Source organism: Paroedura picta, chromosome 2, assembly GCF_049243985.1.
Source record: "Paroedura picta isolate Pp20150507F chromosome 2, Ppicta_v3.0, whole genome shotgun sequence".
Lineage (NCBI taxonomy): Eukaryota > Metazoa > Chordata > Lepidosauria > Squamata > Gekkonidae > Paroedura > Paroedura picta.
Window position 1 is genome coordinate 111,799,726 of NC_135370.1, and position 72,089 is coordinate 111,871,814.

General features: G+C 44.0%; 2 protein-coding genes across 2 annotated transcripts; both read right to left on the reverse strand.

Annotated features, from left to right (window-relative positions):
* Positions 1–16,945: 16,945 nt before the first annotated feature.
* LOC143830130 (uncharacterized) lies at positions 16,946–20,594 on the reverse strand. The gene is made up of 4 exons (XM_077322082.1): positions 18,610–20,594; positions 18,057–18,140; positions 17,794–17,877; positions 16,946–17,514 (listed from the first exon to the last, which is right to left on the reverse strand). The coding sequence occupies exons 1-4, from the start codon at positions 19,229–19,231 to the stop codon at positions 17,015–17,017; spliced, it is 1,290 nt and encodes a 429-aa protein (XP_077178197.1). The 5' UTR covers positions 19,232–20,594; the 3' UTR covers positions 16,946–17,014.
* Positions 20,595–29,641: 9,047 nt separating this feature from the next.
* On the reverse strand, positions 29,642–45,151 carry FGF3 (fibroblast growth factor 3). The gene is made up of 5 exons (XM_077319090.1): positions 44,862–45,151; positions 42,772–42,872; positions 41,776–42,312; positions 37,380–37,483; positions 29,642–33,010 (listed from the first exon to the last, which is right to left on the reverse strand). The coding sequence occupies exons 1-5, from the start codon at positions 45,149–45,151 to the stop codon at positions 32,678–32,680; spliced, it is 1,365 nt and encodes a 454-aa protein (XP_077175205.1). The 3' UTR covers positions 29,642–32,677.
* Between the last annotated feature and the right edge of the window lie 26,938 nt (positions 45,152–72,089).

A 72,089-nucleotide genomic window follows, 5' to 3' on the forward strand; every position in this document is an offset into this window, starting at 1 on the left:
GGACTATCAAACCTAAATGATTATTATATCCTCAATGAGACCAAATGAGAGCTGTATTCTTTCCAGCAGGGCCTGTTAGTTAGCCTTTCCTATAGGTCAGGTTCCATAAGTGAGCAAACATAAAACCATTAAAAATGTATCAGTCTCTTTACACAGATCTGATGACATTTCCATGCTTTTTTCTTGTTTTTTTTTCTGTAGTTGCCCCTATATTAAGGCACTTTCTTCCTTTCTTTCAGAAAAAGTTGCAGAAGGTCATTTGAGAATAGTTAGATAATAAAGATTCTGGTTTTATTGCTTTGAAAATTGTATTGTTGCAAGCTGCTTTGAGTACTTTAGAAACAAACAGAATATACATTTTTAAAAATTAGCTAATTAAGCCTTTCATCACTTACAATCAACCGGCATTCACTTTAACCTCTAATCTCATGTCCCTTTACCCTATTCACAACTGCCTGCAAATTACTGACAAAGACCTAGATATCCCTTCTTTGAATGGTCAAATTCTAAGTTGTCCATCTCTTGCCAGTGCTCTCAACTGTTGAAGTAAAAGAGAAGTTGACCATGAATCAAAAAAACCCTATATGTATATTTTTGAAAAAAATATCAATTGTTTAATTAATGTTCTTAAAAAAACTAATAGTTTCTCTTGAAATTGTTGGCATTCTAAACATGCAGTGAAGCTAAGCACAAGCTGCTTAAGAATAAAACAATTTATTAGAAATAGAACAAACTTTTTAAGAAAGAGAAGAGAGAAATAGAAGCCTGCCTGCCTAATCTATCTGGGAGAGAGGAAGAATGCCAACAGTTCTCTGAAGCACAGGAAAAACCTTAACAAACCAATCAAGATATCGGAAGGGAACAATTTGAAATAGGGGGAGGTTTCTAAACTTGCTTTCCTAGCATGTTGTTCCCTTTACTATCCCTGCAGGATTGTCTATTCCTCTGTATTTATGCATAGTACATATTACACAGGCCAACAGAAATGAGATACTGGTAGGAACTCAAGAATGTAGCAAATTTATAAAGAAAATAAATACTTGATACTTGCAAAACTAGAGGGAAGACAACACAGTCTAGTCCAATGTTGTCAGATCTCAGAAGCTAAACAGAGTCAATACTGGGACAGGATATCACCAAGGAAAGCTCTATAGACAAAGGAAAAAGCTTGACCATTTCTGTGTCTCATTTGTCTTGGAAGCCCATTTTGGCTGTGAATTGATGGCATTTTGCGCGCACACTTGGCCACATTAAAGATGGCATTGACTTGCAGGAGGGCATTTTGGGCTCAAGGAAGACACGGACACATTTCCATTGGCTTAAACAAGGCCACAGCTTTATTAATACTCCCCATGAGTGTTGGCACGGCATGGGAGAGGGAGCCTGACTTGCAGTGACAAGATCACAAGAACCCAGACCCAGCAGCACCCTGGAGCCCATCCGGATCCCCTCTAGGAACACAGATCTCCTTGCTGCTGGGATCCTGCCCACAGGAAGAACCAGCAGTGCCCTGGGGCCCACCCGGTTCCCCTGCTGGGAACATGGGTCCTCTTGCTGCTGGATTCCCACCATAGGGAAGTGTCCACCTGGGGTGGCAAGAGGAAGCGTACACTTCCCTTGGCACCACCCCAGGCCACCCGGCACTGTAAGCCCTGGGATGCCAAGGAGAGGCGCCTACCTCCTTCCTGGTCCCACCCCGGGCTACCTGGCACTGCGAGCCCCAAGCCTCCCCACCTGGGTTGGCTCTGCTCGCAGACCTGCCACCTCATAGGGAGGTCCCCAACTTAGGGAGTCCAATGCGCAGACCAAACTGCCCCCAAACAGGCTCCATCCCATGCCAAAACTGCCAGCTTTGACAAAATGCAATATAAACACATCAGCCAGTGGCCATACAGACATAAGTTTTACAGCCAATAAAACAGGGTGGGTGGGAGGAAAGCTGTTTGGGCAATGAGCCTGGTGCCAAGAGGCAGGGCTCCTCCACATGGCGCCTTTTAAGGTGCCCCAAGCCCACACCCAGGCGCCAATGCTCTGGGCGCGATGCTCTCACGCAGCGCTGCCCTTCCCACAGCCATAAGACCTCCCCCAGCGCATCTTCTTGCTGCCCGTTCCTCCGCTGCATCAATGGCGGCTTCAGCTAAGTCTTCGCTGCTTTTTCTGTTTGCACTGAAGTTATAATCAGAATTGCTTTGTGGGCACAGACCAGGAGTTCCTTACAAAGTCTCAGCTCCACTGCCAGCTGCACCAAGCCAGTCCTTTGCGGTGCATCAAGATGGCACAGGTGTAACTTACAAGATGAATTCAGTGTCATAAATCATCTGGAATGATGAGAAAGACTGCTGATATAGCATTGCTTGGAAATTTCCTGAGTGAAATAGTAGCAGGGATGGTGCTTTTTGTCTCCCTTGTGCAACCTTACCAACCTCAGCAATGTTCCTGCCCTCTGCACTGGCCGGTTACTTTTGATGTTGCTCATTAAACAGCAGAGGCCTGTTCCAACACTGAGGCTGATGTTCATTCCCCTCATTCCTGGGAACCTTTGGAGCTGGACTTGTGAGCTATTGAAATATCATCTCCTCTGCTATTTGCAAAGGAAGGCCTCTTTTATTTTGGTGTCCTATGGAATCTGAAAAACAAAAACAAGTGGAGCAATTCATTAAATGACTGAAAGCACTAAGTTAAATACTCATCAGTGCTGGGCCTGTCATGCCAGAAGATAAATGTGCCATCCCCATGCCATTTATGTACAAAGCTGGTCATCTGTTTAATAACACAGTGCTGTAGTATCTTCTTCAACTCATTATCATAGGAAATAGGCAGCCAAAGAGATACAATGTGCTTTATAGACTCCAGTAGTCTAGAATAGAATAGTGACATTAATATACTTAAATCATAGGAAGTGATAGGAACTCTTTAATGGGGAGCGGATGGAATATTAACTTAGACAGCTGCTCTTATCTTCATTTCCTCATGCCCCTTTCAACACTGACCCAATTATCTCATATCTACATCCATAGTGAGTTGTTTGTTGCACCTACAAAGATAATCTGGAGAAGGATAAAATGTAAGGAAAAGGCATAGAGCAGATACTATAACCACAAATGCAAGCAGATGTTAAACTATGTGGTGTCAGAATTGGCCATAAGGTTGAGCCTAAGGGTAAATCCTGATTACCCAATGCTCCAAAAGTTCAGTAATTGAGTATTAAGTTTTAAAATTCAGTGTACTGAGTTTCTAGTTGAGCTCAAAAGATATTATGAACAATTTTCAACATGGTTCTATGATGGAATGGTGAATTTTCTCCTCAAAACTTAGTTAGCATGTAGTTCTGTTTAATTATGTTCTCATAGCTAAGTTTGAATACTTAGTTCAGTAGCATATTCACAATATTTTCAGCATATAAGCTTTCAAGAGTCAGAGCTGTTGACAAAGTATAAATACGCAAAGAGGGGCAAAGCACCACACAAAAGAATAAAATAACTTTATTAAGAAGAAAAACAAACTTTGTATAGAGAGATAGACCCAATTAACTGCCTAGCTGTTGTTCTGCCTTCATTCAGTCCATTGTGGAGACAAACAGGAAGGACATATATTTAAAAGAGCAGTAAGTTTCCGAAAGCACAATCAGGAAATAGTAGAAAACAATTTGAAAAATATAAGCATGTTCCTAATCTAACTATGGTAAATACACATCTCTTCTGATGCCCCCATAGGATCAGGCATTTGCCTGGGGCAAACAAGTGGGCAGGGCTTGGTGATGGGGAGCGGATGGAATAAGTAGAGGTCGAGCCCCCTTAGAGAAATGCTTGATCGCAAAGCGGCCCCCTTCCCTGGCACCCAACATCTCCCCACCCCCACCAAGGAGTGGCAGCAGAAGGGCCAGCTGCCTCAGGCTGCGAGTCACTGAGCTTGTATCCACCATTGCAAAGGTGTGATGGAGGACTGGCAGCCATCAGGAGGTGGTCACAACTACTCCTGCTCCAGAGGGAAGGCTGCAGGGGTTAACACCGGGGAACTGTGGTTGTTGCTCTATCTGATATGAGCTACTGCTATACCCAGTTTCTGTTTTGCAGCACAGGAAGGTCAGGCAACTTGTGGCCAGTGTGCACACCGCCAAACTGTCCTCTGCCCACTGAGGTAAATGTCACTGGGCATGGCTGGCTGGGGTGTATGGTTCCCACCACCTGCAGGAGCTTGAAAGGACCTAGTAAACCCCCATAAAGTATGGTGCCCAGAGTGTGAGGGTATTCTTTACATCCTTTTGAATAATGCACTACAGATTTCACATATTCTGACAAAAACTTTCTTCATCAAAGCTTTGACTCTTGCAAGGCCACACTACAAAATCTTGTTGGTCTCTAAGGTGCTACTGGACTTGAATTGGGTTGTTCTATTGTAGACCAATATGGCTATGCTCTGAAACTTGACTAATTCACCCTATTTACTGGTATTCTATCAAAAATATATTGTTGTGTAAAGGGAAAGAAATGGAATTTGCAAACCCTTGCACAAGGCATGGGAAAAAAAATCAAAGTACTGATCTGACCAGAATAAAGCAGAGAAACCACTATTGTCGAAAACTCTTACACAATATACATAGATTGTATTAAGAACATACAAACATCAATATCTTTAACATGTATGTGGAGCACATCATGAGAAAGGTGGGGTTAGATGAGATACAAATTGGGATCAAGATTGCAGGGAGATATATCAACAACCTCAGATATGCAGATGACACCACTTTAATGGCAGAGGGCAAAGAGAAAATAAAGAGCCTCTTGATGCGGGTGAAGGAGAATGCAAAAGTTGGCTTGAAACTGAACATCAAGAAAACAAAGATCATGGCTTCTGGCCCTATCAATTCCTGGCAAATAGATGGGGGAAAAATGGAGGTAGTGACAGATTTTATTTTCCTGGGCTCCAAGATCACTGCAGATGGGAACTGCAGCAAAGAAATTAAAAGACGCTTGTTCCTGGGGAGGAAAGCTATGGCAACTCTAGACAGCATCCTAAAAAGCAGAGACGTCACCCTGCCAGCAAAAGTGCGTCTAGTCAAGGCTATGGTGTTCCTAGTTGCAATGTATGGCTGTGAAAATTGGACCATAAAGAAGACCAAGCGTCAAAGAATTGAGGCTTTTGAACTCTGGTGCTGGAGAAGACTCCCTTGGACTGCAAGGCAAACAAACCAGTCAGTCCTAGAGGAGATCAGCCCTGACTGCTCTTTAGAAGGCCAGATCCTGAAGATGAAACTCAAATACTTTGGCCACCTCATGAGAAGGAAGGACTCCCTGGAGAAGAGCCTAATGCTGGGAGTGATTGAGGGCAAAAGAAGAAGGGGATGATAGAGAATGAGGTGGCTGGATGGAGTCACTGAAGCAGCCGGTGCGAGCTTAAATGGACTCCAGGGAATGGTCGAGAAGGCCTGGAGAATCATTGTCCATGGGGTTGCAGTGGGTCGGACATGATGTCGTGACTAACAACAACAAAATTTCTATTTTATAATGTTATTGTTATGATCTTGTTATTATTGTTATAATGTTATTACTGTTACTGTTACTGTTACCATATGTTAATTGTATCTTTTCCTGTTTTCTGTAAACCGCCCTGAGCCCTCAGGGAGGGCGGTATATAAATATAATAAATAAAATAAATAATAAAATTAAAGAACCAACTCTTCTTCTTCTTGACCTTTATACAGCTAGTGGGAAGTATAGCTGAAGGACCACCTGTTTTCGAAAGAACCTAGCCATGCACTCCAGTCATCTTTGGAGGCTTCCTTAGGGTACCTCACCATCTGAAGTTAGAGAACTAAGAAACTGAGAAAGTGAAGGCAGCAGAATTCTAGAACTTCCTCTCAAAGGAATTTAGTCTCACTCTTTCATTGCCTTCTGTGGCCAGGTGAAGATTTCTTGTTTGATTTGGCATTGTTATTGGCCCTCCTCCCTGGTTGTGCTACATATTTGTATTTATATGCTTTTTGAATTGTTAATTTATTCAGCTGAGTTGGCAGAGACAGAGTGGAATAGAAGTCCAAATAAATAAACATTGAATATATACTTAAATGCCTTTTTCTCAATTGTTTAAATGTTTTCATATTGACATATTCTAATGTTTTGATGCTTGTTGTCTCAGGTCCCTTATTTGGGTGGAAAGGCAGCATAGAAGAAGAAGAAGCAGAAGCAGAAGCAGAAGCAGAAGCAGAAGCAGAAGCAGAAGCAGAAGCAGAAGCAGAAGCAGAAGAAGAAGAAGAAGAAGAATTGGTTCTGATATGCCGCTTTTCTCTACCATAAGGCATCTTACAATCTCCTTTCCTGTTTTCTCCCCACAACAGACACCCTGTGAGGTGGGTGAGGCTAAGAGAGCCCTGATATTACTGCTCAGTCAAAACAGCTTTATCAGGGCTATGATGACCCCCAAGGTCACCCAGTTGGCTGCATGTGGGGGAGCGCAGAATCAAACCCGGCTTGCCAGATTAGAAGTCCACGCGCCCCTAATCACGACACCAAGCTGGCTCTCTGTAAACAAAAGAATTAAATGTTTCGCACACCCCACTTGTATACATGCACATGTGCATGAGTTTGACATGAATGAGATGGTTGCCGTCTCCCCTTGAATCCTCAGTGGTCTAGTAGTACTGTCATGCATTGTACTTAGATATAGTGATCTGACGTATGCAGTAAAAATGCATTGTAATTTTATACTTCTCTGTTTTGCATTTTTGTATGTGGGTATAAAGCAATGTATTTGTTATTGAAGACTCCTGTCAGAAATTGTGCTCCTCTGTTAGAATGGGATGTCTTCTGGGCTTTTTGAATAGAAATGAGTTTCAACTTAGTTTTATCTCCTCGACGTAATGTCCATGGGGCTGATCTGACTGGATTCTGCATGCATGCCAGAAGGTGGATGTAGCTGTTTTTTAAATGCATTGCTGATGAGGAAGTTCAGCAGTAGAAACTCCTGGGAATGGACTAGGACATCTGCACGAAAGAGTGGAGAGGATGTGGCAGGTGGCTAGTTAGTGTCCTTTGTTTTAACGCTTGAAAGGGGTAAAAATAAATTCTGTGATTCAATAAAAAACCCCCCAAAAAACAGACCCCATGAAAATATTTACCTGTATTTTGACCTTAACATTTTGAGTGCAAAGTCCTTCTCTTATAATTTTATTTTTCAGTACCCACACAAAGGTGTCTTGAGAAAATGTGTCACTTTTTATATGACAGAAATGGATATTAACTTTTTGTCATTCCTTCCATCTCCATAATTTAAGCAAACATCTGCTTCCATTGCCTTTTTTTCTTTGTTCTTTCTGTGCCAGGTCTTATAAAACAAGATACCCCAGGATTTCATTCTAAAAATCTAATATTACTGCCTTGTGGCCCGGCAGATTCCTGCTTAATAAGACTGTCTTACAGAATTCCTGCACAGTAACTGAATCCTCAGGGATTCCTTCCTGGTAACCCTATCTCCCTGGACTTCAGGAGCAATGCTTCTTGATGGGATCATCCCAGCCCATCCAGATGACAAGGAAAGAAGCCTTTTTACAAGATTAAAAAAAGTACACATAAAGGGGATTCACTATATTATTTTGGTATTTTTCAAGTTTATAAGAATATCAATTTTCCAATTGCTTTTACAGTCCAGAGCTTAGATATGAATGCTGGGAGGCGGGTGTTGGTCTGTATGACAAGGGACAGGTGTGCTTGCCTTTAGTAGCTTAGGGACTTCATCCTCACCCCAGTAACACTTGAGCACATGCTGGGATTCCTCTGCTAATACTAAGATCTGTGGAAAGAGTGTCTGACGTATTTGCGGAACTTCCCAGAGGTGGGGGTGGTCGAAATATAGGACCTATATTGAAGCTATTTAAAAGATGACCACGTGGTAACGGAACCTGGTGAGGTGGTTGCTTCCTTCCAGTCAAATCTAACTGCCAACCACATAGACAGGCTATCACTGCCCTCCTTTCCCCTAGCTTTCCATGCTGAGCTGAAGAGAGTGGTTAGTCTGAGCTTAACTACTTTTAAGCAGCTGCAGTGCTTAAGGGGAGTTCCTACTCAGGCAGATTGCCACGTATGTCGTGGAGTCCTACAGAAATTTGGGTCATAATATTTGTGTGTATTTGTTTTATTGTTTCCAGGTTGGTAGCTGTTTTGAACAAATTCCTTTCTCTGTAAATAGGATTAAATATGTGAGTTATTTGATAAATGAGTAAAAACGGATAGGCAGGAAAGAGAAAGATATATTACTTGCACTTGTTTATAAATAGACTCGGACTCTGCTTACAGGAGTCATTAAATCCATTCAAGGTGCTCCCCCCAAATCCACACACTAGGGCCTTGAATGGATTTAATGACCTACAGAGGGCCAATTGTGTCTGCTGACTCCCCCCCCCCCACAACTGAACAGTGTGCCATCAAACTGTAACTGATTTACAACAGCCCTAGTAAGGGGCATTCAATGCATGTGATAAACATGCCTCCCTCTATAGAGTCTTCCTTGGTGGTTCTCCACATAAGTAGCAACTTTGCTTAGTTTCTGAGATCTAAACCATATCATTCCACATCTGGAATGAAGCATGCACATCACCAAACCACAGCCCACCATCATATGCATAAAGTGTTCCTCGGGACATAGCTCCATTACATAGCATTGCAGATCACATATGAAAACAAGAACCAATCAAAATGACACACTCAGATTGCCTGTGAATCACTCCCAACTAATGATGAATTGGCAAAGAAGAGAAATATAAATAGTGTATATCAGTGGTCCCCAACCTTTTTATCACCGGGGACCAGTCAACGCTTGACAATTTTACTGAGGCCTGGAGGGGTAGTCTTTTGCCAAGGGACGTTGCCGTCGCCTGAGCCCCTGCTCTGCTTGCTTTCCCGCTGGCGCTCCTGACTTTCCGCCACCCACTGGGGGACACTGCCAGCAACAGCTTCGCAGTGCCACGCCAAGGGGGAGCCCCAGCCATGGCAGCCACCGGAGAGCACCAAAGGTGAGCCAATGGCAGGGCAGCCCCCGAGGCAGCAGTCGGGGAGGAGGACGAGGAGGAGCCATGGCCCAGTACCGACTGATCCACAGTCCAGTACTGGTCCCCGGACTGGGGGTTGGGGACCACTGGTGTATATAATAAACATGTCCCTTTTACTCCAAAGTCTGACATTATCAAAGCTGGCTATTCATTCCTACTCTTAAACTTTAAGAAATCTGCATAGATTATCAAATCCCAAATGACCAGTCAGAAGTCCTGCTGAGCAAAAGCACCAACTGATCTCATCCACCTTCTAGAAACATTGGGTGGGCATCAGGAAAGGTGTTTGCTAATACCATGGTGGCTGTGATGACCATGTTGAGGACTCCAATCTAGGATGTTGAATAGGCCCAGAGATAAATGCCCTGTCCCTTTAATAAAGCCTTAATGGGTTCTATACATTAGGCCGCTGTTAAAGGGGTTTGTTGGGAACTCTTTCTCCACCAGCCTCTGAAGAGCTGCCCCTAGTCAGAGCAGACAGTACAAATGTATGATTCCGTAAATGGCACCTTCCTATGTTCAGTTAATCCCTTCTTCAACCTTGGGGTTGGGGCAGCTTGAAATTCAGTTACTTCTCTTAACCAATAATTACTTACATTCCTATCCTTTAAGAATTCAAGGGTTCTCTTAACTGGTGAAGAGAAATAAACTTTGAACTATGCAAAGGATAGCTCACATGGCATGTTGCTCTTCTTCCTCGCCAGTAAGCATACCAAGTCAGTGATACCCACAGATGTGAATTGAAGGCAGCACAGTGGTCCTCAGGGTCCAGTTACCTCTGAATAGCTGTCCATGCATTCTAATGGTAGATGGCAAACCAGGTCACATTGGACTCCTGCACTGGTGTGTTGCATGCAGGATGACTGCTAGTCAGAGGCTCTTCATGATAGTGTTAAAAAGAAAATGAAGAAAATAATAAAACATTAGACTCATGTTTCAGTGTAACTACAAAATGAATTACTACTAGTAAGACTAAAAACATAGCAAGAATTAAAGCACTGAAAAAAAGAAAATGCAATTAATCTAGGATCCATAGAACCCCTTGTATACAGTTAAGGCATTATGCATGCAAAGGGCTGCTAATTTGCCATTCTAGCTAAAGCTCTCTGCGCTGCATGGAAAGCCAATCCAGAAGAACCTTTCTTTGTAGCATGTGTGCTTCCCTATACACACATTACGTGTATTATGTACACCAGCATGGATGCCTGTACCTCTGTAAATAAAAAAAGAATCAATATACACATTCATTTTTAAATAAAACTGGGATAAATGTTCTGGATAAATTGTGGGTTTTAACTGTGTGTTCAATTACACATTTTTAAAATATAGTTGAATAATTGCTCAGGTTTGTATCAAGAAGCATGTGGACACAGTTAATGTATTGCATTAAGATTCACTGTGCTGTATGTGCAGGGATAACTTTGTGTAGGTGTGTAAGGAGTATATTTGGCTTATAGTGTACTGAAAAGCCATGAGAACACCATTTGCAGGCTTTGGGTTCCATTGTATTCTAGCACAAATCAATGAGTAAGAAAGAAAGAAAGAAAGAAAGAAAGAAAGAAAGAAAGAAAGAAAGAAAGAAAGAAAGAAAGAAAGAAAGAAAGAAAGAAAAATTACTGAACACCTCTCTAACCCACAGTGTTACAAATATTCTCATTTATTCTCTTTCAAAGGGACAGTCAGTTGAGCATAGGACAGCAAAGAGAGAACACGTCGTGAAGAAAGAAAGATGCATACCCTCAATAAGAGGGGAGAGGGAGAGGCAGCGAGAGATCTCAAATGTATGTAAATCTTAGGGCTTACAGCTGTGGCCAAAAGAGAGTGTTGCTTACACCAAGACTTCCGTGAGCCCCTTAAGGAGCCTCATAACTATCTTGTGAGTCACCACCCCAAAATACTATGAATACTATTGGCTCAGTGAGGTTAGCAATGCAGGACTGGAAACAATCTAGAGAACTTCAGGTCAGGAGGGAGCAATGGCCGAGTGCTCTGTGGAAGAAGAGGAAGGGTGTCATGACGATACAGCTCTCAGACACTCTGTGGCTGTTGGATGGTACTGCAGGAGTGACATAATTTTCTTGTAAGGCAAAATGCATAGTATCATTGACACTTTTTTTTCCTTATGAGGATATATATATATATATGGAGAAGGAAGAAGGTGGGGGGGGGGAGAACTCTCACCCCCCTTTATCCTGTGAGGATTTATATAAGTGCATGATTGCTAGAATGTTTAATATTACTAAGCCAGAAGGAGAGAGAAGCAGGTTTAGAAGAGTAAATCCATATAGCCAGTCTGCTTGTGATCAAGAATTAGGGGAACACAGGCAAACTATCCATCTTGATAGCCATCCATATCAACCACAAGTTATATCTAGACAGGGCAATTGCCTTGCATTCCAATCAGGATTTGTCATTGTCCTTTCAAGGCAAAAGGAAAGGATTGCACATATGTTGTGCTGCACTTTTTCATCCTAGGCAAGAGTATTCACACCTTGCAAAGTACTGAATTATCACTGCTCTATCGCAGTCATTCACAGCTAGATTTTCATGTGTTAACAGGACTATCAGGTTGCAAAGGATTGCTACAGCACATTGGAACTGTGCCAAAAATCCAGTGGTGTCATGGGTGCAAATGATTGTTATGGCAAATAATCTGGAACTTGTTTACAATCCTTTGGAAATAAAAAGGCTGGGGTTTGTTTCTGTGCCTTTAACGGAAGCATGATATGCAAAAATTAAGCACAGACACATCTTTCTCGCTTGGAGATCAAGGATGGGGGGGGGGACTTCTGTTCAGTATCTATATAAGAAGCTTCAATTAAAGGCATGGGAGCAGAGCCAGGAAATAAATCAGACAGATTTATGCAAGCAAGCAGGTAATCTCAGTGTGTTGCAATCTGACAATGCTATTAGGATGCATCCTACTTCAGAGCCACTGGATGCAGGTAGATGCCTGGAGTCTGTGTACTGTAAAAATAGGAAGAATCCATAAAAGTGGCATCATCCCCACACAGAACAATCCAAGGTGGTCAGCTAGTTAATTTCCTTAATTAGGACTCTGAATGTTATCACAAGGCAGGGAAGGCAGACTCCTGGTCAGATACCAAGGCAATAAATCAATAGAGGGCCTTTGCTGAGTGCTCCTGAAATGTTCTGGTCATTCACTCCCAATAATTACCATGTCAACAAAACTCTGGATTTGAATCACAGCCCTGATTTCACTTGGGCGGGAGGGGTATATTAGCCCAGAAGAGTAGGAACTCAGAGCCAAGAAAATGGCTGAGCTGAAAATAAATGTGTGAAGTAAAGGAGAGAGGGGGGAGTGTAAAGAATACAGCACCAAAGTCAAGGAAATCAAATGCTTGGTCATCAGTAGCTTTGGGGCAAGGCAGGGTTAATGTGAATGGAGCCTACTTTTTAAAATGGCACTTGAGTTTTCAGGCAGTATTTCCTGATGACATCATAATGCATTGGACAAGTTGCTAGAACAGCAAAAATGACATGGAGAGATATTTGCACATTCACAAAGTGCTATATTTGGAGAGCTATAAATCCCAATCTTCAGTCATATAAATACCTTGATTTTGCAAGCAGACTCAAATATATGATTTTGAGGTGAAAACATAAACTATATTATTGCACAGAGCTTGGTTCACTTCAGTGCAGCTCAAGAGAACCTGGATTGTGTTCTAAATCAGCTGAGCGAAGCGTTTGACTGTGCTATGCTCAATGACGCAGTCATACTGCTAAAATCATCATCCTTCCTGTTTCTCAGGAACATCGCTTGTAACTCTGCAGAAATAGGACTGGCATTTACTACAGGAGATCAAATGAAGTGAAACATCAGATGCAAGAGATCCATTCTGAGTTATAGCTGGCTTGCTTTCAAGGTACAGGTTTCACTTTTGTTTTCCCTCAGATACCCATTCCTCAGGGGAGTAAAGTTCCAGAAATAAATGACCCTTTCAAGAATTCAGCAACATATTACTGACTTCACAGACTCTTCCAAACATATCCTGTGTGCAAAATATGCATTTATAGATGCCTCCAATAATTTAGGGCCATTTCGCACAGAGCTCAAAGTTGCTATTTGGTTGCCGTTTGTGAAAGCGCTACTTCAAGTAGCGAAATGTAACTAGCCGTGCCCGTAACGCACAGCTGCGGTTTTTGCGGAATTTGGCACTTTCACTTCTCGCCACTTTCGTAACCCACAGGCTTCCGGTTCTCCGTCTTATCGCTACAAAGGAGGTCCCTTTTTAGCGCTTCTGGCCTCCCGTGCCCGTCAATCAAACTGCAGGCACACCTTTGACCTCGACCCTGAAGCCGAACTTGTCGGGGTTCCCTTTTTTTTTAAAAAACCCAGGAAACCCCGTAGCAACGCGTTATCGTCCAATCATTGGCGCCCTTGGAACGTGTTTTCTATTGTTTTCTAGGAACCAGATGCATTGACATGTTTGATTGGTTAATCCCCGCCCACAGTACACGCCCACAGGTTACCTGCTTATATGCACCTGGGCAGACACGCGGTCGGCCTCACTCTTTTGTTTGCGTAGCCTACTGCCCGCAGCACAGGTCAACGTTGCAATGGAGAGGCTTATTTTTCAATTGCTGGCTTACATGCTCGCGGTGGTCCAGCGCATGAATATCGCCTTGTCGCGTCGGACGTCTGCTATCGCGGAGTACCGAGAACGGGTGGCCGGAACGCTGACCAGCAGCAGAAGACGTTCTGTAAGGGTAACCATGGCGGCCAAGAAACGCTGGCAAGCTCTGGCAGAGGTCCGGTTCCCCAGACAGTTCTGGGTGGACGAACGATCCTCTGACTGGTGGGAGAATTTTGTGTGGACTCGCTGGGATGATGACCACTGGATTGCCAACTTCAGGATGTCGAGGGGGACATTTTTTGAACTCGTGGAGGCTCTACGTGGACGCATGGAGAGGCAAGTCACTGGCATGCGGCGCCCCGTTCCAGTTGAAAAAAGGGTGGCTGCCGCATTGTGGTACTTGGCCACCCCTCAGTACTTCCGGACAGTAGCCCAGCAATTCGGACTCGGAGTCACTACGGTTGGCGATATCCTTAAGGAGTTCTGCCTCGCCATGGAGGCGGAATTGTTCAGCAAAGTCGTGTGCCTCGGAGACCGGCTTGGAGCGGTGAGTGTCATTCTATCCCCTTTGCCCTTTAAATTTTTTTTCTTGTTTGACAGGTCAGCAACGAAGACGCGATACACCCCACGCTGACATGCCATGGCTTATATTCTTTTCTTTCCCTTATTCCAGAGTATGGACGGGTTTGCCAGGCTTGGATTCCCGCATTGTTTTGCGGCCGTCGATGGAAGCCACATCCCTATCCGTGCCCCCGGGGGAAGCATAAAAGAGTACGGGAACAGGAAGGACTTTTGCTCTGTTCTCCTGCAAGGAACAGTGGACTTCTCCGGCCGGTTTATCGATGCCGAGGTGGGGTGGAGTGGCAGGAGGCATGATGCCCTTGTTTTCAGGGAATCCAACCTCAGGAAAGCCATGGACGAAGGGGTCTTTGTTCCAGGAAACCCCACCGCCACCATTGAGGGCGTGCGTGTGCCGGCGTTGGTCCTCGGGGACGGAGCCTACCCATTACGACGCTGGCTCATGACTCCCTACAAGCGGCCAAGGACGGACGTGCAGAGCCACTACAACCTCAGTCACTCCCGGGCAAGGAATGTAGTGGAGCGTGCCTTTGGACGTTTGAAGTCACGGTTCCGTTGTTTAATGTCACGACTCCATGTACATATTGACAATGTGACTCCGCTGATAATCGCATGTGTGATTTTGCACAACATATGCGAGGACAAGGGACATAACATCCCCTTCCCTGAGGACGAACCTGAACCTGTAGTCCTTCAGGATACACAGGACATCCCTGAAGCAAGGAGAAAAAGGATATATGCTGAGGGGTGCAAGGTTCGGGACGCCATAGCCACCCACATCTACAGAAACAGGAGGCGTGTTTAATTGTTTTTCCTACTCTGTTGTTGAATAAAGTTTTGTGTTCTTTGTTTAACCTTGTCTTGTGCGGTTTGTGTACTTTGCCAGCAAAAAAACGGGGATTCTCTGGTCCAAAAGCACTTTGACAGCCCTAAATGCTAACTCCCCACTGAAATTGACAAACACAATACGGAAGCGCTGAATGGGGAAAGTTCGGGGAGGCGGGTAGCCAGGAAGTATTGGCGACCCCTGTCAAACCGGAGGATCAATCCACTCATGTTCCAAGGAATAATTTTATTGGTGGGCAGCTTTGATACATTTAAAAAACGGGGTGGTCGATCGGAGCAACGCACGTTCGTTCCCTAACCGTCATTCCGAAGATGCCGAAGCCACGGAAGGGCTCCTTCTGGCAGCGCGCCGAGGCTGAGGCACTTCTGGAGCTTGTGCTACAATCAAAAAGTGTTGGCCGCCTAATGGCCAGCACCCATTGCCACACCAAGGGTGCCTACCTGGTGTTGGCTTCAAAGCTGAGGGAGAGGGGCTACGTCCGGACCTGGGAGCAGGTCCGGACAAAATTCAAGCGCCTTAAGCTGGACTTCCTAAACAGTCTGGAACAGTGGGGGGGGATCCCGCAGCCAAGTGGGAGGACGGTCTTCCACGACCAGATGGTTAAAATATGGGAGAAGGCTGGGAAGCCCCCCCTGGACATGAGGAGGCATATGGGTGAGTGCTGCCCTCGTTGTGTTTTGCCCTTAAACATGCATGGAATGACTAGCTGCCTCTTTCCCCTACTGTCCCCAATGAAATTCGAGAAAGTATTTAGATGCTGTCAACCCCCTCAGACTTAGCCAGCCAGTACTGTAGAACCACTTTGGTTATGCGCTTAGACTCTAACTGTGGTGTGTCTACCTGCTGTGTTTCATCTCTGTTTTGTGTGCTTTTAATTATGATTTGTCTTTTTCTTTGCCCAGCCACACAATCACCATCCAAGCTGGCAACAGCACCTGAGCGTGAGGAGGGGGAGGAAGAGGGACCTTCCACCTCGGGACAGGCTGCAGGTGAGAGTTTTATGCCTGTGCGGGAGACCCATGTGTGTGTACCCCCATGGAGCCATATGGGAGCCTGCTGTGATGCTCCCATTTGAAGTGTTATTAAATTCTTTGTTTGATTTCTATAGCTGAAACTGTGGAGGCAAGGCTGCGTGCCATGGAGGCCAGAGTTACTTCCCTGGAGGCTCAAGTGGCAGAGCTGAAAGGGGAGATTGAGCAGCACAGGCAACAGAGGGAGGCGGAAGAACGTAGGTTATGTTCCCCACTGCCCAACTCATCTCACACTGTGGCTAAGGCCACTTAAAAGTGTATGCATGTAAACTAAAGAAATTTGAAAATATGTGTGGTACTAATGTGTACTTTTTCTCCCTCCCCACAGTTAAGAAGAAGGAGGACGAAGAGCTCTTCCGGCGCAAAGTTAGGGGGACCGTGGGACGGCTGTGCAGGAGAGTTAGGGCGATGGAAGGGGCTGGGGAGGGGAGCGGTGGGAACTGAGTTTTGTTTCCTGTTTGTGTTTTGGGGTAGGGGTTGGGGGGGGGGGCTCCAAGTTTCATTCCCTAATGTTTTTCCCCTGTTAAATGTATACCTTTGTTAAAAAAAATAGGTTTTCCAGGGGGGTGGGGGGTGGTGGTGCTGGTGGGGCTCCAAGTTTCATTCCCTAATGTTTTTCCCCTGTTAAAATGTTGTTTAAAATAAAATGTTATTGCAAATTTTATAACAAGACTCCAGTGTGACTTCTTAAACTCGCACATATTTAACCCCACACCACACTCCTAAAACTCCTTGAACTAACACCCCTCCAACCTCCAACCCACACAGCAGTACCACAATATACACAATCACTAGAGAGGCCGCTTTCAGCCTTGCAGATTCTACAGTAGGGTACACAGAGACAGAGTCAAAAATATAAACTTTATTCAACAAACAACAAAACACAGATAACATGAAATAGAAAAAGTGGGCAAAACTAGGAGGGGGAGTACTTGTCTGCTGGTTTAATTTTTCTCTTTCCGAGAATAGTCCTCCTTCTTGTTTGGGTGGAGGCATTCTGAGAGGGAGTTGGTGGGGTGGGTGCTGGAAGTGGTGGTGTTGGTGTGGGTGGTGGTGGGGGGGCGATTTGTGGAGGGTAGGCCCTTTCCATGACCGCTACTGCCCTCTCCATGAGTCTCCTTATCAGTCGCACCTCCTCCACGCCTTCGCGTAGGATTTGGTTTGTCTCTCTAAGGACTGCCCTCAATTTTCTCCCCTCCTGGGCAATGAGTGTGAGCATGGCTTGGTCAGCGGCCGCGGCACGCCGTGACTCCTCATAGCAGTGCTCAAGGAGCCTCTCTCCCACGCTTGTCAAGACTGAGACGCGCCTCAGCCTGCCGCGTTCCCTCGTAAGCCTCTCCTCTGCTGGGAGCGCACCTCTAGGTGGTGGGCTGCCTGGAGGCAGGGGTGGTTCCTCCTCCTCATCTGAAAGAACCTCTGTTGGCAAAAAATGAGAAACAAAACTGTTAGTAACATCAAAAAAGTCAAAACACACCATGGTGGACATGGTGTCCTTTTTTGTCCCCGTGTTTTCCTGCCAAGAATTTAAACAATCCCCGGTGAGCACATGGCTATTGTTTGTTTGCCCATGTTGTGCTTTTACTTTTGCCTACTTTCACAGCAGGACTCTCAACAATTAAAAGGGAGCACATGGTTAGTGCCTAGCGACATTGTCCTGCAGCTATGGCTCGAAAGGAACAGGTCATGCACGCTCACCATCTTGAATCTGTATCCGCCTGCGCCGGGCAGGAGGTCCAAGCACCCCAGGCTGTTCCTCCTCCTGTGTTCCGGGTATGAAATCTGCAAAAAAAGGAAAAAAAAAAGATCTAGGACCAAAGGGTGGCAAAGCCAGCTTCAAAGCCTACACCAGCAACGCAGAGGGACTCTCTTCTTTCTCTTAGCAGTGCTGCTGCCCTGCACAAACAGAAAAGCACAAAGCAGTTAAAACAGCCCCCCCCCCTATTTTTACTAATACTTACCAATGTTAGTTGATGCCCCCGAATCACTATCCACGTCAGGTGCTGCTGGAGACTCTAGGGGCCCCGTCCCTGGCAACTGTGTCTCTGTGGACAAGAGCAGAAAATAGTGAAAAATGAGCAAGCATACACCATGAACCACAAAGCAAGCTCCCAAAGTAGTGAGCCAAAGTACTGCAGAAGGCCTATGGGCGAGGCATGCAGCAAATATTTTGGGGCTGTGGGTTAAACATGACCGTTTAAAATACTAACCACATCAAGCACTCCACAGCCAACCATCTTATTAAATCTTTTAAAAATTAAAATTAAATTATAACATTAAAACCGTTTCAAATAGTAACCACAGCAAGCACTCCACAGCCTACCTTCTTTTAAAATCTTTTAAAAATTAAATTATAAAATTATAAAATTAAAACCGTTTCAAATAGTAACCACAGCAAGCACTCCACAGCCTACCATCTTATGCGTTGCAACGAACACACGAGAAAACGATGCCCAAACGTCAGAACACACATTTGCTCAAAAGGAAATATAAAATAAAAAGAAAATCACTTACCGGAGGCAAGGGGCGTTTGCTCAGGAGCCTCCTCTTGCTCCCCAGGAGCGATGGCGATCAGGTCCAGCGTTACCGATTCCGCGGCTCGTTGCTGGACGGGGGGTGGAGGGCGAAAGCTGGACGAGGTTCCCTCGCCGGGATCCTCCTCAGCGGGTGGTTCCTCGACCGGGGCAGCCGGCTTCCGAACCACCTTAAGGCTCCGGCCGACGCGCTTCGGCCTGCCGGATCCTTCCCCGTCCCCGTACAGCTGGCGCTGCTCCTCGAAGTAGGGGCAGGTAACCTTTTCGTTGCCGGAACCCTTATTATGGTTCACGGCACGCATGTACTCTGCCCTCATTGTCTTGGTCTTCGACCGGCATTCAAGGCCGGTCCTGTTGTGGCCCAGGGCGCGCATCTTAATAGCCACTTGTTCAAAAACCTCCCTATTCCTGTGGGAGGACTGGAACGCGTCCTGGATTTTCTCCTCCGAGAAAATCCCGATCAGGTCCCTGATCTCCGCGTCCCTCCAAGTAGGGCCACGGCCGGTTGCAGGGACGGACGAGGCTTGAGAAGACGATTCCATGTTGCTTTCGCTAGTAGCTGAGCAAAATGGTGGTGGGAGGTGCAGGGTGCAACGGATCATATACCTTCCCGCACACAAAGACAAAGGGACTAGCCGGCTCCTGATTGGTGGAGGGCAGCAGGGGACACGCACATTGGCCACATCAGGTCACATGTCACGTTCAAAACTCCTCGCGCGGGAACAGGATCTGCTCCTAATGGCCAGATTGGCGCCCTTGTTGTTTGACTTAACGCATGCGCGTATTCGTTTACACGCGAGAAGAGCAGTTTGAACATGCAGCGGGAGCCATTTTAGGAAAATGTCCGCCATTACACAAACGCATGCCGGTGTTCAACCGAGAGCAAGTGCGGCAGTACTCGGCAGTTCCCCAATAATATTCACCAGCCACAGCATAAATCAACCAAACATGACATGTTACTGGCGTACGTTCGTTGGCACGCTCAGAGGAATGTTTTTTAAAATGAACGGGGGACGGCGACTCCGCTTGCCGGAGGTCTAGCCGCCAATGGAAGGGGTTGTCCGCACCCAAGCACAAGCACGCACCGGGAACCACACAAAGACCCACTACACATAAGCCGCCCCTCATGATATCACCACGAATCATGTCTATTGAACCCCTGTAAGCTAAGCAGGAGACTGCGAGCGGCGACCGTTCGTTGGCACGCTCAGAGGAAAATTTTTTAAAATGAACGGGGGACGGCAACTCCGCTTGCCGGAGGTCTAGCCGCCAATGGAAGGGGTTGTCCGCACCCAAGCACAAGCACGCACCGGGAACCACACAAAGACCCACTACACATAAGCCGCCCCTCATGATATCACCACGAATCATGTCTATTGAACCCCTCTAAGCTAAGCAGGAGACTGCGAGCGGCGAACGTTCGTTGGCACGCTCAGAGGAAAATTTTTTAAAATGCTCCCTGTACGTTGACTCCGCTAGGACTGGCCGATGGTAGACGGGGTTTTAAGCTTTGGGCAAATTTTGGGAACGTGACGGTGTGTGCCACTGTGCTTGTGAAAAACTCTTGTGGTGTCCGGGCAGAATTTCCGAAAGTGATCGTGCTTGAAAGCCAGTCGCTGTCCCGTTGCCTCGTAGATCCCCGCTCGCTCGGAGAAAAAAAAAATGGCGAACAGTTCGCCGGAAGTTTGGAGGACAGGCTCGGGAGGAGGGACTTTGAAGAACCCGCAACAATGGTAACGCACAGGTCTTTAGCGCTAGTGTTGCAGATTGGTTGCAGGAGTGTATCGCTATCCGGAGGGTGAATCCAGTTTTCTGGATTCCCCTAGAAGCGCTACAACGAAGCGCTTTTGGCGGTTCGGTTTCAGGATTGTTGCAGATTGTTTACGACGTCGTGCGTTATGGCAAATTAGTAGCGTTTTCAATCAGCTACCATTGTGCTATTTTTAAGCCGTGGGAAATGCCCCTTAGTATGTACAAAAGAAAACATTCGCATGGACTCCTGAAGCTTTATTTTCAATCATTATATGACTAACAACTGTGAATTGATTAAATGCACGTTCTGATTTTCCAGTAGTTTATTAATGCTGCATCCTGTCCCCTTCCTAGTCACAGATTAACAGAAAGAGAAGACCACTCAGCAAAATCTGTAGAAGTTCCCCCTAATGTTGCCACTTGGCTCTGGTCTCCAGACATTGACTGACTCTGAATGTGGAGTTTCCCTTTCAATTGCCATAGCTAGTAGCCATTGAGAGACCTATCCTCTGTGAATCTGTCTAATCTCCTTTTAACGATTCTTATGCCTGTGGCCATCAATACATCATCTGACAGCAAATTCCATAATTTAATCACTCATTCAATAAAGCAGTATTTCTTTCTGTCCATCCTAAATCTACAGGCCATTATCTTCATTGGAGGCCCACAAGTTCTAGTATTTTGGGAGAGGGAGAAATATCTCCTTGTTTACTATTTTATATTGTGCCTAATTTATTAACCTCTCGTTGTCTGATTCCTGAACAGAAAAGCTCAGCATTTCTTCACAGAGGGGTTCCAATTCCTTTATTGTTATTTTTGATTAAACAACAATAATAACAATAATAATTTCATTTATAGCCCACCTTTTCACTCAAAGCAACTTGCATAATTTTCTGCTCTTCCATTTTATCCTCACAAGAATGCTCTGAAGTAAGCAAGGCTGAGACCATTTCTGCATGGAGGCGGAAAATGCATTGGGAAATGAAGCGTTTGCCCACTTCCTGATGGGAGACTCCCGATTAGGTGGCAGAAAAACTGGACAACCCACTGATTTCCCCCTTCTTCTCGGGTTGTCAGTCAACTTAACCCACTAATCCCCTCACAGCGGTGGTTTTGGGGACCCAAATGTCCCACCTGAGTCCCGAAACTATTTTTTTTAAATTATGGGAACCCATAGCAACAATAAAAAATTCTTCCTTATTTCTTTTTTGGGATTCTTTTTATGGCGGTCTTGATTTCTGTATTCTACCTAACGATGCCCACTGACTGGCAGAGCGCAACTCCATGCCCTGAGCATGCCTGAAGTGACCTTATTCAACTCTCCCCATGACACACATTTCTACCAGCTCCCTTTGTGCTTTGAGAGTAGTGAATTCAGGTGTGTGTGGAAATGAAGGATCACAGGGTGATGGCCATGCTGGCACAGGTGGGTGCGACCATCAACCTGATCTCTGCTAGCCTGATGACCATCGGGCATGAAACCACCCATTTCCTCAGGCATCTGCTTCATAGAAGGCACCTGTCAGAATCCCCTAGGTACTTCTGTCATGTTTTGTGATGTTTGATCTGTGATGTTCCCCAGAAGCCTGTCTTGACACTTCAAGGTTGCATCCTGCTGTTTAGTTTATAACTGCTAGCTTTCTCACAGCTATTCCCCCTCCCTCTTTCTTTCTTCCCTTCTTCCCCTGCACCTCTAATTCTCCCCTTTGTAGTTTAGGCTATCGGGTATGTTGAGTCTATCTGTGAAATGCAATTAGCTACATTCCCAAGGGGAGGGGGAGGGCAAAATGAATTTCACTAGGTTATATACTCTGTCCATGGACAAAGGACCTCAGTTCTGTCTAGGCAGGTGTAACCGATGTCTTCATTCTTAATAAAGAAACTTTCTTACACAGAATTTTGTGTTATTGGGGAAATTGAGCACTCTCACAGCACCATGAAACAGCACACCAGTCCATCTTGCAGGGTCCCCGGTGCAGCCAGTGGCTCCTGACCTCCCTTGGGAGAAGGCAAACTCCCAGGTGTCGGTGGTTTGGGCGTACCATGGTATGTTTCCCAAAACAGACATTGGTGGATGAGAGAAGTACCAACTGGTGGGAAAACTTTGTCCTGTCTGCATGGAGTAATGACCAGTGGATCTTGAACTTCAAGATGACCCAAGGGACCTTCCAGGAACTGGTCTCCACACTCTGAGGGAGGTTGCAGCACTAGACCACGATCATGTGTGGGCCAATCCCAGTGGAGAATAGGGTGGCTGCGGCACTCTGGGACCTGGCAGTACCGCCTTGTACTGACTGGTCTCCAAGCAGTATGGACTGGGCATCTCAACCATTGGAGAGAGTGTCCTCAAGGTCTGCTTCACCATGAAGGCAGAGTTGTATAGTAAGGTGGTCTGCCTGGGGAATGAAATTGGGAAGGTAAGATAGAATCCTGGCATTCTTGTACATTTCCTTTTGGGGGACAAATGCTAGGTAGCAACGCGGACACGCTGCCATGCTTCAATTTAAATTGGTGGGGAAGACCAACGGGGTTGGAATGCATAGTTGCTTTTAGCTCAACAGTCTTATCTGCGTTTCTTTCACAGAACTTGGATGGTTTTGGACAGACAGGCAAGCCAGTTGGAGGAGGAGGCATTCAGGGGTAGGACAGCCATCTTGAGTGGGTATTGAGAGCCAGTTTGGTGTAGTGGTTAGGAGTGCGGACTTCTAATCTGACATGCCGGGTTCGATTCTGCACTCCCCCACATGCAACCAGCTGGGTGACCTTAGACTCGCCACGGCACTGATAAAACTGTTCTGACCGAGCAGTGATATCAGGGCTCTCTCAGCCTCACCCACCCCACAGGGTGTCTGTTGTGGGGAGAGGAATGGGAAGGCGACTGTAAGCCGCTTTGAGCCTCCTTCGGGTAGGGAAAAGCGGCATATAAGAACCAACTCTTCTTCTTCTTCTTCTTCTAAGTGCTGAGTGGCACTTAAGCCATGAGATACGCTCCTCCTCCATGCACTTACCAGAAATTTATTATGTAGAACAGATTGAATGTATTTTCCACCAGTCCCAGACTTGCTGGCTCATGGTGGGTTACAAATAAAAGGCCCCACAATAGAACCCCAGTTAAAAACCCACCCTTACAATCTGCCCAGCAATTAAATAATCTAAAATTCAAAGCCCCTTACCCACAGCTCAATGAACCCCCCAACCAGCGCCTCAGGGGGACTGTTATTAAGGGGTTGGCCCGATGTTCTGGCTATTCTGAGGAGGGGCTTTCTGATCTTCTCTGCACCGGCCTCAGCCCAATTCCTGGTGTCAGAGCTCCATCTTGCCAGCCCTGCAGAATTGTGTAAGCTCCAACAAGGCTCTCAGCCACACTTCCCATGGACTAGGAACCACCAACAAATTTGCATGCACAGAGTGAATCCCCCTGCAGGGGGCATAAGGCAATAGACAGTCCCTCAGATATGCGGGGCCCAGATCTCTGAACTTGATCCAGAACACAACTGGTAACCAGTGCAGCTGCCTCAGCACAAGCTGGATATGGGCCCTCCAAGATGTTCCTGTGAGGGCCCTACCAGTCTTGCCATCTGGTGCTTTACTCTCTCTGCATATTCAAACTCTGCCAACAATACCTGCTGAGAGGAATGGTGGGCATGGGAGTGGACTAGATATTTGTTGATGGTGCACTTACAGGATGATAATATCAGGGAAGATGTCAATCAGCAACCAGATACTTGTATGGACATATCAGCACCTTCCAGCAAGGAGTGGGAATGGTCTCTCCGCTGTGATCACAAGTGGTGAATCAAAACTACTGGGCACATGTAGTGATTCAGACAGATTTTTATCTTTTTGCATGAGCCTTTGAGCTCATGATGATAATTCAAGGTGATAATGCAACCAAATCAGTGTTGGTCAATTGTAATGCAATCAGAAAGCAAGAAGAGGAAATGCAGTTCATGATGGAGGACATAGGGCAAACAGATGGATTTGCAGTGCTCTCAGAAAAGGCATTGATCAGTGAATCATAAGGCACTAATTTTCATGCACAGTGAACTACCTGTGAGCGTTCCAAGTCATCCATGCTGCATGATTACGCAAAAGTGTACACCTTAGATAAAACTGGGTTGATCTTCAAGGTGCCACTGGACTCAAATTTTGTTCTGCTGTTTCAGACCAACATGGCTACCCACCTGAATCTATGCCGTATGAATGTAATACCAGACCTGTAGCTGTTTGTGGCATATTAATTTTAGCAAATATTACAGAAAACAAATTCTTCTCTTTCTTAATAGTCTTAGCCACATCCTGTTCATTCCATCCACTATTTAAGTAATAGGTAATACAGGAGATAGAAGCATATGAAGAAAAAGGTGTCTCCTCTCTCCCATCCTGCAGTTCAGCACACCATTCAGATTCAGGCAGGGGGATGGCATTGAATATCCCTGACAAAGTTCCATGTGTACAGAAAAGTTAGCACCTCGGAGGGAAAGGCTTTGGACCACACAGAAATAAGAGCCAGCTTGGTGCAGTGAATAAAAGCAGTGGCCTCTGGAGAACCAGGTTTGATTCCCCACTCCCCCACTTGCAGCCAGCTGGGTGACCTTGGGCAAGTCACAGTTCTTTCAAAGCTCTCTCAGCCTCACCTACCTCACAGGGTGTCTGTTTTGGGGAAAGGAAGTATAGGTGATTGTAAGCCACTGTGAGACTCCTCCAGACAGTAAAAAAGCAAGATCCAAAAAACAAACAAACAAAATAGTTCTTCCTTTCTTTCTATATACAAGGATTCCCCCCTCCCCCAGGTGTCAGATTATGTGTTTCTTGCACTTGCATTCTGATTTGTTTGTAATTTTCTTTAAGTATGCTGCCCTATCTTTTTGTTGCTCTCAAAGACTTCTTGGAAATGTCAGGTAGTCCAAAATGTAGGGATAGATTAGACAATCATGTTTTTGGATGCAGTTCAAGATACTGCTGCTCAGTTTTAAAATCCATAATGTTTGAGCGTCAGCTTCCAAACTGCCCTGCCCTGCTTCATATCTCTCAGGCGAGAGATAAGTGGAGGAGGATGCTGACTCAGGGCCTTTTAAAATTGTGCCTTCACAAGTGTGGAATTAGCTTCCCAGAGAAATTCACCTAGAGTCATCTTTGCGGTTGTTTCATCACAAAACAAGGACACTTGTCTTTCTGCTAGCATTTTGTGGAGTTATTATTTACTCCTGAGGCTTTTATAATAATTATACTCTGGTTTTTGCTGTTGATTCTTCATTTCTTATACAGCTTTTAAGTCCTATAAAACATGATCTTTCTGCTGTAATTTCTGGTCTGAAGCTGTTTCTATTTTATGTAGTTGCATAGATCCTTATTGTTCTGTTTGTCTATTTGTATATAATGAATAATTCAATGAAGAAATCTCTCTTTTATCATTGTTGCTAGCTTATGCAGCTGCAATTCAACTAGATTTTGACAGCAGGTTTACAGAAAAGATCCACTGTTTAACTGCCTTCATTCCATGCACAATACTGGCGTTTGTAAAATCAGCTTTTAAGGTGGAGAGGCTAATCACTGTTGAATGCAAAACATCGATGTAAGTTCTTGGCCTGGAAGCTTGGTCATGGCCTTTTTCCCAGCAAAAAAAGCCCTCTTCCATAGGAGCCTTTACAATCAGATTCTCAGAAGTCCATACAATTCCAATACTACCATGCCTTTAGGGGAGGTCTCTTCCAGTTTGTATGCCCTATAGTTGTGTCCAGAGTTCTCTATTGAAAAGTAGGGCAACTCATTATTCTCCCCAGTGGCCAGTTCCTTGAAACAGTCTCTGAATTCCTTTGAATTTATCCAGCAGTGCATAATTATACTTTCCTTGTTGCACAGGCCAAGAGATTTAGCTGTGTTGCTGGCTTGAGAGTTCGGTGTTTATAATTGCATTAAATCTTTAAGCAACAACAGTTTCTCTCTTATTTAAAGCTCCAGGTGTTCCAGTTTTGCATTTCTCTAATTTATATTCCTTATACCATCAGGATTTGCGATTGAAGACCAAGGTTACATAATATTTCTGTTTTATTTATGTGCATGGTCATATACTCACATTTTATTTACTTATGCTGTTAACATCTGCCTTTCTAATGATATTTTACTCAGCCAGATTTACAATGCAAACTGAGAAATAAGTTGACAACGAGACTGTAATTATAATATAGGCAGCACTCTACTTTTCTGTGCATGTCATGAGTTTTAAAAAATGTATTATCTTAAATATAGCATAACTTTATGTTAACCTTTTTGCATGTTGCACTAAGGAATTAGTCCAGCTTCTCACATCCTCATCTTCTGACTGACAGCAGTGAACGTTAACTTGTTATTTCTAGAGGCCACTGTAATTTGGGGACATAATCAGGAGGGTGAAAGTGACATTGAAAAATATAGCAATCCTGGTCTTTTTTGCAGTTTCCATTTAGTGTGAAGGGTCTCAAGCAGGCAACCCCCCCCACACACACACACCACAAGCTGGGTTCTTTAGTCTATTGGATTTGGATGCTGGATTCTATTGCCTAAACTCAAAAAGAGTCTGTTGTTAGAGATCCTTTCCATATCCAGTTTACTCTCACCTCAAAGCAGGAGAAAAAGAATACCTAGTACATTATTGTGCACACGGCTTGGAGCAGCCCCGCCTTTTGATGCCATCTTCCATATTGGTGGGAATCATATGAACAGGAGTCTGTGGACAGCTGGGCATCATAAATTCGGGGGGGGGCTCCTATTTTTGATGATGTGCCCTTAAAGTGTCAAAAGGGTTTCCTTTCTGTTCTGCAGTAGAGGCATTTCAAGTATCGCAAACCTAAAACGGGACAAAGTTTTCTTTTGCCATCTATATTTGGAGGTGGCTTGAGAATGCTAACCAGGGCGGGATGGTTACTATCAACTGTTCTTTAATTATAGCCTTGCTTGTTCACCTTCCCAAATCCTTCAGATCTTCCAAAAGGAAACAAGAGACATTTGAACTTGAGCTTTGTGGAAATCTTCAAAGGTCTATTTAAAATAGCTTTTCTTTCTTTCAAAGGAAGAAAAAAAGCCTCAAGCATCCAATACTTATTTCTATATAGAAAAGTTTTTTACCAGTGGGAAATGCAAAGAAAAGAGAAGAAGCAAAAAGGAAATGGATAGGTAGAGGGTTTATATATACATCCTTAGTTTTGTTATCATCACGTTTCTTCAGAACAAGTGAGTTTTTTCCTCAAGAAATATCTTGATTCTTTTTACCCATTAGATCTCAGTTGTCTTTTGCCTCCTCCTTCTTCTTTGCCTCATGAGCCAAATTCTGTTCAACTTCTAGGAGTTTGATATAAAACTGGATTTTGTGAACATCCTAAGTGGGGGGGGGGATGCACTAAAATAGGAGTTTATATTTTAATCCAAATACACTGCTTTACAAGAGCAATGCAGTTATTGTCCAGTTATGCTGGCAGGACCAATATGGTTGACATAAAATATATGCATCTAATATAGGAAGCCAATTGGAGTTTGGGCCACGTTTCTTGTTCCTTCTGATACAGTTAGCTTTCTTATCTATTTACATGTCAATCTTGATCCTAGCATGTTCACCGTGATCTAGAGAGCTGAGTGTGACTATTCCCTCTGAGATAGGGTTGGTATTGCTAACCTTGGGTGAGTACTGAAGTTCTCCCAGAACGACAACTGATCTTTATACTACAGACATTAGATCCCCTGACCCCCTAGCAGCTTTGGAAGGGGGATTTAATGGAACCACATCTCTGCTGAGTTTTTTCCTCTACATTCCCAGACTCTGCCTCCAAATCTCTAGGAAATTTCCAACCTGGAAATCCTTAGGTGGCAGCAACAAGATGAACCATTATTTCAGGTGAGGCTATAATCCTGCTGTCAGCGATAGGGGCTAATTTCAGGGCCTGTTTTAGAGCTTCCATTTTTTTAAGTGATGTTTTAGAAGGCTACAAAACCTGAGTCCAGGCAGATCCAAGTGGGTTCAAATAAACAAGCTGCATATCTCCTGGGATTACATCTGATCTCCAGATGATAGAGATCAGTTCAGCTGGAGAAAATGGGCACTTTGGAAGGCAGACTCTATGGCATTATACTTCAATAGTCACTCCTCTCCCCAAACCCTGCCTTCCTCCGGAGCCAGGCCCCCAAACCTCCAGGTATTTCTCAACCCAGAGCTGGCAACCATATCCCTAGTGATTTTTCTCTCCAAATGGGGTCCAATAGGGATTGAGGCCATAGCCATGACTTAAATTTCTCCCCATATTGTTTTCCCCATCTGAAAGAGTTCTGGGGAGCTGCTAGTTTCTCCACTGAGGGAATATGCAAGTACCTGGCCAAACACTTGTTTGTTTCCCAAATAGTGGCTTTCCAGGACAATTTCATCTTGGGAAAATGGCACAAGGGAGCCTTAATTCCAACTCCTCTTCCAGCAAGCCAAATCAGAGTCCTATGTGCCAGATTTTTAGGAGCAGTAGAAGAAAAATGTTGGGAGTTCATTCACAGAACTCTGAATCAACTGAGCCAACATCTTAGTCCACAACCATGCGTTTCCTTATTCAAACCTCAGACTTTCTGACATGGAGTTTCTGTTAGAGATTTTTCCCTTTTTAACCTCAAAGGAGAACCACTCTGGTATTAGCATACCTATAAATAGTCATGCATTTTTCTACAGTGTGCATTTAATTAGATTTTATAAGGTAAAGGTAAAGGTATCCCCTGTGCAAGCATCGGGTCATGTCTGACCCTTGGGGTGACGCCCTCTAGCGTTTTCATGGCAGACTCAATACGGGGTGGTTTGCCAGTGCCTTCCCCAGTCATTACTGTTTACCCCCCAGCAAGCTGGGTACTCATTTTACCGACCTCGGAAGGCTGAGTCAAATTTGAGCCGGCTGCTGGGATTGAACTCCCAGCCTCATGGGCAGAACTTCAGACTGCATGTCTGCTGCCTTACCACTCTGCGCCACAAGAGGCTCCTTAGATTTTATAGAATTAGTCATAATTATAATGAAACATTAAAACCCTGTGTATGGTACAGTGGTTAGGGTGTCTCACTAGGATCTCAGAAACCTGCTTTTAAATTTCTACTGTGTCATGGAAGCCGGTCACACTTTTGGACTAGCCTACCTTGCAGTGTTGCTGTGAGGATAAAATGGGAGTGTGCAGAATTATGTAAACTGCTTTAGACCCCCATTGAAGAGAAAGTACTAATGAAATACATAATAAGTATGAAATTAAAATACACATATTCAGAATCTCCGCATTGATAAGTAAAATTTTATTAGAGGCATTTTTATAGATATCTATGTTGTATTGGCCTTTTAATTATTGCATAATGAGTTGATAATTACATTGACAATCTTCCTTTACTTTATTTGAAAAAGAATAGATCATGGTAAATCCTTCACAAGGACTATAAACTTATTAGAGGATATTAAGTTCTGACAGAGTAGCATCAATTTCCAACCCTGCAAAAATTCCTTTTAAAAGCCATTGTTCACATGAGCATCAGAAGAATTATTGAGTTTGGCTCTTCTATGGAACATCTGTACAAGGCAAATCAATGGGCTACAGGGGATGGTAAATGCACTCTAAAATGGTGAGCACACAAAGCCATTTTTAAAAGATCTGGCCATCTTAAATAATACCCATTAACAACACACTACCATCACTCTTGGGCAGTAGGACTTTCATTAGGGAAATAGCAGGAAGGATAAGGTTAAGCATCCTCTTTCCCCTCTCCCACTATCTCCCTTAAAACAATCCTCTAACAAGGCTGTTTTTCCTTTATAAAAGAACATCATTGGGGTTCCTTGCATACATTTGCTAAAAATGTGTCATCAGTATTGAATATAGGTCTGCTGGTTTAAATTGAGATGCTGACCTCAAGGATATCAGTGCTCTGATAAGTTATTGTGGTTTGGGGTATTTGAAGGTGCAGTCATTTGCAGTCATTTGGGGCATTCTTGGAAAATAGAGGCACTAGCTTGAGAGCTCACCAACATTTTGAAAAGTTCATTGCAATGCCTCCAACTACAGTGAATGAAATTATAGAACCACTTAAGTTGGTTTAGGTGGTAGACATTAAAATAAGTGCAGCTCAGTTTCATTTAATTTGGTTTTCCAGCCAAGTACTAGGAGGATTTGTTTCCCAGAAACTCCTTTTTATATTACTCCCTGGGACTTTCACTAAATCACCTGCCTGAGGTATCTCGGTTAGTCTACATGGTAGGCCTGATAAACCTCACATGTATTTTTAATGGCTATATCTGAAGGTGTCTTCAAACTGGGAACTTGTGACCCATTAAGCCACACTGGCTATATTGCTACTTCCAATTGCATTTCAACACAAATATTCTGACAGAATAATACAAGATTTGGGGCAGAATTATACAAGATTTGGCTGCCCTAGTTACTTTTGGGTGGTTATGGAGTCAAAGACAGAATAATTTTTCCAGCCACAATACTTTGCCAGCAGTGCCACTTATATTGCCTTACCTGGATTCTCCAGGCTGGTGCATCTCATCAGATCTTGGGAACTAAGCAGGGTTGGCTTTGGCTAGTAGTAGGGAAACCTCCAAGCAATATCATGGTCATGACAGGCAATGGCAAGCCATCTCTGAATGTCTCTTGCCTTGCAAGCCCACAAGCCCCCTTAAGTCAGCTGTGACTTGATAGCACTTTCCATCACCACCATCACATCAGAAAATTTAGATATGTCTGCTACCCAAAAGACGACTCAGCAGTGAAAATTATGGGCAATACTGTTCATTTTTACTAGCACAATGGCTAGTAAATGGCACAATGGCTAGCTTCACAATGGCCAATGGCACAATGGCTAGCTTCAAGTTGCAATGTGGAATTATTACCTGCAATGGTTTGCAGTGGTCAGACTAGTGTCTACACTGCCTTTCCTTGAGATGTGCCTGTGAGAAATGTTTCACTGCTTCCACTAGTGATCAACATTAAGTGTCAGCAGCAGTTCCAACAAAGTATGAGATTCCTACCTGTCCCAGGAAAAGTCATTGATATAAGTTCCCAGCTCATGTACATGGTCCCCTAACATGAGACTGTGTGTGTGGATGAGAAGACATAGTTAGTATTTCAGGTATTCCAGGCATCGTTTAGGTATACTTCATGTGTACATATGAAGTCAGCTCTTGTCCAAGAAGACGGACCCCACAATAAAGCTTTCGGTCTCATTGTTGCTCTAGGGAACAGTGTACTTATGTGGATCTATACTGCCATTGTTAAACCTCCAGTAGCCAAAGTGGATGTTTGACCTCTTTCCAACTTCTATCTCACATTTAAAAGTTTCATTTATAGAACAAATAGGGTGAACATCTTGAGTGCCCTTTTTGGTATCATGTGTGATCACAGTTGAATATAACAACTACACTTTTCAGTTACACTATTTTATTATATACTGACTTCAAAGCAGTGAAACAGCTACTGTGTTCAATAACCTGGCTTGCAGATTGTCCCAAAGTCTTTTTAAATAGGTTTTCTATGCTTCATCAAGTCTTGCAAGAATGGATGAAATAACAAAACTATATCTTTGAGTACTGACCTAAGATCAAAGTTTTAAATTTCTTTTTTAAATAAACACGTAACAGCATGCACCCCCCTCCCCCCCGGTAAGGTTTAAACTGTTAATAAACTGAATGGGTCAAATTCTAAACTCAAGGATCATAAATGATAACATACTTACTGCTCGTTAAAATGAAAGTCAGAATAATTCATGATAAGTTTACAGAATCAATCAGTTCTTGTATTAACCCAGCTGGTTATAATTTAGAGGATAAATATATTATCCATGTGTGACTTTTGGTTTCTGAACACTGGGAGGCAATATGTTAAAAGTGTCACTGGTTGAAGATGAGGAAAATATTCAATTCTTTTAAGATTATCACATCAACTCCATTTAAATGTTGAACAAATTTCGAGTCCAGTGATACCTTTAAGACCGACAAAGTTTTATTCAAGTCTTAAAGATTGCCACTAGACTCTAAATTTGTTCTGCTGTTTCAGACCAATATGGCTACCCACTTGAATAATTTAAATGTGAACATGCTTCAATTTATGATTATGTTCTTAGCAATAGGTTATGATCCTGAAACATCTATGAGCATGTATGAGTGGTTGGATACCCAGTTTGTTTGTGTATAAACTGTCATGTTATTAGTTTCTGAGTCCATATTGGTCACACAGTTGTATTTATTAGTAGCATGTTGAACACTGATTTTGTCTTCTTTCTCCATCCTAGGCATTCCACCCACAAAGCACCCACATTAGTGTCCCCTTCTTCTCCTCTGGTTCTTATTTGATGTCTTTAATAGACTCTCTCGAAACTTAGTGTTTGTATGGAATAGTCGGACCATATCATGGTCTTTGTTATCCAGCACCCTAGGCAAAAAAAGAGATGATTTCTGTGTCCTGCGGGTTTTAAAACTCCTTCTGGGTCGGCCTTTTCCATTGATGGAGACATACCAAAGTCTCTCAGCACTGGCTTTGCGTTTACTGCTACCTCCATTGGGCACAGTCCGGTATAGGCGTGACGCATAAGTGTTGTAGCCCAGCTCATGGATCCTTTCCACAAATTCACACTCAGCATTGTAAGTCTCCTATAAAGGAATAACAGTAAGTGTCAGCTTCAAAAGGATCAAAGAGGAAAAATCAGCCATGATTAGCAAGGAAGCCAGGAGTACAAACCAAATGAAACATGCAAAAGAAGGTACAAATTGATCTCCATCATGCATTAAAGATTCTTTCTGCATTTTTATTGTACGTGAGGATTGCTTAGAAAATATTCAGTTGAAATGTGCAGACTCTCTCCATGCAGTGAGTTTTCTTTCACTTAAATATTAGGGGGGGGGGGCTAACACTGAGTCAAACTAGATGAAACCACATTCCCAAGTCCACCATGTTTTAGAGCTTGGTTTTTAACTATTCAAGATGCTACAGGGGTCTGATTCTGTTGGGTGTTGTGGTGCAAGGGAATGATGGATACCTGTCTCTTCTCATCCTGTGTCAAAACAGTTGCCCCCCCCCAAAAAAAAACAGTCCCAAAAAATGCCACATCAGTATGGTGGACTTGGGCTGCGCTACTTTCTAGTTGGCCCATTGTTTTGGGACGTTATTCTTCCACAGATGCATTCTTTTACCTGTCTTGAGATATTTTGCTCCTCACACTAGCAGCTTGGACATCCTGATAACTAGATGACAGCCACTACCCTGGCATGTGAAAAGAGGCTGTAGGTACCGTATGTGTGGTATAGATGCAGCATAGTGGCCAAAACCTTTAAAAACAGTGCCATTAATATAAAGAGAAATTTTGTTCAGGAGCAAGAATTGGCAGGAGCAAGAATAATATTCAGTAGATGTTGGAAGATGTAATCATTATCCAGTAGAAGATAAAAATGGCTGCTAACCATGCGGGACACAATGAACAGGATAAAATCAAATGTGCTACAAAATACAAAGAGTATTCAATATAGGGAAATAAGTTGGATAAACTTGATATATTAGTTGGAATCAGAATTGATATAACATGATTTAGGCAGCAAGCAATGGATAGTCTGAAAGTATTTAAAAATTCTTTTCAGCTAAAAATTTATCGGAACACATTGTAACATGGATTGTGTTTTAAATACCCTTTTAAAAATAAAAGGCTGTAGAGAATTCTCACCCCAGCAGAGGGAGTAAATGGGTCCTTCCTACACCCTCACAAAAACACTTCCTCAACGGTTGGGCCCCAAATGGGCCTGAATTTCCACCTTAATTAACCTACTGGTGAGTGCAGGCTGGCAAACCTCGGCACCTTAAAGCAGTAGTCCCCAACCCCCCGTCCGGAGACTGGTACCAGTCTGTGGATCAGTCAGCACCAGGCCGCGGCTCCTCTTTGTCCTCCTCCCTGGCTGTGCCTCGGGGGCTGCCCTGCCACTCTGCCATCAGCTCACCTTTGGTGCTCTCCGGTGGCCCCCATGGCTGGGGCTCCCCCTCGGCATGACACTGTGCAGTTGCTGCTGGCAGCACCCCCCCCCCAGAGGATGGCAAGAAGTCAGGGGCACCGGTGGGAAAGCAAGTGGAGCAGGGCCTCAGGTGGTGGCGACATCCCTGGGCAAAAGACTCCCCCCCCCCGGGGTTCAGTAAAATTGTCAAGCGGTGACCGGTCCTCGGTGATAAAAAGGTTGGGGACCACTGCTTAAAGGATAACACTGCACAGCATAACCTCCATTGGGAAATGTATACTGAGGTCCTTGCAGGCAAATAAGTTGATGTGTGAAATACATATCCACACAGCTTCATCCTAAGGTGGGCCAAGTTAAATGAAGAGGAATGAGTGGAGTGCTGGAAATGTAAAGAAATTTATTTCTTTTCAGGGAAGATTCTGGGGGGAGAATTTGTTTGATCTTAGCAGATCATAGTGGGATTTGAATTGTATTTTTAATTTTGCTGATTGTTTTGAACTACGTTAGTTGTTACTTTTTCTTATTTAAAGAAATGTGGTATAGGAATATAAAAATGAGAAATTATACCAAAGCAGCAATCTTTACTCTTTGGAGACATCAACAGGCATCTGTGGAGCAGCAATAATTATTCACTGTTTCAGTACATGGCTAATTCTTCTACTGCCAATGCAGGCCTGACTAGGTATCATGTGCTATAGTCAATTTTAACTGTTCTGCTTCAGACTGCAGGTTGGGATGTATTATGAATCCAACTGTTCCCTTCCAATGGAAAGCTAGCATGATAAGGGAAAGAGGGGAGTAAGAAGGTAGGCTCTAATATAAACCCTTCTCTTCAGCTTAAAGCCAGGATAATGGACTAGAGCAAGCACAATTTCTGCAGTGCCTTATCACTTTGTAGTGTTATGGAATATTTTTTCCAAATAAAATTGTATCAAAATTCAACAAAGAAAGTTAAGGGGAACTTTTAAAAGAGAATTTTAAAATTCAAGATCTGTTACCTCCTGCTCAACTGATCAAGTAAAAACATATTATTATTATTATTATTATTATTATTATTATTATTATTATTATTATTATTAGATTTATTTCCCGCCTCTCCCGATAGGCTCAAGGCGGGTCACAACAACTAATCCCATTAAAATACTCTTAAAACATTACTCTTAAAGCATTAATCACTTTATTTCAGGTGGTCTTGTCTTATGTGATACAGGCACATTGGCAAGGGTATGCTGCACAGAAACCTCTTCCTTCATTTCCTGTTTCCCAGCAACAAGTCAGAATGATTTGAGAAGGTCCCTAAAAAGAAATGAAACCTGGAATGGAGGAGGGGCCAGGCTGGCATTGCATCATGGACCATGCTAGCAATTGCTTTGTCTCTGTCTGCTTTGAAGATGGGCGAGGAACAAGCCTGGTCTTAGTTCCAAGGGAAACCCAGTCCCCTCCCCAAATCCCACATATGTAAACCCAACATGTAGGCTCAGTTTGTCAATCATGTGTCTGCAATAAGGTTACAATATGCTAAGTAAGATAATTCTGTATCAGCCTGTATCAGCAAATACAGGTTATTATAAAACGTTATTATAAAACATAAATATTTGGATAACACGCCTAGAAAGCATGTGGATTCTCAGTAACAACGAATTTTTAAAAGTTAATCACTTTAATGTTACTGCTTAAATAAATATTTTAATATATTTTACATAATTTGCATCTGACTAACAATTTAATATTTGAGCTAGGGAAGAACAGAGATTCCTTCCCATTTAATCTATGCCAGTTTTGACTTCTTATGTGGAAAGGCAATCTAAAACATTGTCTTTTAAGCCTATAATGATATCACATTAGAAGAAATATAGGCTTGTAATAGAGAGAATGTGATTTGTTTTGTCTAACCATTAGAGTGCTAGAATGTAAAAACAGAGGGGACAAAAGATTATATCATAATAAATCTGTTGCCAATTCAAGGTAGAGGGATGGCTTATTTTAAGTCACAAAACATCGCACAGCCCATTTTAACCCATGCCTCACCAGAGACCACACTGAAACATTTAAAGAAAGGATGAGATCAAAATGGCAGGGATGTATGCATGGATGAAAGCAGCCATCCACAGTTGGCTCAGATTTACTGAGAAGCAGGTAAAAGGGGAGTTCTCTTCTACCTTCTGCCTTAGATAAGTCTTCCCTCACTTTCTCCCCAGCTCAAGTATTTTAATATGTTCCTTCAAATGATATGTTATGAAATAGTGAAAGAGATAGAAAAGACTTGCTTATTGTCAGTGCAATATCTGTTCAAGTGCTCAGTATTGGGCAGATGTGGACAATGGGCTGGAGCCTCAAATCATCAAGTCTACCATAAAGCCAGATCAAAGTGCAGAAGCAGAATTGCAAAGAGTGGAGAAAAGCGTCATTTAATTTACACATTCTTTCAGTCTATTAGCAGCTGCTCCACCTCTGGCATTAGCTCCCACTGAAATGACTTTACACATGCTGAGAACCCATTCATTACCTTGTGCAAATGGGGCTCCCATTGACATCCCTGGGAGACTTTTTCTCCCTTGTGCAAAACTTCCTAATCATACTGTCAATAGTAGACTTCCTTAGTTCTTGACACTTACTCACCTGAATGAATTCTCATTTATAAATCAATATCTCTACATGTTTAAATGCACATGCTGACGAAATGATTTGTCATACGGGCTCCCTCTCCCTTGTAGATGCAATCTGGATTGTTTTGTGTGGTGGATGGGCTACATGCATAAAAGGAAAACATTTATACCTCCCGCTTATCATTTTGCTCCATCTATAGAACCGCAAACTCTGGCTGCTTAATCCCCACCACCACCAAATGAAGCCAAGGAGAATATTTTTGTCCTCTCTCCATGTTTGTGCCTGGCCACCAGCATTTGAGCCCTGCAATGACAATGGGGTTCAAATCCCCATTGAAAATGATTGGCACTCGAGTGGACGATGTCTTCAGTTCCCTTCCCATCGTTAAAATGCTTCTGACTTAAACATCACTTACTGAAGCATAGAGTCGGCCTCTTTTGTTCATGGCCAGGTATCTGCCAGAGAAACAGCCTTTGATAGCAACAATTCCAACATCCACTGCAGTTATTTCTAGAATGCCTAAAACAGAAAAGTAAGGATTAATAATTTTAGGTAAGAAACAAGCCATATATAGCACCATCATCTTCTTCATTTTGTTTAAGTTGTCACATCTTGAGCCTACACTTTGGAAATAAACTCACTTGATTTCAGTTGGCTGGTTTCCCTGTATTTACCCTTTTCTGTGGCTTCAGTGTTATCCCAGAAGCTTGGGTGCACACACACATCACATGCATCAAACATTGCCAGCACTGATATGGTCATCCATGTGGAACTTTGGATGCCGGCTGATGTGTTCAAGCTTGACATGCCAGTGTGCAAAATAATCCATCTTCCTTTCATCCTCCCAATCAATTTATCGTTCCCATGTAATAAACTGGAAAATGGGATCAAGCATGGTTTGCTCAAACTAGCTGCTGAGGTAAAAACTAAACAAGGATTTCACACCCAGCTCTCCTAGGGCTTGGTAGCTAGAGCCGCTGTTTTCAAGCTGCTGATATGAAGTTGTCTCAACACAACATCTGAAACTACCTAAATAGGGGTTCCATCTGGGAAACATCACACCATGGAACTAGTGTTTACTAAACCCATAATCAGATTCCGATCCTCAGGAAAGACAACACAACAAAACAAGGATGTGAGAGCTGTTTGAAGAAAACTCGTAACTAGTAAATCCCCAGCTGTTTGATTGAGATTGAACTGCTTGGAAAAAGAAAGATCTGACATTGAACTAGAAGCTCACCTAATCCTATATGTCTATAAAAAGTTTAAATCCCCTTTAATGCCTTTCTTAGGGTCACAAGAGTGCTTGACTTATTGAAACAAACCACAAAGCTGCCCATTTCAAGACAATGCTCTTGTTGAGGTCTCCAGAGGGCAAAATGGAACAAGGCGAGTAGCTGCATCTTAGAGCCATGCATGGGACCATGAAAGAGGGCTGTCATTTTGAAAGTCAGCAATCATAGCCCTTGTGACAGAACAATATGGCTGTCTAAGCCACATTCAGAAAGGGGAAACATTTCAGCCATCAAAGAAAGTGTCTCCTAGCCTGGACTAGGAAAACAAGAAAGGCACGGATGTGGGGAAGGCTCCTTCACACATTTCAGATCAACAGACCTGGGTTTGCTATCAAGTGTGCTCGGAAGAGAGATCCATAGACAATCCCACCTTTCCAATTACTAGACCCATATTATTATCATACATAATTCTTAAACTGATGTTTGAAATGGTATGCATGGCTTTCCCACTGTATTTATACACAAAGCAATTAAAGACAAATGGCAAAAATTAAAATAATACACCGAGACATATTTTTTTCAAGCACTTGTTGCATGCATTCACATTTTTCAGTTTTAAGCCTACATAAATCTACCAAAAATATGAACATGATTAATGTCCAAAAAACAAAACAAAAAACTCACTATAACTTTAGCATTCTTAAGAAAGATTATTATTACTTAACTATAAATTTAGTTTCTCACTTCCAAAGAAACATTTTTGCTTAAACCTCTTATAGATTGACCTACTCTTAGAAAAGGTGCTATCTTTTGATTCAGAGCAAGCCTAAAGTGTAGGAAATTTACTGTGGAGTCACTTTGTGGAGTCATTCACACATGCATGGCTATCACTTAGCATGCCATTGTACACTGATAGGACTTGACAGCTCTCAGCTGAATGTGTGAACTGCTGCCCTTGTCAGGGACTGTTTTTTAAAAGCAATATGAAAGCTCTGTCTGTTGTGCTTGATCAGCAGTGACTGTTCCCTAGGTGCAAGTCATCATTAGCTTTTCCAGGTACATTTATGAATTCACAAAAAGTTAGAAGAGAAATCGAAACATGACGGTGAAGTTCTTTCTCTCCACTTTCTATGCAAGTCACAAGAAATGATGTCATGCTCTCTGCTTTACTAGGTCTCTATGAATATATTTAGTTAGATTTATGCAATAATCCCATCATCAAGGCAGTAGATAAATCAAGGCAGTAGATAAAATTCTGCATTGAGCAGTGGGTTGGACTAGATGGCCTGTATGACTCCTTCCATGGTTCTATGATTTTATAATGCTTTATAATGTTCCCAGAGGGTCTCCTACCCAGGCACTGATGAGGAAGTCTAACCTCATTGAGTTTGCTTCCAGAAGCGGCTCAAGGCCTAAAGACAGAGTGGCTACATTTATGTCTTGGGGTAAAAGGATTAGATTTCAGCATCATCGCATGGCTTTTCTCTTTCCTGACGAATATCAAATGGAAGAGATGTTTCAAGATTTATTGAAAACTTGGACTGAAATCCTAAGGAATTTTCCTGGGAGTAAGTTCTTCTATTAAAACATTTACTTTTGAGTGGACCTGCTTAGGATTGCTCCCATGACTGGCTAGAAGAATGCTTGAATTCTACTTAGCTCTAACCTAGAGAATTAATTGCTTAGTCACCTCTAGATGCAATTAATTAATTGCTTAGTCATCTCTCTGCATTTTAAGAATCATAGTTAAACCTTTATATGCTGAATATAAGAACAGTGATGCAAGTAGGTAGCTTTAGTTGGTCTCTCCTCACTTGTGATACCATCGAGTCACAGCTCACTTTTATGTCCTATGGGTTTCAGTGAGATGGGAAATTGCTTAACATGCCCCTGGAGACTTCTCAATTGATGATTTGCAATATGAACATCTTGTGCTGTTGCGTGTTCAAAATGATGGCTGACTGAAAGCCCTGTCTATGATGGACGTGCCCCATCCCTGGATACTTGCAATCATCACATTATGAATGTAAATACTCGAACTCACCCCAAGCGCCATTCCCTTTTGTACTGGGGGAATCATATTTCACACTGTATTGTTGTACATAGCCAGATTTTCTCTGATATGCAATACTATTACACTTCTGGCAGGCTCTGTTTCCCTCCTATGTTTGTTGTTATTTTCTGAGTCAATTCAGAAAGAGACAGGAGTAATTTCCTCTTCCCTAAATGCTCTCAGATCCCCAAACACAAGGTTAAGAGAGGGAAAAGAGAGAGTAGAAAGCCAAACAAACAGACTGAAGTGTTAAAATCACCCTGAAATGTTATTTACAAAACCCTGGATGGTTCCAGTGACATCCCCTCCCCCCCACCAATGCCTTGGTGCAGAGATCCAGCATGGTGTGAAGAGAGAGACACCCAGGCCAGTGAGTCCTGGGCAGTGAAAGCCCTGCCGCACCTTAGTCAGGGTGGAGAGATCAAGAGACAGTCGATCTCTCTCTCTCTCTCTGCTCTCGGTGATGTACCAAGTGCAGGGATGACTTTCCTGGAGGAATGAGGGTGTGCAGAGCAGTAATAAAGTAGTGAATCCCTTGAAAGATTTTGAGCAGAGTCAAAAGAGCCAGGCAAACCAAGGGGGTGCATTTAGGGCTTTGCCCTCCCCTTCTTTTGGGGACAGACAAACCTAAAAAGACGTTTTGCCCTGCATCCTTGGTTGCCTGCTCATTTGTCTCCTTGGCATTCTATCAAAACTAGTGGGAAAATGGGGGGGGGCTAAGGGGGCTTGGGGTAATGTTAGAAACTAATTTCCAATAAGTCACTCATACCTATTGCCACTAAGCATCATCTGGAGGTACAAGATCCCACTGACCTGGGACACCACAGGCTGTCCTCTCCCCGTCCCCCCACCCCCATCAGGCTTTCTTTCCCATTCGATTCTCTGCTGGTATGTTTCTTAGGCGATGTGCCTTGGGACCCATTCAAAGCAACTAGCATACAGATTTGATTCAGGGATAAGCTCCACTCTTGTCCAAGAGTCTTACTTCCAGGGAAGCATGCAAAGCACTGCTCTGTAATACCTGAGCAACATGACCACAATTCCGGTGCTTCGTGCTCTGGCTGAGTGCTACTAAATGAACATGATGGAAGCCTGAACAGGATGCTCTGGCAATGAGTTTGGCTATGGAGGATTATTATTCGTATCCGAAAGCGTCGGCGTCCCCTCCCTGTCTTCTAGCGAAAGGCGGCTCTGGCTGGAGGCTGGACGTTCCCCGGGCCGGCGCAGGGGTGCCCATTCAGGCAGGCCTTCCTTGCGACCTCCACCCTCACCCCCACCCCCCGCGACGGTGTACTACTTCAGGGGGTCGAGGGCCGGCCCACGGTCTGCAGCGACCCCCGACGCGGTCCCCGTCCAATCCACCGGGCCGGCCGGCCAGGGCGAAGGCAGCCAGCCCCGAGCCTCGGGGGGGGGGGAGGGAGAGGCCCCGACGCCCGGCCCTCTGGAGGGGAGAAGCCCCGGGAAAGGCCCGGATCCCTCCCGCCGGCCAAGGGGCCTCCCAGGGGCGAAGCGGCGCTACTCACTGAAGACGCTGTTCTTCTCCAGGGTGCCGTTGACGCGCCCGTTGGCGTGCAGCTGCAGGTGATACTTGGTGGCGCAGTAGAGCTTCCTGCGGCGCGGCGCTCCGCCGAGGTGCTCGTAGACGCCGCCGCGCCCGCCCGCATCTCTCCGCCAGCGCGGGTCGCACGTCTGGCCTCCCCGCGCGCACGCCGGCCCCCAAGGGCGCTCCTCCTCGGCCGCCGCCCGCCCGGCCCAGCCGCCCGCCTGCAGGACGCCCAGCAGCACCAGCCACAGCCTCACCATTGTGGCATGGTGGCCCCGACGCCGCTCAGCTCGCCCCACACGCCGCCCGCGCCTCCCATCCAAGAGGGCTGGCCTGGGGCCGCCCGCCGCCGACGGGGCCACGGATGCGCCGCAGCCGCCGCCGCCGCCGCCAGCCGGGAGACATGGGCTGGGGGCGGCGGCGCGGGGCTCGGGCTCGGACGGAGGCGTCGAGGAAGGCAGGAGCGTGAGGCGGAGCTGCCGGCGTCCGGGCGCTCCGCGGGTCTCGGCCAGACGGACTGCGGGAAAGACAGAGAGGGAGGGAGCGGCAGAGACGGGGGAGGGAGGGGGGAGGGGGAGAAAGAAGGGGCAAAGGGGGGCTCAGAGAGAGAAGCTCCGCGCGGGGGGGGGGCTTCGTTGATCGACAGGGCATGGGGGGGGGGGGCTTCCTGCAACAACAGCCTGATCCGCCACCGGCTCAGAGGCGGGGAGGAAAAGATATCCGTTTCGTGTGATCGCCCCGCGGAAAGCCTGGGTACAATTGCACGGGACCGCCAGCGCGCGTGCGCATCTACACTAGCGCATCTATACACACACAAACACACGCACGCACGGGGACCTTCTGGGAACAACCGCATCGCGCTCTCACACCCACCCACCCGGAGCGGATGGTTTCTTCTCTCCTGGACACCTCCCAAACAAATACCTCCCCCCCCCCAAGAAACCCCCAAGTCCGTAAGCGAGCAGGCGTCGGGCACCTGAGCATTCGGCCTGGAGACGAGACGCGCAGTCTGGGCTCCGACCCGCGCTAACTGCTCGAGGACAGCGGCGACGTGGAAAGAGGCTTTTCGGAGCGCACCTGGAGAGCGCCAAGGGAGTCGTCAGAAAAGCCCTTTCGACAGCCGCAGAGGAAGGATGGCGCCTCGAAACCCTTTGCCTTGCCCTGTCAGCCACGTTTCCCCGACGTGTCTAAACGCTGCATAGCCCCAATGTTGAGATCTGAATTCGGGTTTCCTTCCCCCCCCCCCAGCCCCCCTCCAAACCCCAGCAAGAGGAGTTCTTGCCTCATTCCACATAGGATGCAGAATGCACTCTCAATACACTGGAGAGGTAGGCTTGCCGCTGGGTCGAGGCTTCCGACGGCTTTTGCTTTGCTCGGTCTTGTTTTCAAATCGCCGGCTAACTTCTTCTGCCAAGAAGAAAAGCCGTCGGGTCAGGCCGCTAAATGCTTCCGTTCACTGCGTCCCTAACGGCGGATCCTCAGATCCGTGGCGGGCACGAGAGGTCTCGTGAGGATTCCTGGCAGGGCCGCCTCGAGGGGGAGGGGGAACCTCAGGCTCCGGTAGCGCCCTGCTGTGGAACTCCTTGGGGCTTACTCCCGAGTAGACGACTTCGAAAGGCAGCTCGGGCTACAGTTCCCAACAGGGAGGTTTGGTTTGGCTTTGGTTGGGTTTACTAGCTTTTAGCCTAAACACAAGGTCAGATTTAGAAAATTCAAAATGTGGAAAGAAATTGGGGTGGGGGATGGGGGGGGTCCTTAAGAGAAGGAAAACGCCTTTTGCCCCTAAACCGCTTGCATCCTGGGCAGACGGACGCTGTTGTGCAGGCTTACTCGACAGCGAGTGGCAGGCAGTTCGATGGGTGTTTCGGCCAGATGGCAATCGGTGATGAACTGGCCCCTTAAATCTGAGAAAAGAGACCTCTGCCCCCCTCCGTCGCCTTCCCTTGGCATCCTACCTTCGCCTTGCTCCCCGCAGGCCAGGACTTGGCAGGGCAGAACAGGAAAAGATCTCTGCGATTACTGTGTGTGGTTTTTTCATGATTAAGGGGATCGCTTACACCGAGAAGTATTGTTCTTAAACGAATCAGGGCTGGGTTGAAATAGGGCTTCACTGGAATGGATCCTGTGCAAAATTAACTAAATGTGCAAAAACAAAGAAAACGAAAGAACGAACGGTTCTCCCTCTTTCTTTAGCCTTTCGGAGAACCAGCAAGCAGTGGTAGCCACTGGCCCCCGAAGGTCCTGGCCTGAGAAAGAGGACTGCCCTCCGGCTCCTTGGCATGGGTGGCGCCTCCTCTCTTTGCTCCCACCCCCACGTCTAGCCTTACAACGGAGGGATCCCACCTGCCTCGCGGAAGGAAGATCGACCATGCTCTTCCTCGGCCCTGCAGGGCTGGTTTCCCCATCTGACGGCAGCTCACGGCTGATCCCGTGGGAGGAAGACAGTCGGCTTAACGCGTTAATGACTCGGGCTCAAATTGCTTCCATCTTGATCGCGTTGTGGCTAGGGTTTCCATCCTCAGTGCCGCCACCACCCCATCTTTCCAAGGGAGACAGAGCCCCCACCCCTCACCCCCCACCCCCGCTTCCTCGCCAGCGGAAACGATTCGGACCTCCAGGGAACCACCCGAGGGCTCTCGGCCAGCTGCCCGGGCTCCCCCGCTCCCTCCCACTGGGAGCCCACTCTCCTGCACGGGACGTTGGTGGCGACCAGGCCTCGAAACCAAACCGAGTCTTTTGATGTGGTTGCCTTCCACCCGCGAGGGGGACCTCAGATGTGGTCGGCCGATTCTTGATGGATATATATGTATCTCAATTATGCCCCAGAGGTCTTCGCGGCCCAAAATTGGTCATCAGAGGGCCCTTTGAGTCAGTTACTTCATCTGGGCAAGGAGGAGGAAGAGGAGTCGCCAGTGCGGCTCACCCGAGGCTGGCCGCCGTCGATGATCTATCTATCTATTCGCGCCACGGAAAGCGGCAGATGGAGAAGCACTGGAGAGAGTTGTCGCCCTTCGCTTAATTATTTAAATTTTAAAAAATCAGCATAATTCAGGCCTTGATCCTAACTCGTATCCCCAAGTCAAGGCTCCAAAAGGAACCCGAAGGGGTCGTGGCACCTTCAAGCAGGCCAGGTTCCTTCTGTCAGGCCCTAGTCGGAGTCCGGGGGCATCTTTCTGACGTTTTATCCAAGGGAACCGCTTCCGTGTGCACGCACGCCTCACCAGGTATCTGCACACGAAAGTTTCTGCCCTAGGACCACTCTGCCGGTCTGCCGGGTGCCCCCGGCTCCGGCTGGGTCCTCCTGCCAGGCGGCCCCCCTGGATCGAGGTCCCTTCGGCGTGGATGGGGTGCACCATGCCAAATGCTCCCCCGTGTGGGTGCAGGAAGAGGTGGGGCAACCTGCCACGACTAAAACTCCAGCCTGCAGCCCAGCATGAAACCTCCAGTGCATAAACGGTCTTGGAGAGGCGCCACAAGCCTCAGCCCTAGGGCCGCAGTCGACCTGACTCTCCCCGCCTACCTCGGACCCTCCCGACAAGCCCGCGGGGCAGGTTAGGCTGGGAAAGCGGGCCGACCTAAGGCTATCCCGTGGACTTCGGCGCCAGAGCCGGGTCGGCCGGGGCTTAGAGCCCTCATTGTGAGCCCTCAGCCGAGTTCAGGGTGCCAAGTCCCAAGCGACGCGTGCCCAAGGTGCCAGGAGGCACGCCAACGGAAAAGGGACCAGGAAGCCCTCCCCGAAAGCTGCAGGTCCGCGATCCCGTTAGGAAATGACAGGGACGATTTCTAACGTGCTAAGAATCGGGAGTGTGTGTGTGTGTGGGGGGGGGGAGGGGTCGTGCCTTCACGGTGACCGTGGGAAACCTCTGAAGCGTGTTTGGGCTGCCGACATGATGCCTGGAGCCTCCATCTGGAGGCCCCTCTGAGCGGGGCCGCGAGCCACCCTCCCTCCGGGAACGTGGCACACACGCCGGCACCTTTGGGACAGCGATGACAAAACAGCCGCTCCCTCCGCCTCCTGCCGATGTGCTGGGAGCCTTAGGGGGAAGTTTCATGGCAAGTCTCGCTCAACGGGCTCGGAAACCTTACGCGCCCCCCACCCCCCCTAGCGCTGTCCCGCCGCCGCGTCCCCGACGGTGTTCTCCAAGAGGCAGTGAGAAATCCGAACGCGAGAAGGAAATAATCTTGCGAGGGGGGGGGGGTGGAGTCCTTGGGAGGAAAAAGCTGCCCTCCCTGCCGCGACTGAGCACCCATTGCTCCTTCAAAGGCGGAGCGTGGGAAGGCAGGAAGGACGGGAGGCCGAGGCGGGTCGGAGGGATGCCGTTTGGCCCTAAGGCTAGGCCGGCCAGGGCGTATAACTGGCCCGCCATGCCAGTCCGATGGCCCGGCTGAGGCTGGGAGGTCCGGAAGAGGCTTCCTTCGCAGCTTCCTCCTTGGGGACTTTTCAGACCACACAGCATCACTGGGATTTCTTTTGATGCCTACCTAGTGTGACTACATGCTCAGTAGACCTTCTTTTGAAAGTGTTTTAGTATACATTTATCCCATCTTTGCTGTTCCTCTCACCTTTCCTCCCCACAACCACTCTGTGAGGTTGATTAAGATGAGAGAGAGAGAGAGAGAGGCTGTCTCCATGTCATCCAGGAAGTTTTACCCCAGGGTGAGATTTGATTGAACCCGCATCTCTCATCCCTTAGCCCAGGGTTAACCGTTACAGCCTGGTTTACTCTTCATTTCTCAATTTCTGTAGGCATCTTAAACTGGAAATACTCTGTAGGGGCAGGAGGGAGGGTGTCTTATATCCCCAATCATTAAAGGTAAAGGTAAAGGTATCCCCTGTGCAAGCACTGGGTCATGTCTGACCCTTGGGGTGACGCCCTCTAGCGTTTTCATGGCAGACTCAATACAGGGTGGTTTGCCAGTGCCTTCCCCAGTCATTACCGTTTACCCCCCAGCAAGCTGGGTACTCATTTTACCGACCTCGGAAGGATGGAAGGCTGAGTCAACCTTGAGCCAGCTGCTGGGATTGAACTCCCAGCCTCATGGGCAAAGCTTTCAGATGGCTGCCTTACCACTCTGCGCCACAAGAGGCTCGTTCCCCAATCATTAGGGAACAGCAAAAGTGCACATGCCTTGTCAAGTAGTTTAATATGTCAAATGCGAAGGAAAGCTTAGATTCAGGCATGTTGCAGTGTTGGCCTGGATCTTTACTTCTTTGCCTGCAACCTGCCCCTTGGATCTCACTCACAGTTAGTTTGGGACTGGTTCGCCCTTTCTGTTTCGGGGCCCTTCCAAGAGCTCATTCCACAATGACAGGGCCAGGACCAAAAGGCCCAGGTGTACCTCCCATGGGCTGGGAACCACCAGCAAATTTGTGCTGCAGAGCGCAAGGCCCTGCATAAGATGATAGACCATCCCTCCAATATGTGGGTCCCAGACTGAGAAGGGCTTTAAAGGTTCAAACCAAAAACCTTAATCCTGATCTGGGCCACAACTGGCAACCAATGCAGCTGCCTCAGCACAGGCTGGATATGGGCCCTCCAGTGAAGATCCTAGCTGATGTTCCAGGTGCCCTCTGTTCATCCTTCTGCCCTCCCCATTCAACTCAGAAATTCCTAGGCATTTTCTTCTTCACACATTGGATCCTCCTTTCTGATAGACTGAAGCCTCTCATACTTAGAAGCGCAGAAAAGCATCACACATTTCTGACTCCAACCCCATTTTTAAACCACCCAGTGAAGGTACAATTCTCCAAGATTATTTCCCTTATCTAAGGGGGTTTCCCTGTCAAATTGTAGACACAGAGAGAAAGGAATCACCATTCTACAGGCTGTTACAAATCTCCTTTGCCACCTGGGCTCAAGGAGGTATGGTGATGTGCCTTCCCTTCTTCTTTTCCCACCACTGAGGTCTTCATGATGAAAGCAGGCAAGGATTCCACTTAAACAGAAATAGTGCATGGTGCTAAACCTTCACACCTCCTACATTGTGTGCTACACGCATTCATTCAATTGATTGGTTTTCTTCCTGTGTGTGCCTACTGTCACTTGCAGGTGTGCCAGACCACCTCTTTCCCTGTGCTGTGTCATGACAACTTTGCTCATGCCAGCAGGGGCTTCTGCAGGTGCCAACCTGCAAACGGACAAGGTCAACAAATGCCCACACATGTGCTTTCTCCATTGCAACTCCTGTCTTGTGGAATGGCAGGCCCAAGGACTTTGGGAAACCTTGTGCTCTCCTGGTATTCTATAAATTATGAAAAACTGAACTATGAAAGTGATAGGGTTGCACTGTGCAAAATGGTTCACAAACTTACCTGGATAAATGCAATTAGGGACTGCCATCCTGCTACTGCATACAGCTTATTGTAAGTAGTAACCTATTGTGTAAATCTTGCCCGTTTTAATATGTTCAATCTTCGGGGAGGGCAGTATATAAGTATAATAAATAAATAAAAATAAAATATGCTTCAGTTCTTTTGGGTGATTCCCAGCTTCTAAACTCCTGATACATTGGCTACTGAATGGCCCATTTGTTGTTTTACTCACTTTGTGAGAAAAGCAGACTGAGGGGAACCAATGCATTCAGAAGCACCAAACCCCTGATCCCAAGAGCTAGAGGCAACATCAAAGGATGTCTCTATGCCCTGTTAACTGCCAGAGCAACAGGTTGGCCACTGTGTGAGACAGAATGCTGGTCTGATCCAGCAGGACTCTTCTTAGGTTCTTAAAAGTTCCTTCAGCATGAAGTTTCATGAGTCAGAAGCCACTTCCTTAGATGCATAGAAGTGTACATCCACAGGCTTGGTTAAATATCCAGTTAGCTCTTGACTCACAAAAAGCTCATTCTGAAATAAATATTGTTAGTCCAATATGCTATTCAACTCCTGTATCACTTGCTACAAAAGACTAAATACTCCATCCATCCATCCATCCATCCATCCATCCATCCATCCATCCATCCATCCATCCATCCATCCATCCATCCATCCATCCATACATACATACATACATACATACATACATACATACATACATACATACAAGCAGGTAAGGACAGTAATAAAAGGCAAGAGAGACTAGTTCCATCTTTAACTGCTCCTAGCGGAGCAGATTAAATAATTCAGTAAGGGCCCTGAGGGTGGGCCCTGTCCGTGATGAGGAAGGGTGCTGATAGGCCGGATTGACTAATCGGGAGGTGCCTCCCGATCCGCCCCCCTTCCAGCTCACCCGCAGCCGCCCAGCCGCCAGCCGCCATTACCTCCCTTGCCTGGGAGAGGGCAGGTCGCCACCTCGCCATACCGCCGCGGCCTCCACCGCCTCACCACCACAAGGGTGGTAGGCCGCACCACGGGGGGGGGGGCAGATGAGCCAGATGCGGCTCACACACTGCCCCACGCCCACCCTAGGGTCCGGCCCAGCACACCTGGAGAGCCGGTCCCGGAGACTCCCGAGCCCTGCTAGCGCCCGCTGTATTTAGAGTGCAGCGGGCTTATTTATTAGTTATACATAAAGAGATGAGATGGTGCATAATGAGGTGTCCCTCAAGAGAAACCTGTGCCATAAAATGCTGTAAAATAGAACCAATGTCTATTTTTTCCTGGTTGAATGATGTGACCTGCTTATGATGCAAATAACTTCCAGCTCATTTTCTCCACATGTTGAAAGCTGCCCTGCCCTGCTGGTGAGCAAGATAGACTTCTTGACCTGGCACCACTGAGTATTTCTAAACTTTTCTGAATAATTCTGAATATTAGAAGTAGTTCAATTTTTATTCATTACCCTTTCTAAGCTAGTGAATGTACGCTGTGAGGTATATTCAAATTATATTTAATTATACTTTAAATAGCCACTCCCAACAGAATGGGCTGATAGCAACAATCATCATCAATATATCTGATTCTCAGTATGATTAGATCTGGGGATACTTAAATCCAGAGACTGGAGCAATGAAGAGACTAGACAGATTCCTCTGCTTGCAGCCAGTTGGGTGACCTTGGGATAGTCACAATCCTGTTAGAGCTGTTCTCACAGAGCAGTCTCTCTCAGAGCTCTCACAGCCTCACCTACCTCACCAGGTGTCTGTTGTGGGTAGAGGAAGGGAAGGCAATTGTAAGGTCCTTTGAGACTCATTCAGGTAGTGAAAAGCAGGGTATAAAAGCCAACTCTATAAGAAACAAATGTCCTCAAGTTACTAGGCAACCACAACCACAACACCATGCTTCAGGCCTTGGTTTCTGTTAGTCAAAGGGACAAGAAACAGGTTGCTTTCCATGATTGTTCTCGCTTTTGAAGGAAGACAGAAAAATTGTGTAAGCTGGTTCAGGTGCCTATTATAAAGTTGGAGTATAAATACAGTTAATAAATAATATAGCTGAAATGAAAGGCAGATAAAAGGAGGTTTATTTGGTGAATGGGAAAGAGAGAAGGAAGCAGGAAAGTAGAAGAGGTTATGGGTCCTTTCAGAGAAGGGAAAGAAGAAATAGTGGGAGAGGTAAAAATGAAATGTCACTATCAGCCCTTGCAGGTCCTGCACTTGTCAAAGTCTATTTTTAGTTATTAATTTGAATCATTAAGATGCTGGCGACATCAGATTTCATTAATTATCATATATTTAATTTAAGAATGTATCCCCCCCTAGATCAGTGCCTTGTGGGATGGTCTTTTAATTTAGAGGACAGGAATTTGCTCTGGTTTGGTGGAATTGTGCACTCTCTAAAAGAGCATGTCTGGGCAGTTCCCTTGCGTGGTCCATGACATCCCAAGTGGTGAGAAGTGGTGAGGAGTACTGTTACGTTGCCCAAGGCCTTTGCTTTCTTGTGAGACTTTGTCATCAGAGAGCACTGATATGCATGCCTTTCAAGAACATTTAGAATTATCATTTAGTTCTCTGGAAATTCTGTGGCCCCACTTTTGTTTGAAATACTTCATAGGAAACACATTAGGTCAGTTCTTTACTGACCCCTTTTCATTTGCTGCTATCATCTTAAGGTACGATTGATTGATTGATTTGATTTGTATGCTTGTCTCATCAGTTGTTTTAATATGAAATTGCTTAAGAAGGTGTAGGCTGCTAGTTAATTTTAATAATTGATATTTTACCTGGAGATTTGCTGTGTTTTAGATTTCCTTTGCTGCTACATGCTGAGACTGTTCGTTCAATCATGGTTTCTCTTGTTTCTGGAATGTTATGTCATGTATACTTTACTATGTAGGGCTGGCAACAGTTAGGACTTGGATAGGAGATGACCAAGGTAGAGAGGATAGCAAGGGTAGACCACTTCTGTCCATCTGTTGCCTTGAAGTGCCCATGGTCTTGGGGTCACCCCGAGTTGGTGGTGACTCAGCAGTACACATTTAATTTATTATTATACTTGACAGGTTTTGTGCCTCACCTTGAGTTCTTGTTAGGCAAGGCAACTCCTGAACAAATAATAAATATGCTTCAAGCTACTTCATTTCTCATATTCCAGAATTATAGACTACCTAGTCCTCACAATCCCTAGATAAGGATTCCCTTGCCTTCAGGTGTCTAGAGAAACAGTATTCCCTGTGGTTATGAACATCTCAGGGAGATGTTATTTATTTATTACATATACTGCCTCCCCTGAGGTCCTGCTTACAGTTATATTGTCAGTGATATCACAAATCAGGAACATCATGTTCTCTGTTACTCCCAATATTTTTCATTTGTTTGTATACACTCATAGCAGGATGAAGGGCCTGAAGTTTTTCCATTACATTTTCGGGACTCCTCCCTGCTGCATTTTTCCTGATTGGGTAACTTTAGAACAGTTAGAAGGTAGAAGGAGGGATTCTGGAAACCTAAGCAAGGACTTCTGAGGACTGAACAGGATCTAGTGAGATTCTGGAGGAGTTACATACTGCTGGAAAAAGCATGATTTAGGGAACTACTGGAAATCTGATGCCTGAAATGTACTCTCCTTTTCTGATTCTACCCTATGTGTGCTTGGAAGTCAGCATTAAAATGAGGCATGGTGTGTCCACAACCCTACTATGAACTGCATTCTCCTTCTGACCTCAGTCTGTGGGGTTGCCTACCAGGAGGTGTTTGGAAAAAGTCAGTTCCTGCTAGTAAAGCCATGCATGTAAATTATCCAAATATAGTTTACTAAAGGCAACAGTAATTCAGCCTTTCTCAACTTTTTTACTATCGAGAACATTCTGAAACATTCTTCAGTCTTCAAGAAATCTGATGTGATCCTGCAGAATATGGTTGGAAAGCATAGTTGTGTACATGCCCACCTTCCCCCCTCCAGGCCCATCATTGGCCAATTTTGGGAGGGGTGAGTGGGTTGACATATCACCCGATAAATATGGGTTGACATATCACCCGATAAATGTTTAATGTATTTTTAACATTTATTTTACATTTACATTGTATTTTAAAAATACATTAAAATAATTAACTCCCAGCCATTTGGGAAACCCTTAAAGGGCCGTCAAGAAACCCTAGGGTTTCACAAAACCCTGGGGTGGAGAAAGCCTACCGCAATGGAAAGTTAACCTGCCCTTTTGGCTGTACTAAGGTACATTCTGTACTATCTTAAATGTTTCTAGGCCAATGTAAGTACTTGATCATTTTTTATTCCTGCTCAGAACTGTATCTTATTCTTCAGGGGAAAAGTCAAGGGAGTTCTTTTCAGGGACTGTTAGAGTTTGCAAAGAATCAGTCTTGCAAGCAAAAGGACAAATTCTAGTAGCAGATATCTGTTTGATTAATACCAAGTTGAAGGGTGAATTTAACATCCTTTGTGAATCTTTTCCTCACCCCCCCAAACCCCCCCCCCCCAATCTTATAAACAAGGGTTCTGGGAGTAAAATGCACACAGAGAGGCAGTGACATGCTGCACTGAAATGGAAGACACTGCTGCTATTGAGTAACAATGGACAGGGAGGGGGTTCTGATGACCTTAACAGATGAACAACGGGACTTGCAAGATGATGATAGAGGCATGAGGGATTCTGCATCCACATTGTGCAGGTGCACAGGACTGTATCACATTCATTTTGGGCCATCCTTGTGTTGCTATCCTAGCATCTCTTAATCTCAGCCACCACCACAGCTATGGTTGCCAGCACTGCCTTGACAAATTTGGGAGTTGTTGAAGGAAGTGCCTGGGGAAAGCAGAGCTTGGGAAGGATGTGACATCATTTCCAAGTGACCATCTAGGCATTTTCTCCAACATCAATGATAAAGTCCACAAATGAGACTGTGTTTTGCCTGTCTGATCCCAAAAAGACCGTCGTCACTTTATAGAAGATTTTATTTTACCTTTGACAAAGTAGCTTTGTGGTCCTGCAGCAATGTGGACTGCATATTTTTAAAAAAATTCTCAGAGCATGAAATGGATAGGGGACAGCGGTTGTGAGGGTGGCGCAGTGCTACAGAGACTATTGCTCCCTGATGAGAAGTGAGTTAACGAGTGGCAAATCCAGTTTTGGTGAATTCCCTCATCCTGAGGCAAATCTGTCCAAAACTCGATCCAGCCCCCGGACAGCCTTGGGATGCAGACAATGTCATGCGGAGGGGGCTCTAAAATCCATCAGCAACTAGTTAGTAGCATCTCTAATCACATATCCAAATACTAAAAGTGGAAGAGGTGTCCACATAATACAACAGAATGCAAGAGAGTTTGAGAACATGGAAAGGGTTTGTAAATTTAGACAAACATACCAAATAGGCAAAACTTCAAGTGGTTACTATGAAGAATCTATACAGGGCCCATAGAAGATGTGATATACCTTGGGAAGTTTTATCTTAAAGTGCTTTGTCCAGAACATCTAAGACATTCATTCATTCATTCATTCATTCATTCATTCATTCATTCATTCATTCATTCATTCATTCATTCATTCATTCATTCATTATATTTATTTATTATTATATTTATATACCCAGAATTAAACTTTGAATCTAGGACCTTAAAACAGTTATTCTTCCTGAGCTGGTGTGCCATCAACTGGATCATCTCCACCCCATTCTCAAAGAACGGTTACAGTCAGTAAACAGGGCCTTGCCAGAAGATACCAGTGGTCGGTCAGCTGTGTGAGGGCTCCACGCTGCATGAGGGCCTTGAGCTATGCCATTCCTTTTAAAGAGATCATGCCCTCGTGCTCGGCCTCTTTCCCCCTCAACATCCCAGTGGTAGAACTTCCCACCTACCTTCCCTTTAGTTTACTGGTTTGGGTATGTCTACATATCAGAGTTATTGTCACTGTTTATTGTGTAATGCCATCTTATTTTATCTTGTGTTCTGAAATATCATCACAGCTGAGGTTTGAGCATGGACGGAGCTGATTTGGGGACAGTCTAAGTCCGCACAACGGACTTGTACTTCATGGGAACCTCCATAAGAAGCTGTATTGATGCTGAGTGTGGTCTGGTAGACTCACATTTCCAGGTGACAGAGGGCTACCATTTAGAGGCTCATGCCCGTGGGTACCCACTGCCTGCCCCCCACATTGAGATTGATCCCAGCTGGCCAGGAGCACACTTTCTGCAGACCGAGTGAGGACCTCAGCTGCATGGGTTGGCCACTGGGATGGATGTTTTCTGGTGGTTTGATGCTGCACCATGCGCCTGCTTGGGGCTATAATTTATTTATTTATTCAATCATTCGATTTATTACCCACTGCTATCAAAGAAGTCAGCTCATAGCGTGCTACAACATAAAAGATCCCCATGAATAAAACATTAAAACCCTAACATAATAAAGCTGTGGCTTTGTTTTATTTCACAGATAGTGCCTGAGAACGCTGCTGGCCTCCTGCATGTCCTCCTGCTATGCAAACCGTTCCAGTAAGACACCAAAGAGTGTCATTGAGATGATATCTGCCAGAGCACTTGCATTAAGTCACACCTAGTTTGATCATCCTAATTGCTTTAGGGTTATTTCTTTGTACCCCCCCCCCAGTTGTTTTCCAGCATTTATTCAACTCTGGTGTGTTTGTGTTTGACATCTGGGGGGGATCTGAATTTGAAACCGGCTTGGGTACATTACTGAATTATATTTCTTTTAAAAATCAAAAAACTAAATCCAAAACAATAACAACCCCCTCCTTGAAGAACATAATTAATCTTCTATGGAACACACAAAGACAGAACCAAACATAAAGCTCAACTCAGCAGTCATGAAAGTAACCTTCCATAAGCCCAGAATTACTTAAGGGAGCAAATATTCAGAAGGGCAGCCATGCTGGTTTGAAGAAACAAAACAAAGTTTGAGTCCAGTGGCACCTTTAAGATCAACAAAGGTTTACTCAAGATACAAGCTTTTGTGTGCATGCATACTTCCTCAGATACAAAGAAATGGAAATTATCAGTCCATGGTTATAGGTAGAGGGTCTCCCATCAAAGTACTAACCAGGCCCAACCTTGCTTAGCTTCCAAGAACAGATGAGATCAGGTATATTTAGGGTGGTATGGACATAGGCCTACTTGGATGGAGGCCTACAACCATGATCTAGAAATGCTCCATGACTCTTACATTGCTCTTTCAGGTTCCCAGGAATGTGGCAAATGATACCATAATTCTTGAACTAGGACAACAGCAACTTGAAACAAGAGCCTGGCTGTTAACTTATACATTTTGGCTTCCTATCCACTTCAAGGCTCAGCCAAGTAGCTTACTGGCCACTCTCCTAAGTGATTCCCATAACTCTAAATAGTCCTGTAAATTATCTAAAAATTATCTACCTTTCTCTAGGTATTGATCTTCATTCATTAATGAGTCTCAATGAGAATAACATCTACAAATACATAAAGAGGAGATTTGAAGATAGTGAACCTCAAACTTTGTCCTCTGTTTATTCCTGTTCTAGTTCTCCTTGAGTTTAGAATATCTCCCCAGTCTACAAATATATTCCATCTTACTTTGTCACTACAGAATCTTACTTAGAGATGAAAGATTTTATGCTTGTGTGGCTAAATTCTTTCCCATCAAGTATTCTTCTAGGCAGTTTTAACCATACTCCCATGGATAAGAGGTTGTGCTTTCATGGTTGTAAGGTTCCCAATTAGTTCTCTTACATCCTTTTGATATGCCCCAAATTTTCTGTATACCACACTGGGATCAATTATATGCTTCCTTCTTTTCTACTTAATCTAGATGAATCGGCAATCATTAAGAGATTGCTAGATGGATTTGTTCCCACAACAATCTCGCTCACTGCAGTGTTTTTAGGCACCATTTTAAAAATTAACTCTATGTTTATAACAAATTTGAGGAACTCACTCTTACCATAACTATCCTATGGTATTTGTTTTTACTTCATTTTTAATGCCAATAAAGGCTTTTGTATTGTATTTGTAGAGGATGAGCAGTAAATTAACATACAGCATAATGAAGAATTTTAACAGATTCAAGGACCAAACAGGAATAACAAGCTTAGTTTCTAAGGTTATCATTTGTTTGGGTTAAATTCCAAGGAGAAACATAGTGGAGGAAAAATCTGTCAAAACTGGAGATTGATGGACCGATATATCCTTAATTGCAGAATGCAGAGAGTAATTAACTAAGAGAGTACAGATTTAGATAAGCAGTTGAACAACAGCATTTTAATTACAGACAGTCTCTAAACTGTGTGTACAAAAGTGGTCCCCCCCCACCCTGGACAATAACAACAGTTATTAGCCTGTTCTTTCCCCTTTTTGGTCTGTGGTTTAAAAGGAGGCACCAACAATCTAAACCAAATAAAACTGACCTTTGAACCTTTTCTGCTGTACTTTTTCTCATGCCATGATTTCTTTAGTGTGTTAGTGATCTGAAGGCTTGTTCTGGGCTACAGCCACTTTCCCAGACAAGACTGCCTTTCGTCCCCTGACAAATCACTGCTGAGCCCCTTTTGTCCTGCACCACTTTGATCTCACCTGCCTGTCAGGAGAAAAAGAACTCCCGTACAGTCAGAATGCATTACAAACAAATTGGCAACCATTTCATTCCCATACACCATTTCAACAAAAAATCAAGATAGAGATAGAGAACTTTAACCCTTTAAGTGACCCAGAGAGACAGGAGGAAGCAATGCCTGTGTAAAAAGAGGAGATGACATGAATGATATCTTGGGTTGTGAAACAGGAAGAAAGATGAAGAGAGATAACCTAAGTAATAACAGTTATTCCATTAAATGGGAAGTATTAAAATATTCTTGGCACTTTGTGGAGTAGCAAGCTTAGTTGAAAATAAAATCCTTCTAATTAGGTAGCTGCTTGAGCATAAACCATGGAAACATAATAGGTATTCTCCAATGTGAATGAAATTAATCCCATTGTAAATAATCATTGGTGTATTTAGTGTCCCAGTTGAATACTTTCCAAGACCCAACCTTGGTCACTGACACATTGTTCTCTCAGGTTCTTTGTGTTTTGGAAGGGAGTAATAACAAAGGAAAATGTCACTGATTCTATTTCCTCTTTGGAAAAATAATCAAAGGCTATGATTTATCTTCTAGCTTCATTTTCAAGTTATGCAGTGCTAGATGTTGAGGGTGTTTAAATGGTGAATCCTCAAAATACATATATGGACATTCCAAACTAAGTGAATGAATTTAGAATTCATTAATCCTTTAATATGTCTACTTTGTACGCAACTAGTGAAACTGAACCTGTTTCCACTGTACTATATCTTACCAGTGAGCACAAAAATACAAACATGAGAACAGGTGAGGTCTAATTCTCTGTTTTTTTGAAATTCACTGTCCAGTTTTTCAGAACTGTGGAGATCCATATCTGTCCGAACATTAGCTATGGAAGTTCATGTCACACAGAGTGACAAACTCCCCTAATGCAATTGAAGCTCACTATCTTGTTTTGGGCACAGTTTTCAAAAACCTCTGAAATCAACAAGTATAAAACTAAATTGTAGTGGAATCCAAGCTCAAAGGATGCCTGGGAGAGTAGCCCCTCTAAGGGTGGATTCCCACTGACTTAAAAAAAAAAATCTTCTGATGAGCCCCAAATGCAATCAAGTTGTGTAAAGGATAATTGACAATGCTGTGACTTAGAATGAAATGCTACTAATGTAAAGTATCCCATATTGTTCTTCCATTTCATTTCCATCTGGTCACTTTTCTAAGGACCTTGGCAAAGTGCATACATGTGGTTCTCCCTTACATCATTTAATCTTTACAACAACATTGTGAAGTAGCTTAGGCTGCACAAGAGTGACTGGCCCAGTGGATAAGTAGGGATTTACACATGAAAGAAAAACTTTTACTCTTGTAGTTACTTTTTTCAGATTTATGTTCCAATATTTTTTTCACCAGCCATTTCTTCTGATCCAAATCACCCCCATCCATTTTTTTCTCATGCTTTCATCATGCAATTAATTAACATTGTTATAAAACAAAGTCATGGAACTCCACATGCATCTTTCAGGGTTGATCTCCATCACATCAATGACATTTCTTAGAGGGGCACATACTTCCATTGCATTCTTCCTGGGAGAAACAAATAAGTATCAGCACTCTCTCCTTTGTTCAGTCAATGTAAAGATTGGTGGGGAGGAGCTACAGGGGTTTTCACATTTTCTCTTGTACTAGTCCACATTATTTTGTAGAGACCCATGTGTTTGCCTAGGAAGCCATGGCTTTAGATCAACTGTATATATATATTCAAACTTACAGCACAATTTGGCAAGCAGTTAATACAGTACCATCAAGCCAAAAATGCCCACACTTTATTTCTTTAAATTATCTATATCCTCCCTTTCTTAACAAGCCAAGGTGGCTCAAATCATCATTATAAAATATCATAATGAAAATATTTATTTATTTATTTATTTATTTGATTTGTATGACCGCCGCTCTCGGAACCGGCTCGCGGCGGTTCACAATGTCTTAATACAAATACAATATATTAACCATTAAGATTCCCCATTAAAACCCCATTAAAATAATGACTGAGTCACAATGATGGCGATTAAAAAACTATTCCCGTACAGGCCCACTGGATGAGCAGAAGGGAACGGATGGATAATTGGGCATAGGGTGGAACAATCTGGGGAACCAGGTCAGTCTAGTACTGGCCTCCCCCCTCCGGGGAGAGGGGTCTGATCTTAGCCCCGGGCCATCGCCCGGCCTTAGAATAGAACAACAACAGCACTCCCCAAAAGATACAAATACAACACCTATCTCAAATATGATGGGCATAAACTATATTTTTGTGGTTCTTGACTGAACCATGAGCTAAACCACAGACCTATATGAACTGGGTGGTTGGTTTGTGAACTGTCCTAGTTTGTGAACCATTTAAAGATTAACCCCTTTGCTTCTGCTCCATATGGTTTTCATAGGGAGCAGAAAGCAGTGGTTTAAATAGCTCCCAGTCATTTTTGTAAAGAGCAGAAATCAGTTTAAATCCCTGCCTTCTGCTCTTCACAAACCATCAGGAACTGCATCAAAATTCATGAAAATTCATGATAGTTCTTCAGTTCAAGATCATTGCTTCATGAACCACAAACTGAACAAAATCCATGATGAACTATAGTCAGTCAGCTGGTTTGTGCCCATCTCTGATCTCAAATCAAAATCAATTATTGGGCAATACCCAAAGAAAAATAATAAAGAATAGTAACTCGATACCATCTTCTTATGGAAGAGCCCAACAGAAATGTATCATTTTGACTCCTCTTCTTTTTAAAATAACATTTTATTGAAATTTTCTAAACATTAAGATAAAAGTAAGGAAAAACTGATAAAAGAAAAAGAAAGAAAAATGAAAGACAAAATCAAAGGATATGACATCAATCACATTTTCCAATTTCTCAGCAACAAAAACACATGCAATTAACAACTGGCTCAAAATAACATTCTACAGTAAAGCCACTTACCTACTCTAAAATTATTACAAATCTAAGAAAAATTATTATTTTTGTTGACATTTTCCACCTAAAAAAACCCACAAACTTAAGTCAACACATATCTTTTCCCTTAAATCCACAAATTGTAAGGTCATATTTTCCTGCAAAAAGTTAATGAGAGATTTCCAATCTGTACACTGCCCGTGGCGCCGCGGGCGCCACGGACTAAATAAAAGAATAAGGCATTCTGGGGCGGGATGTGTCCGGGATGAGGAAGGGTCTGGATTGGACCCTTCCTCATGACAGACAATCGGAGGGACCAATTGGCAGGCGCGCAGTTGCTCCCGGCCTGACGCGGCGAGAAGCACTTTGCGCCTCTCACCGCATCAGGCCGCCGCCCGAGTCAGCCCCCGGCAGTCGCGCGTAGCGCGGCTGCCGGGGGGCTCCCTGCCCGCCTCCTGAGTCAGGCCGTTCTTCCGCAGCGCCGTGGGCACCTTCCCGGCCAAAAGGAGAGCGGCTGAGCCGCCGCCAGGGTGCGGTGGGGCGGGGCCGCGGTCGCCCGTCGCTGCTCCGCACCTCCGTACCTCCGTGCTGCGGCCGCCATTGCCAGGGCTTGGCCCGCCCGTGTCGGGGCCGTCAGAGCCCCGTAGCCTCCTCAGTCTCCGCTGGAAGCACCGCCGCAATGGGACATCGCCCCCTCGGCCCGCCCAGCCACTGCCGCCCAACGAAGGACGCCTCGGGACCGTTGCCGCCAGCCACCCTCCACCACGCCCTGACACCCTGCCGCACTACAGGTAGGCCATGAACCCCACAGCACAAACCCACCCTTGCCAAGCCAGCCCGCAGAGCCCCGCCGCCCTCATGGCCTGCTCTAGTAGCGCCCACTGCATTTTGACTGCAGTGGGCTTTTTTACTAGTTAGCAATAAATGAAGAAAAAGAAGTAAGTTCAGAAATTTCTGCAAATTCCAACATTCTCAACTTTTACAATAAGTATTCTCAAAGTTGTCCAGTTTTTAGCATATAATAATAGTGCTGTCAATATCATATATAAGAATAAAATTATGACTATGTTCAATTTATGTATCTATCACTCTCAAGAGAAAAAAATCTGGGCTCATCTGTAAATTAATCTTTAAAATCTTCTCCATTAATAGATATATTTGAATCCACATTTTTTGGCTTTTTTTTACAAGTCCACTACATATTATAAAAAATCCCTTTGTGTTCATATTTTCAGCATTTGTTTGAAATATTTTAATACATATTACCCAATTATCTGGAGTTACATCCTAACAATATATCATTTTATTTAAAAATTATCTTTCAAGTTAGAACTTAAGACCATTTAACCACATTCTTTCCCATTATTCAATTGATATATCATATCCAAAATTCTTAGCCCAATTTACCTGTACTTTCAGATTTTAACAAGTTTATACATTTTTGTTATAACATGGTCATCATTTGTACATAGCTCCATCTCAAAAATAGTCTGAGTTTCTTCAAAACCAAACCTTTAAATACCTACTTTAAACTTAGACATATCTTTCCCCCCATTTTTTAAAATTGCACATCAGATGTTATGATGGGTATTGTCTGGAAAAAACATAACATTTTGGGTAAAACATTCATTCCCCCCCCCAACAAAGACAATTGTAAGTTCTCCCATCTTAACAAGTCTTTCCTAACTTCCTTCCATACTTCAACATAATTATTTTTGAAATAAAAATACAATTCATATTTGTCAACATTATATCCAAATATTTCACTTTCTTTTCAATGTCAAAACCAGTTCTTTTCTTCAACTCTGTTTACTATGATATATTCATATTTTAGTCAATATATTTATTGATTGATTTAGAATTCTGCTTCTGAGCCAAATTATTTCAGGTTTGCCCTCAAAGCCTCTATTCCCTTTAATGGGTTTTCCAAAGTTAGAACAAATCATCCACAAAAGTTCTTAATTTATTATAACTTAATTTTTTTAAACCTACAGTGCTCTCATGTCATATCTCTAATCAAAAACTGAAGAGCTAAAATAAAGTGGATACAATGGACAATTTGTCTAGTTACTTTTTGTACTTTTTGTATGGTTTGGTTAAATCATCATTTTCAATTATTCTCACAGATTGTAAAGTATAAACTGAATTCACACATTTAAAGAAATTATCTCCAAAATTATTTTCCAAAATCTTTAAAAAATAAGCTCAGATTATCAAATGCTTTCTCAGCATCTAAGAACATCAGTGCTGCCTGGTTTTTTAATTATGATTCTCTAAATATCAAGAGCCATTCTGATGTTATCTTTTAATGGTGTTTTAGGCAAAAAAACAACAACACTTTGATCTTCAGGAATAAATTGTTAAAAGATTTTTTTGTCTTTCCACTAAAATCATTGCAAACAACTTACTTGTAAACAACAACATTATTCAGATATCCGTATATAATTTCTTGTCAAAGTAATGTCTTTGGGAATTAATATATTATCCTCTTTCCATGTCTTTGGCATCTTTTCACTATGCAAAATAGAGTTCATTGTATTCTGTAATACTTGTAAAAGTTCATCTTCAAATCATTTAAAATAAAATACCAATAAACCATCTTGAACTGGTACCATCCCTGGTTTAATTTTCTTTATGACTTCTAGGGGATTTCCACATCCATTAAAAATAGTGAAATGCTTACCTTTCATTGTCGTTATATTCCAGCCCTTCACATGATGTCACCAACATGTAGCGTCTGGGCAGTAAACGGCCAGCTACATCCTCCAATTTAAAGTGCTAGTTGGTGAATCCCAAAGCGTGGATTCACCAACCTATGTAGTGCTATCTAATATAGGCATACAAGTGTACAGGCATACAAGTGTGCAGGCAAAGCAAAAAATAATTCCCAGGTTGTTACCCAAAGCCTGCTTCTTTAAAGTTTTCTCCCCCCAATCAGAAACGATTTTCCCCCTCCCCATCAAAGGACTCAATTTAAAGTGCTAGTTGGTGAATTCTAAGGAGAATCCATCCTGTAGGATATATAGAGAGGGATGTGGGCACCCTCTTCGGGAGCCCCTAGAAGTGGACCCCTTGGACCAATCATTATGGAATTTGGAGGGGAGTCAGGGAAGAGCATTCCAGAGCCCAACCCCCCCATGATGCTCCACAAAGCTGTCCAGGTCATTTTTTGTCCCCTTCAGGGACAGTAGGGAGGAGCCAGGACTGGAAGGTCTGCCCGTCCATGTTCTTCCCATCCAGATGGGCCTGCCATGGGACCTGTTGGCCCCCATAGCACCGAAAGGGAACATGGAAGGATCCGCATTCCCTTAGCGCAGGGCTCTGGGGGCCCATCTGTGCCAGGCCTGGGAGAGCGGCATCCTGGTGTCACCATCATGTGGGCTCGGACATTAGCCCCGGGTCCATATATATGCCACCCTGGCCTTTACTGCTTGTGCAGAGTTGGCCACTTTCTTGTTCTAAATCTCTCTCTCTTTCTCTGCCTTTCACATGTACATTCACACAAATACATATACACAGACAAAACCTGCCAGTTTTTTTTCTGCAATGGAATAATTCTTTTTTGGGGAGGGGGGGATAAAGTTAGAAATGTTTTTCCTTGTAGCACGGCACTGACCTAATTTGTAGTCCCACAAAGAGTTTTTAAGTAAAATTAAAGATGCTGGGAGATTAAGGTGCTGTGTCTCCTGAAGTTCTGACCTGACTTTAATGCAGGAATTTGATATCATAAGAAGCAGGTTATATGTTAAAGTGTATGTTCCAAGTTCTTTTTTCCCCTTTGCCCCTTATCCTGAGAGAAGGAAATATTCAAGCATGGGGAAGATGTGATTATTATCAAGAAGTCATGCAATAAAAGTATGTCTTCAATATAATGAGCATGGATAGTAAAGTGGTGAAATCTTTATGCCACATGTAAAAATAGATTAATATTCTGGCTGTGTAGTACTATGCATTATCTGAGATTCAGAGCTAAGATCTAAGCATATCAGAAGACTAGTCATTCAAGGAATGGAAAAAAGCTATAAATGTCTTCCAGGAAACAAAACCTTAAAAAAAATAAGGCATTAGTGAGGCCAGAAAAATGTGCTGGTATTTCTCTATGATGTCTTCCACATATGCACCCTGCTATTCTCAGGGGTTCCAGCCTGTTAAGGCTCTCGAGTACAATGAGTCCATGGGAGGTATCTGTGGGTCTCCCACTAAAAATAAAGACTGGACGTTTGTGTTCTATCTGAAAGCCAAGTGGGACACAGAGAGAAATAAAGAGGTCTCCATTGAACCCTAAGACAATGACTACCTGCAGGTTCCCAAAAAAAGGATGCACTGTGTCTGTAATTCATAGATATAAGTATCAAAATTTAATTTAGACATGTGAGTATTATGCTTCAGAGGACAAATCAGGGAGGGGGTAAAATTATTGGCTGCTTAGATGTGGAAAAATAAGAGTCTTAAACATTAAGATCCTTCCTACAAAAAAAAACATTGTATTTTGAAATTTTATTAAAAATATGACATGACTCAGAAAACAGCACACCAGTATTTTCCTAAACTTTAAAAATAAGTGTAATTTAATTCAATATTAAATTGAATTGGCTTTCTTAGGAGTTCCATTTTGTTTGAACAATATACAAGGAAACAACTATTAAATGGTTTAAATAATTCTTGTAGAAATTCTCAGAACAAGCAGAAACAAACATGTGGATTTTGATATTCTGTATAAAAGAGTTAACTTGGGCTATTTGACCCAATAAGTTATTTTCACAATAAGATGTTTCAGTCTGGTGGTCCTTAAAGTGCTTGTTGAAGGCTCTAATTAGTGATCAATTAAAGTACTTAACTAATGTTAACTGCAGCATGCAAAGGATGCTCTTGAGACTGGCCCCAGTTCATTCCTTTTCATTTAGGAGCTTTGAAGATAATTGATTTTTGAAGACTGCAGCATTCCCTTACAAACCAGAGACAAACATGCCATGGAGCTATTAAATGGATAGAGAAAATTAACTTTGTTTTTCTAATTTAGATATAAATTAATGGAATTTGATATAAATGGATAACCCGGGAGGCATACAGATGATACTGTGATACCAGGGCCGGATTTACATGAAAAGAGGCCCTAGGCTATTCCACTTATGTAGCCCTTTCACCTTCCATTTTAAAGTTTGTAAATTACATGAGAGAAAATAAAATACATAATTACTGTGATATATATCAATACTAGTGATAAAGCCTGCTGTATAAAAAAGACAGCGGGCGCTAGCCATTCCCAGTCGCCCTGGCAGCGCTGGCCAGGCGGGTGGGAAGGGCTGGCCCCCACCCAAACTCCTACCCCCTTCCATGGAAAAAGCCTCCCCAGGGCCCGGGCCTCTTTCCCCCCTCCACGATGGAGAATGGCTCTCTAGGGCTCAGGCTCTGGGGAGGCTTCCCCCCCCACAGCTGAAATAGCCTCCCCAGGGCTGGCGGGCTTGCTGAGCCCGTGGGCGGTGTCCCCAGGCCCTGGGGAGGCTTTCTCCTCCCCCCTGCAACAGAAATAGCCTCCCCTGGGCCCGGAGACGCCATTGGTGGGTTCGCTGAGCCCGCGAGTGGCGTCCCCAGGAGGTACTTTGCGCCTCCCGATTGGGCCTTCCGCTTGTCAGTCCAGGGGAAGGGGCCAATGGGCACCCTTCCTCATCCCAGACAGGGCCGTCCTTCAGGGCCCTTACTCTTTTATTTAATCCGCTCCACAGGAGCAGTTAAAGATGTTAAATGAAACATGTTGTGATTGGTACTAACCTTTATAAAAAATGTGGAATATAGTTCCCTCTTGATCTTGAGGCCCGAGGCTGAAGCCTAGTTAGCCTATAGGAAAATCTGGCCCTGGGTACCAGCACTGTGCCAGAATTAGTACTGTTCCAGCGTCAGCATTGTTACTTATACTAATCTTATAACTTGGCTGAGACCAAGTTATAATCTTATAAATGGCTGAGGCCCTCCAACCCGTGAAACAATTCCAATAAGAAGCTATTTGAGTCAGTATTTAAAATTGCCTTGCTGCTATCCTATAAGCTTAAATTTGACACCTTTAACCCTTAATCCTTTTAATATCTATGTTTTAATAACTTTTGAAATGGTATATCAAAACCAAAATATTCTAGATTTTGTGAAGTACTATTTTAATTCAAAAAAAGCAATATGAGGAGAGAAGGGAGAAATTTTTCACCTCTATTTTTTCCCTATTTTTGTTTTGTGGCACAACCTGACAAATAAACCAATGAGTTATACCTAATAGCACTTTTAAACTATTTAAACAAATCTGAATTCTATGCTGAAGTTAGTATATCAGGCCCTTGGGATTTAGAATGACAAATTCAGAGATGAATGATGACATGATTGTTTGTCAATCACAAGCCGGACAGGTGGTTTGGAGATGGGGATCGTCTAGTATTAAATCAATGTCTCAGATTGCTCAGATCTTTACAAGGCTGACATCTCTAGTTACAACTGGAAATTGTCTATTATGCAGTATTTCTGGAGTGACCACAGGGCTAAAGCAAAGGTTAGGAGTAGCTGGACAAAGTGAGAATGAAATAAAGAGTCCTGTGTAAATGATTAATGTTTGAGTATAAAAATGGGTTGCTTGCTGAAGATAAATTGCTGGACAATGGCTAAAGAATCACTTTGAAATTTCACAATACAGTTTATTAAATGGGCCCTAGTAATTACATTCCTTACAAGTATTTATTCTGTGGATGAATTCAGCTAGGTTTTAAAGCCAAGATGGAACTGCTTTCTATGGATGCTCTGACATATCACAGCAAAGCAGTGGGATTATATTTCTTTAACACATTGCTCACCCCTTAGGAATGACACATAAGTATATGGTAGCAGAGTTTAAACATGCAAGGTGTGATGCACCACCTGTTTAAAAATAAATAGCTTTATGGAGAATTGAAACAACTTTGTAAAGACAGAGAGAGAGAGAGAGAGAGAGAGAGAGAGAGAGAGAGAGAGAGAGAGAGAGAGAGAGAGAGAGAGAGAGAGAGAGCCCTAGCAGTGTAACTGTTTAACTGTTCTTCATCTGAAGGGTAGCTCGAAGGAGCAGGAAGTCTCCAATTGAGCCAATCTGGCCATAGGAGGAGACTATTTGAAAAATGCCAGGTTCCTGATCTTGTTGTTGTTGTTAAGTGCGAAGTCGTGTCCAACCCATCATGACCCATCACGACCCCATGGACAATGATCTACATATGCTAATTATGCATCTCTTCTGGTGCCCCTTTAGGGTGTTCTTTATATATGCCATTGAATTATGCATACTATGGATCTTGCACAGTCTAACAGTGTACAGACCCTACTGATTTCTTATCACCTCCTTGATTCCATTGAAAAACACCATATTGGGGAAGTTAGATGAATACTGTCAGATCTTAGTGAACAGAAGGGAGTAGGGGGCTGCAGCTAGCAGGGAAAGGGATGCAATGCTGCCAGCATGCAGGAGACAGGCAAGACAGAGCATGGGAAAACATGGGATTTTCCTTCTCTATGGTCATTTAAAATTTGCAGTGTTTTCAGGGAAAGAAATAATTTTGCAGGATAGGATTCCTTTGTTGGAATATGGAAAATCTGTAGTGTGCAAGATTCAAAAGGATATGAAGAATATCCTAAACAGGGCATTGAAGGAGATATGTATTTAGCACAGTTAGATTAGGAACTTCCTGATATTTTTCAAATTGTCTCCTCTTATGTTCTAATTGGCTCAAAGGAGACTTCCTGCTCCTTTGAGCCATACTTTTTACAAGCTTTGACTGGTTAGTCAGCTGTGGCCTTTTGTAGACAGAAATGATCTGTCCACTGTGGTACATGTCCTGGCTACATCTAGATCAGATTATTGCAATACATTCTGTGTGCCTGCCCTTGAAGAATGTTCATAAACGTTAGCTGGTACAGAGCTAGGGTTGCAAAGTCAGTTGGCCCAGCCAGTAGGGAATGAGGGGGAACTTAGCAGGAGCTAGAAGGGAAGAACTAGAAAGTAAACATGATATCCCCTGTATCACCTAGAAGAGCCATAGCACAATGGAGGTGATGCTCTGGTTTGTGGGCAAAACCTTTATGGCAGATTTAGCTTCTTACCACAGAGTTTTGTCCAAAAACCAGAGAGTCACCTCCCAACAACACCAATGTCCCTACATTACTTCCTGATGATGCTGGGATTTTGTGTTTACTTCCTGGTTGTTCCCTCCCTGAACCTAGCAAGTTCCCCTAGTTAAATGGGGAGCAGGGCTCCAAATCAGGGAATCCCTTGGTTCCAATTAGGGATTAGCAATCCTATACAGAATGCTGTAGCCTTGACCACCTGTACTGGGTCCCAATTTGTTTCCAGGCACAATTCAAGGTTCTGGTCTTGATCTTCAAAGCCCTATATGGTTTGGGACCAACATACCTGGAGGACCAACTAATCCCTAATCAACCTGCCATGCCATTACCGTAATATTTGGAGGTCCTGGGAGAGAGCCTTCTCAGTCATAGCATCAAAACTCTGGATCTCTCTCCCTGGGAAGATTTGCTTGTCCCCTTCTGTTACTGCCTTCTGCTAGCAGCTGAAGACTTTGTGTTCCATTTGGCATTCCCTCAATGATCCCTCCTTCCTAACCAATATTTTACATTTTGTACATGTTTTAACTCTATTTTAACTCTTTCTAAAGTTGTATTAATGACACACGATGGGGACATTTACTTAATTAAATAATCAATTGACTTCTATACTGCCATTCTCAGCAAGCTGGCTTCTGGTGGTTCACAATAAAGCATCTCATAAAATAACTATATCTAGTCCTAAAATCATCATATAATACAATTCCAAATAATCCCCAAAATACAACAATCTACATGGCGGTAACAATATAAAATACAAGCTTTCCCCCAGCGCTTCAAAGCCCCTGTCTCCAGTATGGGTTCCAATCAAAATTGGCAATGAAACAACTAGGGAATAGATAAACAACATCTGGACCCAGTCTAATACTGGGCCCGGGAAACGAAGGGGAAGGGGAGACCCGATCTCAAAAACTTCGGGATTCCAACCCAGCCTCAACCAAATGCCTGGCAGAAGAGCTCCATTTTGCAAGCCCTGTGGAACCCAGAAAGCTCCATCAGGGCCCACAGCTCTTCCAGGAGTTCATTCCACCAGGTAAGGGCCAGGACTGAAAAGGCCCTGGCCCTGGTCAAGGCCAGGCATGCCTCCCAGGGGCCTGGGACCTTCAGCAGATTCATACCCACAGAGCAAAGTGCCTTGCAGGAGGCATAAAAAGAAGGTAAGCGATCCCTTAGATATGTAGGGCCCAATCTGTGTATAACCTTAAAAGTCAAAACCAAAACCTTGAACTTAATCTGGAAGCAAACTGGCAACCAATGAAGCTGCCTCAGCAACAGCTGGACATGGGTCCTCCAAGATGACTTAGTAAGGACTCATGCAGTCACATTCTGTACCAGTTGCAGTTTCTGGGTCAAGAACAAGGGCAGGCCTGCATAGAGCGAGTTGCAGAAATCTTACCTGGAAGTGTCCGTTGCATGGATCACAGTAGCCAGGTGTTCCGAGGACAGGTAGGGTACTAGTAGTTGAGATTGACACGGAAAAATGCTGTCCAAGCTACCAACGTGACCTGAGCCTCAATGGATTTTAATGGTTTTTATAATATATTTCATTATGTATGCCTTAAATTGTTATCCATCTTGGTAGCCTTTGTAAGGGCAGAAAGGCAGTATGTAATTTAAAAATAAAATAAAATAAATAAACTGAAGAAAATACATGAGAGGAGGGGGTTGCTTACCAAATTTACCTGAAATTGATCTGTTGAAAAATCTAGATCCCTTCTTCCTGTCGCAGAGATGATCTGATCCTTTGTCATGTTTCTCATTTGACCTCATCCTGTACAGATCAAAATGTACCTTGAGGCAGCCTAAAAGACTCAATATATTTTCATTTCAAAAAGAAATAATGTTACAAAATCTGGCCTAAAAAGAGGCATTTAATTTTCTCAAGATATTTGGGAACATATGACATGAATATTTAACAAAATAATAAATTATTTATTTTATTTACTTATATTTCAGCTTCTATGCTGCCACTCCCAAATGGCTCGTGGCAATTCCCAAAGGAAAATCTCCTCACAATCAAATCCCCATAAAACAATTGTTAAAACCCCAGGCATAATAATTTAAAACACTGATTATAACCACCCCCTGGTGGTGGCAATAATTGATGGACTATCCTTTATGCACAAAAATATTATACATTTAAGACAGTTGATGTTTTAATAAAAATTGGTCGCTGTCAGTTCCAGGATTTAATGTGCCTCCTGCTGCTAACACACCCATAATATGGAAAAGGGGGACATGCAGACTGAGACTTCTTTGTGCTTCCCCATCCTCCTCAGCGGCCACACCCCAAATGACTACAGTGGTGATGTTAGTAAGGAGAGGTAGTTCTGAGACAACACACTGAGCATGGAGGAAAGTTGTGTGAATTCCTTGAGGGTGGGAAAACCAGGAGACATGGCCTAAACTGCAAGCACACAAACAATTCAAGGGTTTATAGTAATAAACAGCCTATCTGCTTTCAGTTTTGTGAGACTGTCCAGATGAGATAAGATCCTTTGTCTATTTGCGGAGGCAGATCTGTGTTACAAATTTGTATTGGAGCCAGAAAAATTATGCTTGTGACACCAGCAAATTGCCCTATTTAGGTACACTCTAGTTTAGGCCCGGGATGTGGTATAAATTCTATGTTACAATTAGGGTATCAGCTATTTAAACATTCTTTGAGCAATCAGAGAGAAATTTGAAGAGACTCACTAGACTTAGGACTGGAATGTGTACCATACAATATTTTAGTCTTTGGCCCATTCATTTGATTTACCATAACACAGCAAAGAGGACATGGAGATTAGGAATAGGATCCATTTTTTAAAGAATATATAGGGTTTTTAAAAGTATCCTTTAGCAATATACATGGACAGAATCTCCAAAGCAGGTTTTGGATTTATTTCGGGAATGAAATTACAGTAAATACAGCAAATTAATTTTAGCGAGAGCAAGATAATGGAGTAAAATGGGGGGGGGGGACAGGTTAGAAGGGAAAACCTCACACTGAAATTAAATAGCACTCAGGGGAAGAGGCCCTTCTTTCAGCAGGTTTGCCCAAGACATTCTGATCCATTAACAGAACTAATATACTGCATTGCTTTTGTTTTTCCCTTTATTGTGATACCTACTTAAAATATCAAAGCTGTGAGAGGCTCAATGAGATACTGAAAGCTGAGTAACATTGGTTTTATATGACAACCCTAAATCCCTCCCTGTCTTTTTAAGAGTTCTCTACCAAGTATCACTAGATGAAAAAGAAATCAAAAGTCCATGGGTGGGACATCAATGACTGACAAGGCATGGCCAGATCAAAAAGAGGCCTATGTTAATAAATCAAAGAGTCTGAACAAAAGGCAGAACAGAAAAAAGTATTTTGAATCATGTAACCTAGCCGTAACCTGTCAGAACTTGATGTTATTTAAAGCTCTTAGAATAATTTCTCATCCATTGCTTTGCCATCAGGGCACAAGGGTTTAGGTTTCTTTTCTAAACATGTAAATTGGAATTTCCCTCTCTCCAGTGCAACTAGGAAGAATAACAAGTTTAATACCAAATAGAGACAGAGTTAGTATGTTAGGATCCAGAACAGCTGTCAGAATACTTTGGAATGAACAACTAGTGTGCTCATTGTGATATGTAGGGCTGCCAAGTCATAATCCAGAGATGATACATCTCCCTTGCAATTTTCTCAGGCCACAGGAGACGGGGCAGTCACAGCTCCTTCAACCCACTCCATGATCTGATCCTGCCCCCTGCCTCACCTCATCTAAAGAGCAGGGTTCCTGGAGTGCTGCACAGTGAGTGAAGGACATAAGTAGACCACAGGGATGGAATGAACAGGCTCAACCCTCACTGTATGGGGAGATTTCAGACTGGAATAAAAGGTAAAACCATTTAGTTTATCCCTGATAATCTGTATGGTGTCTTCTGAACATCTGTTGAAGCCCTGTGATTTTTACCAGTGAAACAAACTTTCTATCTTGACATAGGTAAGCAAGCATAGTTTTTAAATGCTTAGTAGATTTTTGTCTTGGTTTGTAAGCTGCTTTTCAGAAAGCAGCCATGGTCTCTTTGATGTGGGCATGTCACTTGTTTACCGAAGGTTCTGAAAACCTTTATGAAACGAATTGCAGCAATAGAAATTCATTGTGTGCTCAGTCATACTTTGAAGCATATCCCTTGAAGAACTGCCATTCATTACTCTTGCATAGGAGGATCAATATATCCAGAGACTGAGGAACTTGAACCAGCAAGAACTGGACTTAAATATATATCTGATCACGGATTTCTGGGATGGAGTCACCGTCTTTGAAGAATAAGATCTGTGAGGTAATTTTAAAATCAAAAATGTTGTAAAACAA

Bases quoted from the DNA above. Each gene is read 5' to 3' on its own strand.
- LOC143830130 (XM_077322082.1), bottom strand. From the start codon at position 19,231: ATGATCCGTTGCACCCTGCACCTCCCACCACCATTTTGCTCAGCTACT. The intron at 18,141-18,609 runs GTAAGTGATTTT...TCTTGTCCACAG, and splicing joins GCAAACGCCCCTTGCCTCCG to AGACACAGTTGCCAGGGACG. The intron at 17,878-18,056 runs GTAAGTATTAGT...CTTTTTTTGCAG, and splicing joins GGGGGCATCAACTAACATTG to ATTTCATACCCGGAACACAG.
- FGF3 (XM_077319090.1), bottom strand. From the start codon at position 45,151: ATGGTGCACCCCATCCACGCCGAAGGGACCTCGATCCAGGGGGGCCGC. The intron at 42,873-44,861 runs GTTAGGATCAAG...GGCGCTCTCCAG, and splicing joins GCCTTGACTTGGGGATACGA to GTGCGCTCCGAAAAGCCTCT. The intron at 37,484-41,775 runs GTGAGTAGCGCC...TTTCTGTTTTAG, and splicing joins GGAGAAGAACAGCGTCTTCA to GCATTCTAGAAATAACTGCA.